The sequence below is a fragment of the Arachis hypogaea genome, chromosome 2 (genome assembly GCF_003086295.3).
Source record: "Arachis hypogaea cultivar Tifrunner chromosome 2, arahy.Tifrunner.gnm2.J5K5, whole genome shotgun sequence".
Taxonomy (NCBI): Eukaryota; Viridiplantae; Streptophyta; class Magnoliopsida; order Fabales; family Fabaceae; genus Arachis; species Arachis hypogaea.
In genome coordinates this window covers 85,836,571-85,908,659 of record NC_092037.1, presented here as the reverse complement: position 1 = coordinate 85,908,659, position 72,089 = coordinate 85,836,571, and the positions used below count along the sequence as shown (strand labels likewise).

The window sequence follows — 72,089 nt, the reverse complement described above, 5'->3', positions numbered from 1 at the left end:
TAAAACCCCACCTACCCCACCATTCAAATTCAAACCACTTCCCCACCCAAACCCACCCTCACTTGGCCGAAAATCACCCTTCCCCTCTCCTATATAAACCCATCTTCACTCCTTCATTTTCACACAACCTAAACCCCACTTCTCCCCCTTTTTGGCCGAACACAAAGCCATTCCCTTCTTCCTCATTTCTTCTTCTTCTACTCTCTTCTTTGCTCTTTTGCTCGAGGACGAGCAAACCTTTTAAGTTTGGTGTGGTAAAAGCATTGCTTTTTGTTTTTCCATAACCATTTATGGCATCCAAGGCCGGAGAAACCTCTAGAAAGAGGAAAGGGAAGGCAAAAGCTTCCACCTCCAAGTCATGGGAGATGGAGAGATTCATCTCAAGGGTGCATCAAGACCACTTCTATGAAGTTGTGGCCTTGAAGAAGGTGATCCCCGAGGTCCCTTTTTCACTCAAAAAGAGTGAATATCCGGAGATCCGACATGAGATCCGAAGAAGAGGTTGGGAAGTTCTTACCAACCCCATTCAACAAGTCGGAATCTTAATGGTTCAAGAGTTCTATGCCAATGCATGGATCACCAAGAACCATGATCAAAGTGTGAACCCGGATCCAAAGAATTATCTTACTATGGTTCGGGGGAAATACTTGGATTTTAGTCCAGAAAGTGTAAGGTTGGCATTCAATTTGCCCATGATGCAAGGAGATGAACATCCTTACACTAGAAGGGTCAACTTTGATCAAAGGTTGGACCAAGTCCTCACAGTCATATGTGAAGAGGGCGCCCAATGGAAGAGAGATTCAAGAGGGAAGCCGGTTCAATTGAGAAGGCATGACCTCAAGCCCGTGGCTAAAGGATGGTTGGAGTTTATTCAACGCTCAATCATTCCCACTAGCAACCGGTCCGAAGTTACTATAGACCGGGCTATCATGATTCATAGCATCATGATTGGAGAAGAAATAGAAGTTCATGAGGTTATAGCTCAAGAACTCTATATAAGGTGGCGGACAAGTCCTCTACCTTGGCAAGGTTAGCCTTCCCTCATCTCATTTGTCACCTCTGTTATTCAGTTGGAGTTGACATAGAGGGAGACATCCCCATTGATGAGGACAAGCCCATCACTAAGAAGAGGATGGAGCACACAAGAGACTCCACTCATCATGAGATCCCTGAGATTCCTCAAGGGATGCACTTTCCTCCACAAAACTATTGGGAGCAACTAAACACCTCCCTAGGAGAATTGAGTTCCAACATGGGACAACTAAGGGTGGAGCATCAAGAACACTCCATCATCCTCCATGAAATTAGAGAAGATCAAAGAATCATGAGAGAGGAGCAACAAAGACAAGGAAGAGACATTGAGGAGCTCAAGCACTCCATAGGACCTTCAAGAGGAAGAAAGAGTCGCCATCACTAAGGTGGACCCGTTCTTTAATCTCCTTGTTCTTTATTTTCTGTTTTTCGAATTTTAGTGCTTATGTTTGTCTATGTTTGTTTCTTGTGATCATTAGTGTCTTAGTGTCTATGCCTTAAAGTTATGAATGTCCTATGAATCCATCACCTTTCTTAAATAAAAATAAAAAATTGTTCTTAATTGAAAAAAGAGAAGAATTGCATGAATTTTAAATTTTATAACAGTTTAATTATTTTGATGTGGTGGCAATACTTTTGTTTTCTGAATGTATGCTTAAACAGTGCATATGTCTTTTGAATTTGTGGTTCATGAATGTTGGCTCTTGAAAGAATGATGAAAAAGGAGACATGTTACTGAGGATCTGAAAAATCATAAAAATGATTCTTGAAGCAAGAAAAAGCAATGAAAAAAAAAAGAGAAGAAGAAAATTTCGAAAAAAAAGGGGAGAAAAGAAAACGAAAAAAGAAAAGAGAAAAAGGAAAATAAAGTTGTGATCCAAGGCAAAAAGAGTGTGCTTAAGAACCCTGGATACCTCTAATTAGGGACTCTAGCAAAGCTGAGTCACAATCTGAAAAGGTTCACCCAATTATGTGTCTGTGGCATGTATGTATCCGGTGGTAATACTGGAAAACAGAGTGCTTTGGGCCACGGCCAAGACTCAATAAATAGCTATGTTCAAGAATCATCATACTTAACTAGGAGAATCAATAACACTATCTGGATTCTGAGTTCCTAGAGAAGCCAATTATTCTGAATTTCAAAGGATAGAGTGAGATGCCAAAACTGTTCAGAGGCAAAAAGCTAAAAGCCCCGCTCATCTAATTAATACTGATCTTCATAGATGTTTTTGGAATTCATTGCATATTCTATTCTTTTTATCTTATTTGATTTTCAGTTGCTTGAGGACAAGCAACAATTTAAGTTTGGTGTTGTGATGAGCGGATAATTTATACGCTTTTTGGCATTGTTTTTAGTATGTTTTTAGTATGATCTAGTTAGTTTTTAGTATATTTTTATTAGTTTTTAGTTAAAATTCACTTTTTTGGACTTTACTATGAGTTTGTGTGTTTTTCTGTGATTTCAGGTATTTTCTGGCTGAAATTGAGGGACCTGAGCAAAAATCTGATTCAGAGACCAAAAAAGGACTGCAGATGCTGTTGGATTCTGACCTCCCTGCACTCGAAGTGGATTTTCTGGAGCTAAAGAAGCCCAATTGGCGCGCTCTCAACGGCGTTGGAAAGTAGACATCCTGGGCTTTCCAGCAATATATGATAGTCCATACTTTGCCCAAGATTTGATGGCCCAAACCGGCGTTCAAAGTCACCCTCAGGAATTCCAGCGTTAAACGCCGGAACTGGCACCAAAATGGGAGTTAAACGCCCAAACTGGCATAAAAGCTGGCGTTTAACTCCAAGAAGAGTCTCTACACGAAAATGCTTCATTGCTCAGCCCAAGCACACACCAAGTGGGTCCGGAAGTGGATTTTTATGTCTTTTACTCATCTCTGTACACCCTAGGCTACTAGTTTTCTATAAGTAGGACCTTTTACTATTGTATTATAATCTTTTGATCACTTTAGATCTCTAGATCATCTTTGGACATCTAGTTCTTAGATCATTGGGAGGCTGGCCATTCGGCCATGCCTAGACCTTGTTCTTATGTATTTTCAACGGTGGAGTTTCTACACACCATAGATTAAGGTGTGGAGCTCTGCTGTACCTCGAGTATTAATGCAATTACTATTGTTCTTCTATTCAATTCCGCTTGTTCTTGTTCTAAGATATCACTTGTTCTTCAACTTGATGAATGTGATGATCCGTGACACTCATCATCATTCTCACCTATGAACGTGTGACTGACAACCACCTCCGTTCTACCTTCGATTGGGTGAATATCTCTTGGATTCCTGATACACGATGCATGGTTGATCGCCTGACAACCGAGTGCTCGCCTGACAAACGAGCCAGCCATTCCGTGAGATCAGAGTCTTCGTGGTATAGGCTAGAACTTATGGCGGCATTCAAGAGAATCCGGAAGGTCTAACCTTGTCTGTGGTATTCTGAGTAGGATTCAATGACTGAATGACTGTGACGTGCTTCAAACTCCTGAGGGCGGGGCGTTAGTGACAGACGCAAAAGAATCACTGGATTCTATTCCGGCCTGATTGAGAACCGACAGATGGATAGCCGTGCCGTGACAGGGTGCGTTGAACATTTCCACTGAGAGGATGGGAGGTAGCCACTGACAACGGTGAAACCCTTGCTTAAGCTTGCCATGGAAAGGAGTAAGAAGGATTGGATGAAGACAGTGGGAAAGCAGAGAGACGGAAGGGAAGGCATCTTCATACGCTTATCTGAAGTTCCTACCAATGAATTACATAAGTATCTCTATCTTTATCTTTATGTTTTATGCGTTTATCACCATACCCATTTGAGTTTGCCTGACTGAGATTTACAAGGTGACCATAGCTTGCTTCATACCAACAATCTTTGTGGGATCGACCCTTACTCGCGTAAGGTTTATTACTTGGACGACCCAGTACACTTGCTGGTTAGTTGTGCGAAGTTGTGTTTATGCCATGGTATTGAACACCAAGTTTTTGGATTCATTACCGGGGATTATTTGAGTTGTGAAAAGTATTGATCACAATTTCGCGCTACCAGTGACCGGGCACGTATAAATTCCCGGGTATGGATAACCCCCATTGAGTGATTTATATGATGATTGAATGTGAACTCTATGCATAGACTTTTGGGGATGCGCAACGGGGGACAGTCTAAGGTTTTCAGACTTGTCGGGTTGGCTGGATAACCAACAGATGGCCCCATCAGCCATAGGATAGGCATGCATCATATGCATTTGTTTGTTTTGATTGCTATGCATTTCCTGGGTTTGCCTAATTGATATATATCACCTGTTATCTGTTATACTTGCTATTTGTACTATCTGCTCATTACTTGTGCGTGACCTTGTTTGGTCGCTTGTTTCTGTTGCATTGTGGATGATGGAGGGATGGAAGAAATGGAGAAATGGGTTGGTGTTAGATTAGGATTGAAATTGAGTAAGTTAGGTAGATTTAGAATACCTACCCCTGTTTATAGCTTCTAACTAGTAATTAAGTTGGATAATTGTATAACGGAGTTCTAGGATTACTTATGGCATTCTCAGGACCTTATTTATTATACGTGTGGCACTTTTACCATGCTGAGAACCTCCGGTTCTCATTCTATATTATATTGTTGTTTTTCAAATGTAGGTCGAGAGGCTCCTCGCTAGGCGTCTGGATCCTGGAAAGCGAAGTAGTCCTTGGGTGTATTTTGACTTTTGGCTGTATATATGTATATATACGTTTAGCTTACTCTTCAAGTAACTTATGTATGCTGCTCCTCTTAGAGGTTGAGGAAGAGATATGAGTTATTTTGATAATATAGTGTATTTTGGGATATTTTGAGAACACTTATGTATGTTTAGATGTATATATATATATATATATATATATATATATATATATATATATATCTCCGGCCAGCCTTAGCTTCGCAGGCTGAGTCAGGGGCTAGTTATGCTGCTTCCTTGGTTGTCCTTTATTCTTTTGCTTATCTTTGTCATGTTCCTATTAGGTTTTTTAGCACGCAAGTAATCCTTTCCTGAGCGTTACGCCTTTTTATTTTGCGATTTTGTTTTACCCGTTTTTCAAGACTCCTAATTAAATATCTTTTTCTTTATTATTATTATTATTATTATTATTATTATTATTATTATTATTATTATTATTATTATTATTATTATTATTATTATTATTATTCTTAGAGGCCGTAATACCTTACTATTTCAATCTTATGACTTAAGCATAATACTAAGGGTCCGATTGGGAAACACCAAAAAGCTATTTTTTTTTTCAACTTTTAACTTATAAAAAGTTACAATAATAGTGTTTGGTACAATTTTTTAGATAAACTTTTAACTTTTCAAAAAGTTATTTAAGAGCTTTTGAAGAAGTTAAAAAATGTGACTTCTCCTATTTTCAAAAGCTATTTTAAAACAAGGACTTCTATAATAACTTTCCATACACAAAATAACTTATTTAAAAATTATTATTAATAAAAGTCCTTATATTTTAAACTCCTTTTTTAAAAGAACTTATTTAAGAAGTTTAGCCAAACTGGCCCTAAGTATGGTAAGGTGTTACATACAACACACACATTTTATCACCTTAATTTATGATACATCTCTTTAAGAGGACATTTTTTTATTTTTGTATCTAAGACTCCTAAGATCATAAATCATGTGAATATTACTACTCTTGGTGGCACTACTCCTTGTCAAATATTGTCAAACACATGTTTCATTGTAGATTCACCATATGTTTTTTTCCACTGCAACGTCAGTAAATAATTTTGTAGTGTACTTTCCATCTGATCCAAATGTCCATGCCAAGCTGTCCTTGTAACCTACACAAAGAAATACACTATCTAAGATACTTTGTAATTCTATAATGTGTGTTTTTTCTCTCAATTTTTTTTCTACAATTAGAGGTTCCACACCTAGGTTGACCCTATCACACACCACCGTCATAGATCTTGCTCCCCTTCATGTTTGCTCCCCTTCTTCTTTAGAGTTTTGTCCCTAATTCACAAATCCTCCCAAAATCTTATCGTTCAACCATTTTCAACACACATTTCCTATTCAATCTTGCTTATTTCTCTCCGTATATCACTTTTATTTGCAATATTCACTATATTCTTCCAAATTTCATTCAAGCATTTGTCATCATAAGAAGTTCTTGTTCAAAATATTATTATTTTTTATTGTTTAGTATTTGATTTTTTTGTGCAATTAGATATAAAAGATAAAAGTATAATTGCACGATTAAAACAAACAAATGCTATATGAATAATTAATAAAAAATACTAGATGGCTAATAAAATTTATTGTTTAAGCTAGTAGTTAGTTATTAATATTTAAAAATGTATACTAAAGTATGTTGTTGAATTACTAAATTAAAAAAATTAAATTGATTACTAAAAATAATAAATTCTGATAATTCTTAAATATTTTTCGAAATTTATTTATGTGTAAGTACTTATTTGACGATTACAAATAGGTATTATTTAGGATGAGAATAATTTTAAAAATATACTGAAATATAACAATGCCAAAATTTATCTATTTCTGATAGTTATACAAATAATTTTATGATTGCTCGTATATAATATCATGTATTAAAGAATTGGTAAAAACGCTTAATAATTATATATGATAATGATGGCTACCAGTTGTGGTTCAATTTCATTTCATGCATAGATTTTTAACCCTAAGATATTTCATATACAATAATGCTAGGAAATCAACTCTCTATAAGCCAAGAATCAGCCAAATATTTTTAGATAAATCTAAAACTTCTACGTAGATGGTACTTATGCTAGGCATTAGGATATTTTTTCTACTAAGTATTAGAATGTTTCTTTTTCATATTAAATAGATGTTCTTTTATATATTTTTTAAATGATTTACAGCAGCTGTGGAGAAGAAGTGGGTTCCGTAGAGATTTTACCGTGATTCTAGCCAAGAATACCTCAACGTATCTCTTCACACTTGAATTTGGCATTAAAACTAATTAATAACAAATATTTTAATATATAAATAAATAAAATTAATTAAAATAATTATAAATAATTAAGTTATTTAATTTTTGGCTGATCACCTCTTAGTTCCATATACTTTTCCTATCATATAATATTATTTGAATCAAATCACAACATTTATTTATAGAGTAATGTCCAATTTAGTCTTCGAAACGTGAATTCACGTTCATCACTCAGGAAATTGTCATTTTAATGGTGATGATGTATATTATTAAATGTCAACTTGGCATTCCAGCTATATACAAATATAGACAAAGGTTAAATCTGGCTCAAATTAATCTCTTAATTTGTTTTATAATACCCAAATTAATCCATCTTAAATTATAAAACCAAAACCCTCATTCATCCTAGTTTTCATCATCTCTTTTCTTTTGTTCTCCGTATTCTCTTTCCTAATTCATCTTCTCTTTCCCAATTCATCTTTTGAATATCCATCACCATTAATAATGGTTCCCACAAAAAAAACTCAAAGAAATCTTCTCCTTATGAATTATCTATTTTTTTGTGCATGTAGATCTGGTGAATAATTTGGGATCATTTGCGAGGTTTGAGACGAAGGGATTTATGGAGATGCTACAAGCCGGTGGTGACGTCGGTATGATTGAGTAGTTCGGTGTTGGGTTTTATTCTGTGCACTTAGTTACTGAGAAGGTGATTGTGACAACCAAGCATAATGATGATGAGCAGTATATTTGGTAATCGTAAGCTGGTGGATCATTCACTGTGACTAGTGATACCAGTGGGAAGCAACTCAAAAGAGGAACCAAATACCTTTTTCCGTATGGAGGATCAGGTAAAGAACAACATATTTATTTGTGTACGAATTTATTTAGAAGCACAGTGAGGTATGTACATCAATTTGAATAACTGTTAATGCTTAGTTTTTAGAGTTTAGAGAAAACTTTTATAATGTTTCAGGAATTTTTTTAATTGAAAGTTGATTTAATTTGAGCTTACAACATGAGATAATAGCTGAGTGATTGATATTATTTTTATTTTTAACAACTGGAGTACTTGATAAAGAGGAGGATTAAGGATCTTGTAAAGAAGCACTCAAAATTCATTTGGTATTTTAATTATCTGAAAAGATTATTGAAAAAGAAATCAGTGATGATGAAAACGATGAATCAAAGAAGAAGAAGGTGATGCCAAAGAAGTTGCTGAAGAGAAGAAAAAGGACTCCTAGAAGATAAAGAAGATTAAGGAGGTTTCTCATGCAATTGGTAAACAAAAGATAAATGGGAGAGGAAAAGACAAATAACATAACAGAAGAGATGATGAAAATTAGGGACAAAAGAGAGTTAAGGTGTTATAGTTCAAAATGGACTAATATGGGTATTAGAAAATAAATTTGGGGACCAATTTGACAACATTATAGCGTACAGCTGGAATGCCAAGCTGACACTTAAAATATACATGAGCCTGTTAAGACGACAGTTCACTTCACTTAGGGATGAACGTGGATTCACGTTTCTCAAATTAAAATATGTAGTTGGTCATTTATAAAATTCGAAAATTTAATTGATATGCGATTTAAATTTTAAAGATCAAATTGGACATTTAGTCTTTATTTATGTCTGTATAAAGCTAATATTAATATTGTCATATAATGAGAAGTTGACAACTTGACATAATTTTACCACATAAGCATTATTATATAGGTATCAATCCTTGCCTTACATTACTATCCAAGTTTGTTTTCTATCTATAATGTCTATATAAATCATTACAATTGTATTCATTTTTTTCACTAATTATAATGAGTGATACTACGTGTATAAGTCTTTATGTAACTGATTCGTCTGAACACAGGGTAGGCCGAGTTTAAGCGCTTCCGAGTAAGTCGTCGACTGAGAGGAATAGCTTTACGTCGGCCAAGATCAAACATCGCGGTGGGAATACCTGCAAAAGATACTCCGACGCTCAAGTTAGTGATAATCTCGAGAGAGAAAGAATAATTAAGTGAGAGTGAATAAGTGAATATGAAAACTGGTAGTGGAACCTGGTTTTAGCCGAGAGTATTAGTTCGGCTTTATAGGGATTGTTTTACTGTTTTCATGTGGATAAGTCCTAGTTTGTAGGTTGGTTGGGATATTCTGTTTTCATGTGATTAGGTTGAGCACGTTTCCTATTTTCAAATGAGTGAGACCGTTATTGTCTGCTATCGTGCCGAGTATATCGGTCTGACGACATCATCGGCTCATGTGCCGAGCTTTTTGCGTGACCGAGGATAAGGGTGACGTATCAGTAACCAAGTTCAACTAAATTGGTTCAAAGTCCAGCGAAAAAAATGCATGCATATGTTACTATTCTTTTTTTTGTACTTTTTGTAGCACACAAATTTTCAAAGCATAACACACAAAATTTTGTACATAACACAAACTTATCGATATAGAATACAAATTTTTACGCATAGCACACATATTTTTGCACATAGCACAAATTTTTTTTGCTAATATATTTTATTAGTTGGGTGAGTCACTGTTTTGGGTATGTAGTCCTACAAAAAATTTTATGCTGCACATAAAAAATTTATGCTATGCAACAAGATTTTTGTGTTGTTTATAAAAATTTATGTGTTGTGCATATTTCATTGGTTGAGTGTCAATGTTAAAAAATTTTGTGTTGTATAGTAAAATTTGTGTGCTGTGCACCAAAATTTATATGTTGTGCATCAAAATTTCTGTGCTCTAATTTTCTAAATATTTATAAGAGAAGAAGATGAACACGATGAGAATGATGATAATGATAATAAAAGAGGATGAGGAGGAAAAAAGAGAAAAAAAATTAAACAACAACATCAAGAAGAAGAAGAGCAGTGGTGATAGTGACAATGACGACGGTGGTAACAGTAGCGATGATCGTTAAAGGAAAGAGAAGCGGTGCGCAAATAAATTTTTATTTTAAATAACATGGTTAAACTTGGTTACTCAAAAAATTTGGATACCTAGAATTTTTGAATTATAATTACTAATTCCCACTAATTACCATCATTAACTACACATAATATATTCTTTCTCTTTCACTCATTTTCAAATCATTTTCATTAAATTCATTCTCTTATTCTTTTTTTAATAGTTGTTACAGTAAGATCTCGACCCTAATAAAAGGAGAAGGAGTTTCAGTACGAATAGCAGAAATAAAAATAACAACAAAATATACATAACACACATTTGCTATTAGATTTTTATTTTTACCTACCTTATCATACAAACTAAAATACCAAACACTAACTATATAATAATTCCTTTAGCATTACCATCAAAATTATTCTGAATTAAAATTTTATTACTATTTACCACATATAAAAAATGCTGTTATTCACTTCTAACACATTTAGAATATTTTTTGATTTTGTAATATCTCTCCACCTTTAAATGAAAATCGAAGTAGTCTAATTTATAGAATAAAATGGTTGAATTTATTTCTCTTAAAGTTAAGCTTCCATTGAGCTTTGGATGATCCTGATTGCCAATCTAGGAAGTATTATTCTATTGTTTTAAAAATCAAGGGCACCACCTGCTAGTACTTCTTCTAACACGCACTCTGAACTATAATTTTCAACCTATCCACCATTATCATTAACATCGATCCTATACATATAAACTCACATAATAAAATCACCATTTTACAATTATCATCAATTAGATATCTTCTAATAGAAAACTTTTGTTTCTTCTAGATAAATTCAGAATATATCCACCATGATCTAGTATAGTAAGTCAAGTCTATTATTTATCTCCACAATGCTTGTGTTTGTCAATTCTAAGGATCTTCAATTATTTTGCCTTTTTGAATCTTTATTCTATTTTCTCGAATGATTCAAAGTCTCTTCCCATGTTTCACTTCACTGAACCACTATTTTTTCAAAAATTCTTATATTCCTATTTTTCATGTAACTCGGCATCGAATTTGATGGTCCCAAAACGTTTAAATCCTTAAATGGTCTTATAACAAAACATATTTTTAAAATTTTTTAATAACTACTAAATTGTCCTTATTTAATTTTAATTATAAATTAATACTCTATATTATTTAATTATAAAATTTATTTTTATTTTATAAATTATTATTTTATCATTCATCTATCATGTTTATTAATAATCAAGAACAAAAACAATCACAAATTAAATTTTTCATTAACCGTAATAAATATTTTGGCAATCCTAATTAATTAGAATTTTATCCTTGATCCGTTACATCCATGAACGCCAGTGAAAATGTGTTCTTGAAAATTCAATCGATTGGACATATAACACAATCTATTGAATGTCTGGGTTTTTCAAAATTCAATCAATTGAAATTGCTACACAATCGATTGAATTTTGCAAGGCATGTGGGTTTTTTCTAATTCAATCGATTGTTCGTGTTCGATTGAAGTCATCAAAGCAATATGGATTTTCATAATTCAATCAATTGTTCGTGTTATCCAATCGATTTAAGTTTTCAAAGCTATATAAATTTTCACAATTCAATTGATTAGTTCTGTTACCCAATCGATTTACCTGTGCACTGCGTTATACGCCATTCATCTATCTTATCTTTAAAATTCTATCTTCAATTTTTAAGTTTTTATTTTAATTTAAATATTCTAATCTTATTTTTTCTTTAATATTAAGATTATAAATTAGTGAATAATCTATCATTAATTATTCAATCCTACCATTAAAATAGTTTATCTTGATTATCAATTGTTTGTTTCATGATGACCCTCACCACCATCTTCAGTCAAACTCGACTCTTCATCATCGCTTAATGAGTTTTTGTTTCTATTTCCCTTACCAAACTCAGCCATTGACATAGTCTAACCACACATGGTTTCCATTGTGAGTGAAAAATTCGAGGACTTCCCCGAAGACCCATGGCAAGGAAGATTTTGATTCTGGGTCATGGTATATGGCACATGCTGTGATTGGTGATGAAGCCGCATTGAAAAAGGAAAATCAAAACCACCAAAAGAAAATCCACCTTAAACCGTACCACCTTGTGGCAAATTCCCGTCCATTGCTTCACAAAAAAACCAGCCACCAGAATCAAACCAATGAACTCATTCCACCTTAAATCCTATAAATGTTGTTCATCAAACCTACAGATTAAAATCAACAATCCAATTTCAATGAAATCCACCAAGGTCCAAGCAAACCCTTTTCAATCCCACCTACAATCTTCTAGAATTTCAGCTAAAAACACACCACCTAAAATCCACCCCCATAAAAAAAAGGAGCCCTTTTCCAAAACACCATTTCATATACCAATATTTGCATCCAACAATAACTTAAATTTCATAAGCCAACACCAGTTCCACAAACACCTAGAAACAAAAATCAGAAGAAAATTGAATTAAAAAAAATTTACATGCCTTGTAAAATTCAATTGATTGTGTAACAATTTTAATCGATTGAATTTTGAAAAACTCAGACATTCAATCAATTGTGTTGTATGTTAATCGATTAAATTTAAGAAACACAATTTCACCGACGTTCACGGACATAACATATCAAGGATAAAATTCTAATTGATTAATGATTAGGATTGTCAAAATATTTATTACGATTAAGAGAAGATCTCATTCGTTATTATTTTTGTTCTTGATTATTAATAAAGTTGATAGATGAATGAGAAAATAATAATTTATAAAATAAAAATTATATTTTATAATTAAATAATATATGAAGAATTAATTTGTAATTAAAATGAAATGAGGACTATTTAGCCGTTATTAAAAAAAACTTAAAAAACATGTTTTGTTAGAAGATCATTTAGGGTGTGTTTGGCAAACGTGTTGGTGAAGAAAAAAGTGTGAAAGTTTCACTTTTACGTTTGAGAAAAAGCTAAAATTTGTAACTTCTGTGTTTCACGTTTATGGTTGCTGATTATTTTTAGAAAATTAAGTGGAAAATTTATTTCTTTTTTACTAATTTTACCCTTCATTTTTTTTTCTATAAAAAGGATACCAATAACTATAAGCTTCACAGTAGTTCTTTCTATTTTTTCATGGTTCTTCCTTCCAATTTTTTTTCATCAAAATCCTTCATATTTGTTTCAATCACTAGTAAATTGAATATTTTAATTTATTTTATTATTTTTAGTACTCATTTTTATATTTTAATTTTTAGTGTTACGATTTCCAGTGTTATATTTTTATATGAATTTTTTTATCATTTTCTATACTATTTTTTATATGTATATTTTTTATGAATTTTTTTTAATTTTTGTTTGACTTTGTTTATATAATTTTTTATTTAGTTTTTATTGTATTTTTTTCATATGATATATGTTGTTTATTTTATGAAATTTTTATTATTTTTTTTCTATTTTTTATATACTCTATCTTTATTTTATATTAATTTTTTTATTTTGACTTTGTAAAATTTGTCATTGTAATTATTATATACTACATTTTTTATCAAAATTTTGTATAATATAAACTATGATCCTATAAAAAAGGACAAAATAAATAAATAATTAATTATAAGTAACAATAGAACCATAAATAATAAAAATTTATAATTCAAAATAGTACTAAATTAAAGAGTACGGATAATACTAGAAAAATTATAGAATATTTTTTTGTTTAACATTATAAAATTTATAGTACTCTCTTTTATATTTTTTTATTGTATTTATTTATTTATATTATTTTTGTTAGGTTCTGTTATTGCATGTATATATAAAAAATAATTTAAATTAATGTCTTTTTTAATAATTTTTTATCTAAAAATAATTTTAAGTAGTATAATCCAAACAATATTTATTTTACTATAATCAATTTTAATATAAATATTGTTAAATATAAATCACATTAACTCAAACTTATTTTTTATCAAAATCAATTTTATAAAATCAATTTTATACGAACTCAAGGTTAATATCAGTCCCCTACCACACATCTTTTTAGAATCTTGTTTAAATACAGTCACTGACACATCTTCACATTCTTTATGACCATATCCTTTCTGATGAGATATCTAAATGTTACTTTTGCAATATCACTCTATGGTCCATTTGATTTTGGCATGTCCAGTTATTGGCTTATTTAACTAGTCCATTACATGACGTATTTTTCATGGCGATTTATCTTCACTTGAAAACTTCCACCGTATCATTATTTGAATAATCATACTGTTCATACCCTGGCCCAATAATAAAGGTTCAGGTCCAAAAGAAAGGCTTAGTCCAGAGGATTGAGCCTTACTACGCACCGACCTAGTATCAAGAAGTCGGTGCTGATCACGATTTGTCTTAAAGAAGTCGGGCACGAGATTAGCTGGCAGATAAACACTCATTCAAATGAGTAACTGCCCCTAAAATCTCTCTAACCGCTTCATCAAACCATATCTTAACCTCCCTAAGATAATGGGACGGTTAACACCCAAAAGATACGGCACTACTCTAACGGTGGTTATTGGCTCACCACTATAAATACGCTGACACCCCTCAGGTATCTCTAAGCCCAATACTCTCTAGACCTGCTCACACCATTGCTAACTTAGGCATCGGAGTGTCTTTGCAGGTACCAGCCCCATCTCCTCGTACAAACAAGTCGGACGGAGCCTCCCGAGTTGCAGATCCGTTCGGAGCCCTCCTCCTTCACACGTTTGGGCCAACCAATTTCATCCAGCCCATCAATCTCCGGTTACCCACCGTAACATTGGCGCCGTTGCCGGGGACCCGAGAGATCATCCATAGATGGCGGACAGATCCCACGAAGAAGGCCATGTGGAGACAGATTCTGAACAAGAGAATCTGAATATAGGCAATAACGATGTGGATTTCACCCTCCACCAGGAAATCGATAATCAACACAGGGAAGGCACCTCCGGAGTAAAAAACCCAAAGGTAAACTCCTCAGAAGAGCGCGAGTCAGAAAAAGAAGGACCACCCCATGTAACTGAGTTCATGGGATTAGTCCACAGCCGCCTGGAGCAGTTAGAGCAGGAGCGAGAGCGGCAAAAGGAAACTGAAAAGCGCCTAAAAGAGGAGATGGAACGACGAAAAGAGTTAGAAAGAAAACTCTTAAAGTTGGAATCCTCCCTCAAAAGTCGCAACTCCCGTGACGAACAAGAAGAGCCACCCTTAGGAGGGGAGGATCCCTTTAGTGAGGACATAATGAGGGCTAAAGTTCCGAGGAACTTCAAAAGCCCTAATATGGACCTCTACGACGGAACCACGGATCCAAAGCATCACCTGAGCAACTTCAAAAGTCAAATGTACCTAGCTGATGCCTCCGACGCTACGCGATGCAAAGCCTTCCCGACCACTCTATCGAAAGCAGCGATGAAGTGGTTCGATAGCCTCCCCCCAAGGTCGGTTACCAGTTTTGAAGACTTCTCAAGGAAGTTTTTGATGAGGTTCTCAATCCAGAAAGACAAGGTGAAACATGCACCGAGCCTCCTGGGAATAAAACAGGAGGTCGGAGAATCTTTACGAACCTATATGGAAAGGTTCAACAAAGCATGTTTGGAGATCCAAGACCTGCCCACAGAGGCAGTCATAATGGGATTAGTCAATAGACTTAGAGAAGGTCCCTTCTCGCAGTCCATATCTAAAAGACATCCCGTTTCTCTAAGTGATGTACAGGAAAGAGCCGAAAAGTACATCAACATGGAAGAAAACGCCAAATTAAGAGACCCGAGTTGGAGACCTGGGCCCCCTCCCTCAACAAAAGAGAGGGAAAGGGAAACCAAGAAAAAGGAAGAATTCGGTCTCGAAAGGCCAAGAAAATATCACTCTTATACTCCTCTGAAAGTTTCTATAGTGGATGTATACAGAGAGATTTGCAATACTGAGAGACTGCCACCCCCTAGACCCATTAAAAATAAAAAGGGGGGAGCCGCAGCGATTACTGCGAGTACCATAAAATATATGGTCACTCCACAGACGACTGCTACGACCTTAAAAATGTGATAGAAAAGCTGGCTAGAGAAGGTCGGCTTGATAGATATCTCATAGAAAGGTCGGACAGTCATGGAAAGAGAAAGCGAGATGATATGGATAGAAGAGACCCACCACCACAGACTCCAGAGAGACATATCCATATGATCTCAGGAGGGTTTGCGGGAAGGGGACTTACCAAATCCTCTCGCAAAAGACATCTCAAAAGAGTCTACCAGGTCGGAGAGGAGTCACCCGACCTTCCTACCATTTCATTTACAAAAGAAGATGGGCAAGGAATAATCCCTGGACACGATGATCCAGTAGTAATAACTATGATCCTGGCAAATGCCCATCTCCACAGAACCCTAGTAGACCAAGGAAGCTCGGCAGACATTCTCTTCAAGCCTGCTTTCGACAAGCTAGGGTTAGATGAGAAAGAGTTAAGGGCCTATCCCGACACCCTATACGGATTAGGGGACACGCCAATAAAACCACTAGGATTTTTGCCCCATCACACCACTTTTGGAAAAGGGGAAAATCAAAGACTCTGAGTATAGACTTCATAGTCGTTGACGTGGGGTCAGCATATAATGCTTTAATCGGCAGAGCTACCCTTAATCAGCTCGGAGCTGTGGTATCCACTCCCCACCTCTGCATGAAATTCCCGACCTCAGCGGGGATAGCAACGGTACGGGGAGACCAAAAATTGGCAAGGAAATGCTACAATGAAAGCCTAAATCTGAGAGGAAAGAACAGAGAAGTTCACACAATAGAGCTCGGCGGTACAAGAGCCAAAAAAGAGCTGCGACCACAACCGGGAGGAAAAACCGAGGAGATACAGGTCGGTAAAGAGGAAGGGAAAAACACTTATATAGGAGCCAACCTAGGGGAAACTCTAAAACAAGAGTTGGCTAAACTCCTAAGAGATAATTCCGACCTCTTCGCCTGGAAGGCCTCTGACATGCCTGGGATTGACTCCGAGCTCATGTCCCATAAGCTCTCGGTTTATCTAGGGTCCCGACCCGTACAACAAAGAAGACGCAAGCTCGACCCAGAACGAGCCCTAATAGTAGAAGAGCAAGTACATGCGCTCCTGGAAGCCGGCTTTATTAGAGAGGTCAAGTACCCAACATGGCTAGCCAATGTAGTGCTAGTCAAAAAACAGAATGGCAAATGGAGAATGTGTGTCGACTATACCGACCTAAATAAGGCATGTCCCAAGGACCCTTATCCCCTACCAAGTATTGATACCCTAGTGGATTCCAGCTCGGGGTACCAATACTTATCATTCATGGACGCCTACTCGGGATATAATCAAATCCCGATGTATGAGCCAGACCAGGAGAAAACATCATTCATCACACCCAGAGCTAACTTTTGCTACGTGGTCATGCCATTCGGATTGAAGAATGCAGGAGCCACATATCAAAGGCTGATGAATAAAGTGTTTTCCCCTCACCTGGGGAGCCTAATGGAAGTATACGTCGACAACATGCTAGTAAAAACCAAGAAGGAAGTCGACCTCTTGTCCGACCTCTCACAAGTCTTTGACACCATAAGGCTGCATGGGATGAGACTAAATCCCGCAAAGTGCGCCTTCGCGGTGGAGGCAGGAAAGTTTCTAAGGTTTATGCTAACACAAAGAGGGATTGAAGCCAATCCCGATAAGTGTAGAGCCATCCTAGAAATGAAAAGTCCGACTTGTTTGAGAGAAGTCCAGCAGCTCAATGGCCGACTTGCAGCCCTCTTTAGATTTCTGGCGGGATCGGCGCTAAAATCCCTTCCACTATTTTCCTTATTAAGAAAGGGATGCCAGTTCAAATGGACTCCTGAATGTGAGGAGGCGTTCCAGGAGTTCAAAAAGTTTTTAAGCCAACCTCCTATCCTAACCCGACCAGTACCAGGGAAAGACCTCGTTCTGTACTTATCCGTAGCAAACAGGGCTGTCTCGTTAGCCCTGATAAAAGAAGACGAGGTCGGACAACATCTAGTCTACTTTATCAGTAAAGTTCTACAAGGCCCTGAACTAAGGTACCACAAACTAGAAAAGTTTGCCTACTCCTTAGTAATAGCCTCACGAAGGCTACGACCTTACTTTCAAGCTCACACAATAAGAGTCCGTACGAACCAACCCATGAAGCAAATCCTCCAAAAGACGGATGTTGCAGGGAGAATGGTTCAATGGGCAATAGAGCTCTCCGAGTTCGATTTGAGATATGAAACTCGGACAGCAATTAAAGCCCAGTGCCTCGCCGACTTCGTGGCAGAATACGCAGGGGATCAAGAGGAAAAACCGACTACATGGGAACTCTATGTAGACGGATCCTCCAATAAAACGGGAAGCGGCGCAGGCATAATATTGGCAGATGAAAGAGGAACCCAGATAGAGGTTTCCTTAAAATTTGGATTTCCGGCTTCAAATAATCAGGCAGAATATGAAGCCTTGATCGCCGGACTAAAGTTGGCAGAAGAAGTCGGTGCTACAAAGGTGATGATATACAGCGACTCACAGGTGGTGACCTCCCAGATAAGTGGAGAATATCAGGCAAAGGACCCAAACATGAAGAGGTACTTGGACAAAACTCTGGAACACCTCGGGCATTTTGCAGAAACCGAGGTTAAACACATAACTCGGGACTTAAACAGCAGAGCAGATGCCCTATCCAAGTTAGCAAGTACCAAACCAGGAGGGAACAACAGAAGCCTGATTCAAGAAACCCTCCAGGAACCCTCAGTAGCAAAAATAGAAGACAAACAAGAGGTACTTGAGGTAGTTGGTCTAGACCTCGGATGGATGAACCCCCTAGTCGAATACATGAAATTCGACGTCCTCCCTAAAGAGGAAAAGGAAGCTAAAAAGATCCGAAGGGAAGCACAACACTACACATTGGTGAGAAATATCCTCTACAGAAGGGGGATATCAACACCGTTGTTAAAATGCGTACCGACCTCAAGAACCGCCGAGGTATTGGAGGAAGTACATAGTGGGATCTGCGGAAACCATCTCGGAGCAAGGTCACTAGCCAGGAAAGTAATCCGAGTTGGATTCTACTGGCCGACCTTGCAGAAAGATGCCACAGAATTTGTGAAAAAGTGTCAACCATGTCAGATGCATGCGAATTTTCACGTAGCTCCACCAGAAGAGCTCATCAGTATCACTTCTCCATGGCCTTTTGCAAAATGGGGAATGGATTTGTTAGGTCCTTTTCCCCAAGCGCTAGGACAAGTCAAATACCTGATCGTGGGGATAGATTACTTCACAAAGTGGATAGAAGCAGAACCATTGGCCACCATCACTGCTCAAAGAAGTCGCAGGTTCCTCTACAAAAATATCATCACAAGATATGGGATACCTTATTCTATTACTACAGATAATGGAACCCAATTCACCGACGCTACCTTCAGAAGCTTAGTAGCCAGTATGAAAATCAATCATCAGTTCACCTCGATGGAGCACCCACAAACCAATGGGCAAGCCGAGGCAGCCAACAAAGTCATACTGGCAGGGCTAAAAAAGAGATTGTAGAAAGCAAAAGGAGCTTGGGCTGAAGAGCTCCCTCAGGTGCTATGGGCTTATAGGACAACCCCCCAGTCCGCCACAGGAGAAACACCTTTTCGACTAGTTTATGGCGTAGAAGCCATGATACCAATAGAAATCAATGAGCAAAGCCCAAGGGTAATTCTCCATGATGAGGTCGGAAACATACGGGGACACAAAGAGGAGCTCGACTTGCTCCCCGAAGTCTGAGAAGATGCCCAGATAAGAGAAGCAGCATTGAAACAAAGGATGGCTACAAGGTACAACAAAAAAGTCATTCGAAGAACATTTGCCCCGGATGACTTGGTCTTAATCAGAAACGACATTGGAGTCAACAAATCAGGAGAAGGAAAGCTCGCCGCAAAATGGAAGGGACCATACAAAGCCAATGAAGTTTTAGGAAAAGGTTATTATAAAGTAACCGACCTGAACGGCACTGAATTACCGAGGTCGTGGCATGCTTGTAATATGAAAAGGTACTACAGTTAAAAGCGAACTCTACTCCCTGATGTACTCTTTTCCCAACTTCATGATTTTTTCCCAAAATTAAAGGGTTTTTTCTGGAGAAGGGTTTTTAACGAGGCATCATAGTAGAGGCTAAGGGAAAATAGGCTATTAAAACCCTTAGTAGCAAGAAGGTACCTCCCCAATAAATAAAGATCTTTTTCATCTACAATATCTCTTATAAAATCCTTTTTATTTTTTCTAAGTCTTTCTATGAAACGCGCCGACTTAAGCTCGACAAAACGTGAAAATCCCATGAACTGACCTAGATGGTCGTCAGGATAAAACGATGAGGTACAAGTCGGTGTAAAGAGGTTATATGAGTTGATCGTAAAAACTCGGGAACAATCCGACTCATAAGTCGAAATGAGAACCCGAGTAGAAAAAGCTCGGAAATACTCCGACCCGTAGAACGGAGCCAAGAACCAAGTAGAAGAAAAACGCATCGCAAAAATAACCTAAGTCATAAGAATTCGCTAAAACAAAGTCGAGTATAGGAGATAACAAAAAGAGATTGGAAAACCTAGGAAAAAGTTTAAAGGCTGTCCCAAAAGTCCTTAAACAAAAAGCTCAGAAAAACAAACAAGCCGAAAGGAAAGGTTTTCAAGAAAAGATCAAGGAGACATCAAAAAACCAAAAAGCATACACGCATAAGGTAATCTAAACCCTTATCCAAAAAGGGTATCCATTTTGTTAACTTAAAAACCCTTATCAAAAAGGGTATTTTTTAAATATTTTGTTTACGGCCTGGGAAGGCCAGAAGAAATTGTTCAACCAACACCACCAAAAATAAATAAATAAATAAAGAGTTTAAAAACGGGGGACCCACAGGCCGGACCCCCAAATAGCCACAGATCATTTTTTAGGAAGAAGAGTAGACGGATCACCACCACCGGAGTCAGGAGGAGCGCCATCAGAAGCATCCATGGGAGATGAAGAGATCGGAGGAACTACTGAAGAACTCGGAGCGTCTTTAGAACGAGAAGGAGAATCAATAATCCTCTGCCCCCGAGTCTTCAACTCTGACTCAGAAACGATTACGGGGGCAGGAGGATCTAAAATGGCACCATCAATAACAACTTTGTCAGGATGTAAAGGAGAAAGATCCAAGTCGGGAGCAATAACTCTGACCTGCTCCAGAAAGATCCTCCAAGACTCCTCGGCGCCATCAGCAATAGAGTCCTCCAACTCATCATATGCTTTCCGAGAATTCAAAAGCTCAGTCTTCACAGACACAAGATCTTTGAATAAGCTTTGATAGCTGGCCTGTGCTGTTTTCCTCAGATCCATCTCCATGTTGCATTGGGCCTGCAAAACCTTCCCTTTCTCCCGGAGGGTATCTCTTTCCTCCCTCAGCTTGGCAATTTCCTTCCTCAACTCTCCCTCATGCTCTTGATATGCACGAAGCCTTCCTTCCAGCTCCTCGACCCTCGAAGTCATCCCTAAAGAACTGAGAGGAGCCTTCTCAAAAATATCCAAGAGCTTGTCGCAGACCCCCGCCGCTTTGAGACTCTCCTCGATCATAGTGGTAAGGTGGCTCCGAACAGACATATCATCCATGCCTATACGAGCATGAGGATAGATATTCTTTCGGACGAACGCAAGAGCATCCGCCTTAACCTCACCAAAAGAACCAGACTCTAAGGTCTTGCGCTTCTTGGGATCAGGGGAAGGTCAGACGACGGGGGGCGGCTGAGAGGGAGCTGAAGAAGAAATCACCATGGGATTGGAAAGAGTCCCAACGTTCCGAGGAGGAGGAGGAGGAGAGATAACCCTGGCACCACCAGCCCAAGCGCGAGACTTAGCTTTAGCCTCCTGGACCCTCTGGAAAGATTCTTGAGCATTTGTCTTTGCCATTTCTGAAAAAGAAAACAACAGCTAAAGAATCAAACAAGTCGGAATGATCAGTTAACAAGTCGGGAATCTAACAGACAAGAGAAAACTACCTAGCTGTGATTGGATAAAGGCCGGAGACCCTTGGAGAAACTTTTTAGTATCCAAATATGGGGCCCTCCCCCACACTTCTCGGAGGAACCCTACAACGGCAGCCTCTACTTCATCCAGGTCATCCAGACCATATTTCTCACAAGGGAAGGCCTACAGCCAGTATAAAGGAAAGCGAGGAGAAGAATTATCATCCAGAAAAAAGGGGTGATGACCCTCTACAGCTTGCACTTTGAAAAAAAAAAATTTTAAAGTCATGAAAAGATTCATCAAAAAGGGTAAAAATCCTCCGACCTTGTATGGCTCGGAAGGAAACCCATTGCTGTTTATTGTTCAGCCCACTAAAAGGCTTGGTCATATGAAAAAGATGGAAAAAGATTTTCAGAGAGGTCGGGAAATCCAGAGCACGGCTAATAAATTGATAAATTTTCAAGAAACCCCAGGAGTTGGGGTGAAGTTGGGTAGGGGCAACCCGACAATGCTGCAAAACAGACACCTCAAAATCTGAAAAGGGTAGAAAGACGCCCAGACGGGTGATCATGCACTCATACATAAAGAAGAAATGGGGAGCCGTTCCGTTGGCTCTCCCATGACAAACTCGGTCCTCTGAACCAGGGACAAGCAATTCATACTTAGGCTCATCCTCATCCGAAGTACAGAGCCGGTGGTGGGTGCGAAGATGAGTAATAAACTCCGCATCAACCAACGGTTCCTCCCCTAGAACAGTAACATCAACCCAAGCTACGGAGGCCATTTTCTTTCTCTAAGGAAAAATGAGAAAACCTACAAAGGCAAAAAGAAAAGAAAAAATCAAAAACAAAGGTCTCTAGAGAGGAGAAAAGGAACCAAGCAAAAGTCCACAAACCTATTTTTCTACAAAGTAAAGTCATACGAAAAGTGCGAAAATGAAAAAAGAAACTAACCTCTTTCCGAAAATGAAGGTTGGAAGAAGCAGAAGTCTCCGGAGCACGAGAACACAGTACGAATGAATGAAGAACAAAGAAAGAAGAAATTTGAAAGATTGCAGAAACGGAAAAATGAAAGAGAGGAAAAGTATTTATAAACATGCTAAGGGGCATAATGGTAAAAACGGAGCAGTCATTAATGAGAGTGCACCGTTATCAAAGCCATCAATCCCTAAATGCACCCCTAACGGACACGACGCTTGAATAGACGTAACTGTCAGAAACAAAAGGTCGCGAAAATCACGTCGGTTTAAAAACCCGTGTTTCCTCCAAGAAAGTCGGCTACGAACCCGAGTTAAATACTTGAACCCAAGCCCTATAGAGATCTTGGGCTCAAGTAGGGGCACTGTTCATACCCTGGCCCAATAATAAAAGCCCAGGTCCAAAAGAAAGGCTTAGTCCAGAGGATTGAGCCTTACTACGCACCGACCTAGTATCAAGAAGTCGGTGCTGATCACGATTTGTCTTAAAGAAGTCGGGCACGAGATTAGCTGGCAGATAAACACTCATTCAAATGAGTAACCGCCCCTAAAATCTCTCTAACCGCTTCATCAAACCATATCTTAACCTCCCTAAGATAATGGGACGGTTAACACCCAAAAGATACGGCACTACTCCAACGGTGGTTATTGGCTCACCACTATAAATACGCTGACACCCCTCAGGTATCTCTAAACCCAATACTCTCTAGACCTGCTCACACCCTTGCTAACTTAGGCATCGGAGTGTCTTTGCAGGTACCACCCCCATCTCCTCGCACAAACAAGTCGGACGGAGCCTCCCGAGTTGCAGATCCGTTCGGAGCCCTCCTCCTTCACACGTTTGGGCCAACCAATTTCATCCAGCCCATCAATCTCCGGTTACCCATCGTAACACATACCATATTTTTTTATTGTGATACCTCTAACTCCTAATCCTCTGTATTTTTTTGGCTTTTGAATTGTACTCCAACTAATAGTAGAAATATTTTTTTATCATTTTTAGCTCCAAAAAAATTCTATTATAAAAAACTATCTTTTTTTAGTTTGAACAAACTAAGATAATAAATAAGAAGGTTATTGATAAGTTATTTTCAGAGTGAATCTGCCAGTTCTAAATAACAAACTTGTCTTTTATTTGTTTAATCTCTTTTCAATTTTTTTTATAATCAGTTTATACTCATATTTACTATATAAATTAACATTTACTTTACATATTTTTTTTGTAATCTTTTTTTCACGTAATTATTTGTCTCTTACTCTTTCTTCTATCAATTCTTGCTAATATTTTACATATTTATTTTTATAAGCAAAACTTTTTTTATTTTGCAAAATAATTGACTCTTCGTATGTTAGAAGATGCATTTACTAAAATGTATGTTTTTTTATTTATTTTTCTTTCCTCTAGTTATATTTATTAGTTATATATTATCTTTATCATCTGTATCTCGCTTTTTGACCATTTCAATATTTTATATTTTTTAATATTATTTAGTTATAATAATAATGTTAAAAATACATAATGTCGTGATTCATGAAAAATATAATTAAAAAATTGAATGTTATTTTTAGTTATTGAAAATTACATATGCATTTGTATTGTATCTAATATTATTATTATTCTTGCTTTTTAGTATTTAAATATAATCTAAAAAGACAAAAATACTAAATAAAAGTGACTACTTAAAAATAATAAAGCTTTGATAAAAGACAAAAAATAATAAATAATAAAGGTGATTGCTAAAATTATTTAGTTTTTTATTTTCTATGGTATTATTAAATTGAGTAATTACCTAAATTTGTCCTTGAGATTTTAGAATCGGACATTTTAGTTTTCAAGAAAAATTAATACATAAATTAATCTCCAAGGTTTTACTCTAGTAGACAAATCAGTCCACAGCTCATTTTTCGGCAGTGTAATTATCCAGATCAGTCCCAAAGATTTTAAAAATGGACATTTTAGTCTCCAAGAAAAACTAATGTACAAATCAATCCTCAACGTTTCTCTTTGTTAGCCATAATAGTCCTCCATCCAAAAATAAAATAAAATAAAATTATTATTATTAATTGCTAAATAATATTATACTATATTTTTTGGAGAAAAATAATTATAAATTTATTCATTAAATTTATATATATATATATATAGTCACTCAATAATAATAATAATAATAATAATAATAATAATAATAATAATAATAATAATAATAATAATAATAATAAAATTATTAGAGATTATTTTATAAGAAATTTAAGATTAAAATCATTTAATATTTTTGTATTTAATATAATTAAAAGATGTCCTATGTAAAAAAAAATATATGTTTGTATTAAAAAATATCTACTAAAAGAAAATATTTTAATTTAGATTTATATTAAATATATATTTTTGTAATACAAACATTTTTTAAAATAATACATATTTTAATTATATTAAATACAAAAATATCAAATAATTTTAATCTTGAATTTCTTGTAAAATAATTTCTAATAATTTTATTATTATTATTATTATTATTATTATTATTATTATTATTATTATTATTATTATTATTATTATTATTGAGTGACTATATATATATATAATGAATAAATTTATCATTATTTTTATTTAGAAAATAAAAAAAAATCATGGGATAATATTATTATGTAATTAATAATAATAATAATAATAATAATAATAATAATAATAATAATAATAATAATAATCAATAAAATTATTAGAGATTATTTTACAAGAAATTCAAGGTTAAAATCATTTGATATTTTTGTATTTAATATAATCAAAAGATGTACTATTTTAAAAAAATGTTTGCATTAAAAAAATATGTATTTATTATAAATCCAAATTAAAATATTTTCTTTTAATACATATTTTTTAATACAAACATATATATTTTTTTTACATAGGACATCTTTTGATTATATTAAATACAAAAATATCAAATAATTTTAACTTTAAATTTTTTGTAAAATAATCTCTAATAAATTTATTATTATAATTATTATTATTATTATTATTATTATTATTATTATTGAGTGACTATATATATAAAAGAATTCAATGAATAAATTTATTATCATTTTTTCCAAAAAATACAAAAAATATAGTACAATATTATTGTGCAATTAATAATAATTATTATTTTATTTTTGAACGGGGGACTATTATGTTTACCAGAGAGAAATATTGGGATTGATTTGTACATTAGTTTTTCTTGGGAACTAAAATATCTGTTTTTAAAATCTTTGGGGACTGATTTGGGTAATTATACTGTCGGAAAATAAACCGGGGACTGATTTGTCTGTCGGAGTAAAACTTTAGAGATTAATCTGTATATTAATTTTTCTTGGAGACTAAAATGTCTAATTCTAAAATATTCGAGGACTGATTTGGGTAATTACTCTATTAAATTTTATATTAATTTACGGGGAGATGATATTGTCGCTTCTTTATTTTTTACAAATATATATAAAATACAATATAAAAAAATGATAAAAAATACTGTTATTAAAAATAGAACTGATATTATTATTTCTTTATTATATATTCATCTAAATTTTGCATAACACGTGAGTTTAAATTTACTATTATATAATGAGAAAGTAGAGAGAGATAATGATATTAGTATATAATGTGTACAATAAATTAAAAAAATTAAAAATTAAATATCAGATTTCTAATTAATTATTTAATTTTAAAATTTAAAATTTAAAAATTTATGATTAACATTTAAATACATGATTATTTTCAATTTCATTATAATCTCTCGACTTCCGTTCTACCCTCAAAACTCGTCGTTGTCCCCAGGTCAGAGACCATGTCGACACACTCATGACCATCAATAATAATGATGATCTCACAAAAGGTTTTGAGATGTTCTTGTGGGAAAAGGAGGACACGGAGACTTCCTCGTCATTGTCAGGTATCACCTCGAAGGGTTTGCAATGGATGCTATAGCGGGTTGGTCTTGAAAGCTCATATGATGACTGCATCGCCATGATTGCTGTCTTTGACATTGATTCTAATTAATTATTTTTTTTGTCTTACATCATCATTGAATGTTCAATTTATTAGGTATATAGATGGTTATTTTAATTTTTAATTGAATGGTTATGTTATTCGATTTAATTTAAATATATACGATTAACAATGTTAGATGGTCATTTCACTAAGTAGTGGGATGATTAATGACGATAGAATAGCAGACAGTTGGAGGAGGAAGGAGGGTGTTTAGGTAAATTTCATTGACAAATTAGAGTTGAGATGATTAATTTTTTAAAATAACTATTTAAATTTTTTTTTTATGTATTAGACCAAATTTAAAATCCTTTGTAAGCACTGTCAAGATTTCACATTGTTTTTCTAACAAAATTCATATAGAAAAGAAAGCATACTTGTTTGTGGCATGATAATCGGTAGTAATTTCTAATTTGTGCATGGTCTGCTGCCTAAATTTTTTTATGAGTATCAAGTTAATTTGTATCTCAAAATTTTTGTACTGGGAATACTATAATTATTTGAACTTGTAGAACTTCAATTCTATTCTGCTTAAAAATCATTTTAGTTACATTTAAAATGCTTTAGTAATCTATATTGTAATTTATTATAATATAGATGTTGGTTTAACTTATATAGGAAATTAATTAATAATAAAATATTTTTTTACAAATTATACATATGTGTTTTGTCTCTAAAAATAATGTTGCAAAAAATTAATACTATGTATTTGTAATTAAAAGAAAAAAATATTGCCAAAAATTCGATAGTGTTACAAAAAATTTTAAAAATGAAAAATTGTCAACAATTATGTTAAAAATATCTGTCTCACAATATTATATTTTTTTTTGTAATAAATCTTTTTTTTGTTACAAAACCATTTTGTAACTCTAATTACAATGAAAGTTTGGGTTAATAGTCAAATTAGTTTCTAAAAAATAACTCATTCTTTAAATTCGTCTTTAAAAAATTTTATCAATCAAATTAGTCATTCAAATATTATAAATTTATCATTTTTGCCTTTAGTCATTCAATTAGCAGTTTTTGCCAATAATTGATGACACGAAACATTAACTCATACCATACATAACACCTAGCATATCTAATTAAAGGCTAAACAAATATATATTTATAAAAATTTATCAATTTAGTGTCGTTTGATTATATTAGGATTAGTATTTATATAATTAAAAATATTGACTAAATTAATAGATTTTTATGAATATATTTATTCAGTATCCAATTGAATATGCTAGGTATTATGTATGCTGCAGTTAATATTTTATATAATCAATTATTAACAGAAACTATTAATTGAGTGATGAAAAAACAAAAATAATTAATTTACTTGTAATCTTTAAATGACTAATTTGATTGAATAATTTTTTTAAGAATAAATTTAAAAAATAATTCATTTTTTAGGAACTTGTAAAAATTTTGTAACAATTTAGTTTTGTTATAAAAGCATTTAGTAACAAAACTAATATATTTTTTAATAATTATTTTTATACAATTACTATTTTTTTTGTAATGCCCAAGAGTGTGTTAAAAAAAAAAACCTATGGTGGTTGATTATTCATATTATCATATAGACTATCCAATCAATCCTTTTCTAAAAGTATAGTAAAACTACTCATGAAAGTCCAGGTAAATATTCTCTATATTACATTCCCTCACTTGAGCAATATTAATAATTTTTTCTCATATATAACAATAAAATAAAAGTAGTCTTCAGTTGAGCTCACAGTGCGGCTAATTTCGCAACCTAATAACCTATAATAACGAAATAACATTTTAGCTTATACTCTTATTATATTTTTTATTATGAGTATAATTCACGTCACGACATTACTCTACTTCAACGCAGCATACCGGGCTTTGTAAAAGCCCAAAAGCCCATTTCTTGGAGGTAAGTTGTCCTTCACAACAGGGTGGTTAGTGAATTCTTGACTCCACTTATGTAGATTAGGGAATTTGTCAACGGTCAACAAAGTCAAGTCCGCAGCTTCTTCAAGAAGAGGGAGCCAATAAGCTATGAAGCTAGCAGCAATGTCCACAAGACCAATTGTGTCTCCACCAAAGAACTTGTGATTATAACGCTTCAGCTCATTCTCAATAAATTGAAGGGCTTCAGTTGCTTCTTGAATGGCCTTCTCACGTTCTTCATTTTGAATAGTCCATGCAGCCTTCACTACTGTAGGAATGCACTAGCCACAAGAAAAACAAAAATGAATGGGGCTTTATATTTTACCCTATTTTTAAACATTTCATAAATAATATTTGTAAGAGTTAGTGTTTAAAATATTATCTAAAATTAGGTGGAAGAGATGAATAATTCAGACGGATAATGAGTAAGTTAGGATAGAATTTAGATTTTATTTTAATTTTATTTATAGGTTTAAAATTTGTTTAAAACTTAATCGTATTCTATATGTAATTTGAAAATATTACTTCTACTCGCATCCTAAAATTTCACACCCAATTTTATTCTATCCAATTCACAACAAATTAATTTTTTTAAGTTAAACACAATATATATTTCATTATTTTATAATTCATAATCATATTAATAAAACAGAAAATATAAAACTAAATTTATATTAAAATTAAAAACAACAAATCATAATATATAAAATCTATGTTAAAATTATAGAAGAAAAAATGTGAGTTCAATCTCTATCTATTTCATCATATATATATATATATAATCTCTATCTATTTCATCATATATATATATATATATATATATATATATATATATATATATATATATATATATATATATATATATATATATATATATATATATATATATATATATATAAGTTTTAACTGGAGATCGGATAAATTAGACCTAATTAAACTTATATCCAACTTTACTCGTAATTCAACCCGTTTCACTTTTAAACCTATCCAAATGCCCCGGTTCGGTTGAATTTAGATACCTGTGGATAAAGTTAGTATTATCAATCCTAAATGAATTAAGCCAAGTCAAATTTAAGCTTAGCTTACGATATTCATCATTAATAGACCGAGTTTAATTATAGAATTAAAATTCGGTTACCAAAAACTCACGAATTAAATCAAATTTATTAGTAACTCAAAGAGCATGAATATACTTATTACAATTATAATTATAATTTACATACATTATAATTTACATACGATTTTCTTACTCTGTTGATCCTATAATTTTAATAAATTTTTAATTAAATTTCTATATTTTTATTATTTTTAATTAGGTCTCTATATCATATCAGATTTTGTAACTAATTCCCTATCGTGACAAAAATGTTAGAATTAACAGAATATTCTGTTAAACTATATAGAATATTCAGTTAAGTATTAGACATATTCATTTTGTTTAACAAAATATTCTGTTAATTTCAACGTTTTTATTACGACAGGACTTAATTACAAAATATGATATGATTATGTTCAATAATTTTTAAAACAGAATTTTGCAAAAAATTATCTAACTTCCAAACTACGTAACTTCTTCATTAAAAATGGTATTGACTTGGAACTAATTGAAAAAGAAATTTGAATAGATTAAGTTTAACTATATTAATTTTTGAAGGTGGTTGGATTTAATTTGGATTTTATATGAAATTTTGAATGTTGTACGCTATTGCTATTTTTTTGTTTTTAAGACACTGCAGAGTAATCACAATTTTGCTTTTATTCCCGAAGTTAGAGTAAGTAAAAAATTATGATTTTTGGTTTAATAAAAATCTTAGTCCAAGACGGTTGTTTGGATATAAAGTTAGTGCAATTTCAAATTTATTTAATATTTTAAAAACAAAATTAAAATTTGATTGCCAATGTTGTTTTAATAACTATTTTGAGTATGATATTTAAGAATTAATTTTTATACTATTATCAGGTATTTTAAGAATATATTATTGTGAATTAAATCAAAAAGAAAAACACCACACACATTTTAAAGATCACACATAAATCAATTTGATCTCTTATATTATTTATGGTACTTATTTTAAAATAACACTTACTAGGGATAACTCAATTAAAATGTTATCTTAAGAACTAATTTCATTGGTGTTAACATTTTAGTGGTCCAATTGAAGCGATAAATCTTTTATAGACCAAATTAAACTCATATGGTTTTTCATGCACCAATTTGGACATTAACTAATCCATATTTTTAAATTTAGACATTATTCTATAATCTCCAAATATTAGGTAATATAAAATTAAAACAAAAAAATTAAAGGCTAATTACAAAATTAAATCAAAATGAAAATAAAACAAAAAAATCTTACTTATACAATCAAATTATAAAATATCTTTTCGATACATATAGATAATTATAAGAATTTAATCTTCATAGTTAATAGAAATAAAAATTAATTTCTGTAATTATCAAATTTTCATCACTAAAAGTAATTTCGCAATTAAAAAATATAAGCAAATGAAATAACTATGTCCACAAAAGACTTACCTTTTCATCAATGAACTTGGCCCAAAATCGAGCCATGGCTTTGTCATAAGGATCACTATAGGACGCACGGAGATTAGCGGCAGTTTAATTGCCGAATTGCGGCGGTTTGAAACCGCCGCTAAACAGATTGGCAGCGAAACGGGAACCGCAAGGCATAAAGGCGCGGCAATTACACTTTGCGGCGGTTTCCAGCAACCGCTGGCATAACCGCAGCAAATCATGAATTTTGCGGCTAATGGTTTTGCGGCGGTTTATAACCGCCGCTATATCATCCAAAGGTGATTTCTCAAGAATCTTTGCGACAACTACCAACCGCCGCAAATTTAAAACGGTTATTTATTCGCAGCGGTTTAAAACCGCCGCTAGTTGCTATTTTGTTTTTTAGAAACTTTATTCGCGGCACTTTAAAACCGCAGCTAGTCTGATTTATTTTATTTAATAATTTACTTTGCTTGATTTTACAAACCTGGATAATTTTTTTATATATTTGAATTTATCTAAACAATGTTATCGTTATTTAATTTTTTTAAACTTTTTATTTATATTTTATTAATTTTATCTTTCATCCTTTTTATTTAAATATGATTATACCTTTTTTTATATCTAAAATTCTGCACTATGAAAAAATAGCTCATGAATATTTAACTGCGAAGCAAATTAACATATATATTTTAATAATGTCAATAGAGTATTTTAATAGTCACCCAAAAAGGTAAAGTACTTGGCTAATAATTAATGCGGCATACTTAACATAAACTAAACATATACTGAAAGACAGAGTATCACATATAGCCTAATCTCTATTTTCTGCCATGTCCGTCCAAACAATTCATCCGTGCAGCGATGTCCGGAGGCAGCTCCCCACAATGCTGTTGGACCAGATAACTCAGCACACTCTCTATTGCCTGCCTCTTCATTGCTTTTCGCTTCAAGTTTGCGGTTGTCACCTCCGCCTGTAGTTCACACAGCATCCTTTGGGTCTCTTCTTGTTGAGCTCTATCCACCGGCGGCTGCGAACTCGGACGGAAGAGTTGACTTGGTGTTGGCCCGTGTCCCATCCCACGCACTCTACCCGGGTGCTCTTTACCGAGAGCTTGGGCAAGGGAATCATTTTGTGACAATAATCTTGTAGATTCATCCAGCTGCTCAATCTCATGTATTTTTTCCTGCCAGCATAAATAAAATTACACAATCTCACTAGGCTAATAGCATTCTCAAGACATTCTAATAAATAAACCCAACATGATACACCATAAATGATTAACTGTACTTACACCAATCTTCCGAGCTTCTTCATGTATATAACGTCCATCAGATCTTTTGTGCTTTAGGATAAATATTTCTCCTCTACCAACTTTCCTCCCTTGCTTTTCTGACTGTGACAATACAATCTATGCCATGAATCTCACTTCTTTAGAGTTTTCCAATAATTCTATGTTGTTTTACTATATAAATAAATGAACACTAAATGCCAGTTATGTACTTGACTACAAATTTATATTACCTCTTCTTCTCTTGCCCTAGCCAAGCTTTTAGAACCGCCAATGTGCTTGTAAAGTTGCTTCTTTCGATTCAGCCTGTTTTGCTTGCACTTCGCCTATTAAAAATCAACAATAAGCTGCTGTTCACTAAAGTAATAAATATAATTATGTAGCATATATGCATGCGGGCCCTATTTACATATAAGAAGTTAACAATGTTATTATATTTCTAATATGCAAATATAACCTCTATAAAAAAAGCTTTACCAGGCATCTGTGACAGCCCAATAACAATTATAATATTGCATAAATTATAATAATAGGGGTACTCACATTAATACAAAAGTCCTATACGGTAACATACAAACAATAAGGTTGTACTAATGAAATTTGGTGTACATCAATCTCATCATCATGCAAGTGTATATTATGATTTTATCCAAATATTCTTACTGGACCGTGACATGTGCTGAGTATATATGTTTATATTAAATTTAATTAAACATGTATATTAAATAACAGGGTTCAAATTCAAATCAATTGTAATAAAAACTATTTATATATATCAGATCAGATCAAAAAATGATCAAAATTGCATGTTCAGACTTGAAAGAATTTCATCATAATTAAATTAATGGGGTACCTTTGTCGCAGGATCATTACGATAGTCAATGAACCACTTCCAGTGCTCTCTAGGAATTCCCTTCGGGCGCTTCTCAAGATTCTGCTCAAGTGTCCATAATGGGTTGTAATGGGAGTTATATAGCCTCCCCCTTGTGTCCTTCCAGGACTTTCCCATTTGCTGTAAAAGTTTTTTCTTGATTATACCACTGCTATCCTGAAAGTGGAACATCTCCTGCGACGACAAAGCTCAGCTGTAAGTAGTTGCAAGTTCTAAGGTTTGATATGATTAAACAATGTCGAAAGTCATTACCTTTATGCAATCATCATAAACCCTATCTTTGCCCCGGACCTTTGCCCAACTCTTTTCACAGATAGGAAATTTGCTGTAATCAGAACCCAGCGCTCCTAGAATGCCACTCAACAGGCCAGCTCCATCTCCGACTGCTTGCAGTTCTTCATTGAACCTCAGTATGATCTTGCTACCATTAAGAGACCGCTCCATAGCCTCTCTCACACTCATTTTAGCTGGCTTGACAATTCCTTCAGAATCTATAAAAAAATTTTAAAAAATGGTATTTACGTGTTCAACGTGCCCAACATGTAAGCCATACCTAAGTATATCATTAGCTAAGCAATTAAAAAGTTTAATGGTTCAACACCGGTTACCAATGAGATCAACATTCCAAAACTCAGTGGTCTTTCATCCTTTGCGCTTTTCAGCACCAGAATTCTCTAAAATCCTTTCAATGTGTTCCTCAAACGAATCTACCTCTTGCGCCTCCGGGTCAATGTCTTCATTGCACGGTTCCGTCACTTGTGAACCGCTAGCGGCATGTGACATAGGTCTTGGTTCGCTCTTGGGTGGACGAAAGGGTTGCAGAATAGCCCCACTGGAGACACCACCATTATTGGGGGGTGGAGGGATGAGCCAGTCATCGTCATCGGATGGTGAAGACACAGGAGGTGCAGCTATAGGCTGCTGACGCGGTGGCGACACTCTTGCGTTTTTCTTGAAGCAAGCTTTCCTAGGCATCTTAAAATCCTAATGTAAACACATGTAGCATGCCAACATAAATTTTTATCTCATGTTAAAATTATCTACCTCAACAGGCTAGTAAAGAAACCATCGCATCTTAGGCTAATAGCATTACTCCCAATATATATACCAGTATATATACGTACATATATTAATTACATTAATATAATCTCTTTTTCCAAATGATCCAGCCATTGCATAAATAAATTACTAGTTTTCTTAATTCTATTGGGACAATGAAACCCAGTACACATAGCATAAATAAACTACTAGTTTTCTTAATTCTCTAATTGCATAAGCCAGGTCCAGTACATTAGACTATTAATTACAATTATTAATATTCCTATTTATTACAGTTGCAAACATTCCAGATATTTTTTAAATAAGAAACTATACTTAAAATTAACCGCTATCATTAATATTCAGCAAAAGAATTAAATAAGTTAAATTTCCATAAAGTTATTATTCTCTCTTTGCATTAGCACCACTTACTCCATTAGATTCACCACTACCATTACGATTTTTTTATTCATGAAAATAGGCCTAAAATTAATAGCCATCATTATCCCTTGTGAAAAATTAAATCAGAAATTAGATCAAACTAACAAAGGCTAATTATTTAATCCCTTTTTATAGTGACATTTAAGATATGAACATGCAATCCCTCCCTCTCCCCAAAACCAATTATAATTTATCTGTGAATATTTGTACCCACATAGAAGGGGAGTTAGTGGTAGGTTGAAAAAAATTAAATACAATGTATTGATTGCATGCGAATAGAAAGGGTTAGAATCTCAACGAGCATAAGGGCTCATCCAATATTAGGCACATAAGTATTAGCATGATAGAGGTGGAAGTTGTTACCTTAACGAGGACGACAACCGTGTGGAAGAGGAGTTGACTGACGGTACCGCCGTGAGGGAGCTAAGGGCGCAACAATGCCGACTATGCTTCTCTGATCCGACGGCTTGGGGAGTGAAAATAAGGATTCAGTTAGCGTGGGAGTGGGGTTGAGGAGTGGCTAGGTATTTAAATATTTAGAATAAGTGGGGTTGAGGAGTGGCTACGTATTCACTCCAAAGTTTGACTTAAGTGTGGGCCTTGAGATATGGAAAGAATAAGATCCTCTGGATATGGGTCAAAGATAGTATACTACTATACTAGTATATTCAAACCCGTTTGACTATTTATAAAAAAAAAGGAATGAATGAATTCAATTATAATGCTACTCCAATTTCAGTGGTTCCATAATTATAATACATTAATGGTATTCTTTCTTTTGTTATCAAGAAAAAAATATACAAAATAAATAGCTAGAATGATGCTATTGAGAACTCCGAAATAAATGTTTGTAACATTTATCTGTGGATTTATCTATCTATGAAAAAATAGAGCTGTGTTTTGTTTCAAAATGGGCCCAACCAAAAAGAGAAACAGATTAAGCATCAAAAAGCTCTAGAAGAAATTAAATGCAATGTATATTATCAAAAGGGTTAATGAGTGGGAAGTTATCAATGTGCCTAAGTTATAGTGTTGCTATCAATATGATTTATTCACCTTTGATCCAGGAAAGATATAATGATTCATTTTCTATCCTCTTTAAGTGCGTGTGTTGAGGAAGCAGGAGGCACTAACACATACTTGATTCATTTTCCATGGCATATTTCAAAATATTGTGGGATGAGACCCCTTAAGCTGCTTATTTGAATTATGTAATTGAATATTGGAATTCAAATCTAAAAATGAAATTCTACACCTAATATTTTTGCTGTGAAAAAAATTTTCAACATGCAATAAAGAAGTACAAAATAAATTATAACGTTGGTTAAATATCTTTGTATAATAATCTTGAAATAAATATTAAAAACATGGTATCACCAAAATCCGTGTCTTCATCTAAATGACATGTGCACATTCTTGAAAAAAAAAAGAAAGAGGTGGGAATCTTCAAGATAGTGATAGAAATAACATCCAAAACATAAAAGGCCCTTAGGGAAATAGACACTGAGAAACATCATTCGACAAGACACCATCACAAGAATACAAATTAGAGATGAATCAAAGTCTCTCGTTTTCGTCTGGTGTCTTATTGAGGTCATAATCTCTCAAACAAGTCTTTTGACCGGTCGAAGAAACCTCATCAGAACTCTTGCTGGGCAGTAGTTCTTCTTCCAGTGAGTCTTGAACTATCTCCCCTATGTCGTCTGTGTCCTCTTGAAGCTTCTCTTCAGATAGTTCTGAAAGTTAGAAAGTGAGAAACCTCTTGGAATAAGATTACACATTTTATAGATAACAGGGTCAGGTTACTATATTTTGCAAGGCTTGTTTGACTTACGTTCCCAGAGTTTAGTAAGTTTTCTTTCTATGAAAATGAATTCCTGTTTGGACGCAATATCCAGTTCAACCAGGATATTGTTCTCGCATCGGGCCTATATCAGAACAAAGTGAGCATCAAAACAATGGGGCAATCCAAGAGCTAGGGAGACAGTGCCTATGAAATCTGAACTATGGTAACAATTCTCAAAGTTGCTAGAAAGAAGTAGACAAGAAACAAAGATTTTGCTTTAAACAACGAGGCTTTATAAAAGAGTCAATCCATAGCATCACAACACACACACAGCAGCAACTGATCAACCTGATTTGTCACAATTTCTAAATGATTCCCCATTTTCACAACACACTAGCATAAACTCAAACCATTGACATCATCAGTACAATTTGGCAATTCAAGTGATAAGAAGAAAGTACATAGGAAAATCTTACTATGTTCAGGGGCAGGGGAAATTTTTGAATCAATTAAAAATGTGATTCGTGTAATTGAAGGAGCAAGAGAGCCTGATCGATATGCCAGAACTCCAAAAGAATGCAAATCAGCAAGTATGACCAAGAAGGAGACAAGAAAAACAGATTTCTATTTAAATAATTAGTTTGTTGAAAAGAGTCAATTAATAGCATGACAGTACAAAAGAATTGATGTACTTGAGAAAACAGTGGTGAAAGAAAGAATTGATGGCATATATCTAAATATCACATATAAATATAATATAAGTGGTCCCATCTGGGCAAATCATAGATTTAATGTGTAAAAAGACTTTTTACCTTCACCTCCGCCAGTATCCTATGCGAATCTCTCATGTTTGTAGTTGTAAAGAATTCGAAACCAAATTTCTTCCAGTACTTTGCTCCGAGTTGACACAAATCCTACAACATTACGGGTCATACAAATCATCAGATATTTTTGCTTTGTATTATGTTTACAGGATACTAAACCCACTCAATTATAGAAGTGGTGCCGGTAGAAGAAGTAAAAGGACCCCTGAGCGGTGGGCCAGATTGACCACGTACCGATATTAGTTCAGTAGGCGCTCTACCAATAGCAACTCCTATGTGCCTGTGTGCGGAGAATGCATCCAACCATGATCTAATAGGCGAATTGTTGAACCATAACTCCCGAGCGAATGAAGTTGCGTGCTCAAGGGAAGAGAACGGAGATGCCTCTTGCATCGAGTGGATGAAGTGGAAGCTGCTTGCACAGATAAAGAGCTCGTTCTCCTCCAATTTCCTTGTTAGGTCCCAACACATACAAGTCAACGATATCAATTCTCAAGGTACAAACCCATAAAAAAGGCGAAATTAAATAAAAAACAATTAAATAACTCTCTTTATATTGGTGTGCACGTCATATATTGCTAGCCAAATTTATCTATAAATCAGCAGCCTCTTCTCCGGTATCGATGGCATCAGGCGTGGGTTCTTCTAAGTCGCCATCTTTGGTCAACGAAATACCGTCAACATCATGCTTAGACAAATCAGTCAGACTTGGTTGGAGGGAAAGTTCGACCTCACAGTGTTCGTTGTATTCACCCATGTCAAACAAATCTCTCGGCTTCACATGGACTACTACACTCCAGTCCTTATCGACTTCATCATCCACATAGTATACTAGGCGAGCCTCGGATGCGAGAATGTGTGGCTCGTCATCTTCACGATCACCAGTGTGTATCGGATTACTAAAGTTGACACAGGTGTGGCCCAAAATGTCTTGTTTTATGCCTCTACCAGACGTGGTGTCTACCCATATGCATCTAAATAAGGCCACGGAAAACTGACCACTGTAATTCAGCTCAATGATGTCTACCAATCTCCCGTAATACACGACGCCACCAACAGCCATGTTACTGTCACGAGCGCTTGCATAACTTCTAGTGTCAGAAGTGACACAAACCCCGCTATTCTGGGTTCTCATTCCATCCTCTCTTGATAGGGTTCTAAACTTGAATCCATTGACATTGTACGCCGTAAAGCGCCTTGCCTGAATATTGGGGCCACATGCGAGCCACTGCATTTCTCTCGGGTGCATAGTACTTCCCTATGGTATCTACCAATGATAAATACTTTTTATTTCAGTTAGGTAAAAGAAGGCAAGATACCATCGAAACTAAAAATGGAATAGCCATATAGAAGATTTACCTCATGCTTGAACCACTCGGCAAATTCTCTGTGGACAACCTTGTCAATGTAGGCTTCATTTCTTTTTCCAATACTTCGTAACTGTCTTTTTCTGCTAGCCCTAAAATCCCTGGACATACCACATGGATTTATTGTCAAATGGTTTTACAAATATTGCCTTGGGGTACATCATCAGCCGAGCTGAAATAACTACACTTACTCTAAGAAATTCTCCATCGCTGTGCAATTGACTAATACGTGACGATGTGCTTGGAGTCTCTCGGTTGGTGAAAGATTCATACATGCTGAAGCCCCTATCGCTTTGCCAATCGATGGGAACATGCTTGTAACGGTAACAGTCACATCTTCGCTCGGTCGATCATCAACACGTACTGGTCGATTGATCCTGCTCTCAACATTATCCAGGTATCGTGAACAGAAAGTGAGAATCTCATCGGATAAGTAGCCCTCGGCAATCGATCCTTCCGGTGCTGCCCTATTACACGCACGTACTGCTTGAGACGACATAGGTATCTTTATGAGCAAGATATGGGTGTTAGGTTATTCGCTTTCAAAATAATTGAAATGTAAAATTAGTCCTTTAGTTACCTTTCAATTGGATACATCCACCTATAATGCACCGGGCCCCCTAGGCGTACCTCTTCGACCAAATGCACGGTTAGGTGTACCATGACTGTGAAGAAAGATGGTGGAAAAATTATCTCTAGTTGACAAAGAGTGAAGACAACATGTTCCTGTAGGAGAGGAAGTTGTTGAGGGTCTATAGATTTACTGCATAGTCGTCGAATGAAAGTTGAGAAATCAGCCAGGACGACTGCCACTGGGGCTTCCAATACATTCCTTGATGCAATTGGGAGAAGATGTTCCATGAGAGTGTGGTTGTCGTGACTTTTCAAGCCGGATAGTTTTCGCTGCTGTAGGTCAACACAGCGAGATATGTTGCTCGAATGACCATCTGGGAAGACCACGTTCTTTAAATTCCTAAGAAAGATGTCTTTTTGTGAATTCGACATGGAGAATATTGCAGTGGGATACTTTCCATCTTCTCGAGGCCAGAGTTCATGCCTAATTCCCATCAGTTGGAGGTCTTTTCGAGATTTGAGGTTGTCCTTGGATTTACCACTGTCGTTCAGTATCGTGTTCAGTATGTTGTCGCACACATTTTTCTCTATGTGCATCACGTCCATATTGTGACGCAATAAATTATATTCCCAATATGGTAGTTCAAAGAATATACTCCTCTTTTTCCAAGGAGATTCATCTTGTAATGCAACCTGTTGTCCGCGTGCTCTTCTACCGGTAACCGTTTGCCTCTTGCCATGCTTGACATGCACATTATCCAACTGTCTCAAAATATCTCCACCCGAACATGTTACAGGGGGACGTCTGACCTCTACATTGCCATCAAATCTGACCCGGTCCTGCCGAAATCTGTGACCTTGACTCAGAAAGCGCCGATGACCCATGAAACACCATTTCTGACTGAAGGTGAGTCGTTTAGGCTCAGCATCTAAGTTGCACGTAGGACAAGCTCTCCCACCGTACATATTCCACCCAGATAAGTTGCCCAACCCTGGAAAATCACTGATTGTCCACATCAACGCAGCATGCATCTTGAATGTTTTTTTCTCGCTAGCATCGTACGTATCAACACCACCCCACAACTGCTTCAACTCATCTATCAAGGGCTGTAGGTAGACATCTATGTCATTACCAGGCATCTTGGGACCGGGAATAATCATAGACAGCAAGAAAGAGCTGGGTTTCATACAAATCCATGGGGGTAGGTTATAGGGGATGAGGATCACGGGCCAGATCGAGTACCTTGAGCTGAGATTTCCGAAGGGGTTGAAGCCATCGCTAGCCAAGGCTAAGCGAACATTGCGCGGATCGCCACTGAAGTCCGTATATCTTCTATCAAATGCCTTCCATGCCTCTCCGTCCCTTGGATGCCTCAAAAAACCATATGAGTTAGAACCTTTCTTATGCCACAACATGTCAGTCGATGTCTTACTAGACATGAACATCCGCTGCAGTCGTGGAATAAGGGGAAAGTAACGAAGAACCTTCGCCGCCTGCGGCTTCCCATTCTTCTTAACAACTACATTGATCCGGACAATGGAATTCCTCCTAGTCTTTTGCTTCCACCTCGACGTCCCACATTCCTTGCACCTAGATAGTTCTTGGTTGCTGCCTTGATATAGCATGCAGTCATTCGGACATGCATCTATCTTCTTGTACGCAATGCCGAGCTTTCGTATGGTCTTCTTCGCATCGTGGAGTGAGGCCGGAATCTTTGCATGCTCAAAGGCCTCACCTAGTAGCTCTAGTATCATTCCGAAAGCCTTGTCGCTCACTCCGCACAGGCACTTTACATGGTATAGCCTCACCAAGAATGCCAGCTTTGAGAATTTTGCGCATCCCGGATACAATTCCTGCTCTCCATCCTGAAGCAGCTCATCAAAATTACGGGCCGCTTGACTAGGTTCACTGTACAGATACGGCAACTCTTCGGCGTCCCTCCCAGAATCCATGTTGCCTGATTCTTCTTCATTGGGAATGAAACCTGGCAGGTTGAATGCCTCATGAAGCATGTCGCGCATTGGATCTCGGCAGACGCTATCCGGGTCAACTTCTTGTGTCTCAGTAGATCTCTCTCCTACGCGTCTCTCGCCGTGATGTAACCAAAAGGTATACTTAGCAGGAAACGGTCTTAATAGCAGATGATCGTAGGTATCCTCTCTAGATTGGAAAAGCCGAAACCCACACGAAGCACATGGACAATGTATCATCCCATCGGATGATGCATTCGCAAATGCGAAGTCCAAAAATTTGTTCAAGCCGGCCCTATATTCGCTACTACCTCGAGGCTTCGAGATCCAACTCTTATCTATATCTACTTTAACGATATCGAATAAACGAATGATAAGTAATCCGAAGGAATATATTAAATTTATCACAGTTATTTAATGGGAGAGTAATAACATATTTTAATTTAATAAGTAATCCCATAGAGAGAATGGGAGCATAACTTGGGAATGAAACAGAGATAAAGGTACTTGTATCCGGGATAATAGATAGCATATAAATGGTAGAAGGAAAGGTTGCTTACTCATGATCTAATTCTGCACTTGTAAAAAAGTACTGGAAGAAAGAATTTCTGGTTCCAAAGCGAAAAAATGAAATGGAAAAGAAGAGCTTCCTTTGTAAAAAAAAAAAGGAGGGGGAGGAACAGAAGTTAGAGTGTAAAAATACAAAAAACAAAAATATAAATAACAGAAAAAAATTGAACAAAAAAATACTGCGCTATCGTCTTCCTGAAACGTCATTAGCTAGTCTAATGAATTCAAAATAGTTAGTATTAACTTTCAGCCATTGTTTCTCATCTTCCATATTGCCTTTTCATTTTGCGGTATCCTTGTTTATTAGATGTTCAGGAATACACCCTTGCTAATCAAACTTCTCTATTACGAAATATAAGTTAATATATAGTAAATTAACTTCACGGCATAATTGGAAAATCATATATCTATCCTGAACACAGCTCACACTGCTTGATTATAAATAACTAAATCTAAATACTGCTTTACTAAGCTAGCTGAATGTTATAGAGTATAACTTATTAACAGCATAAGAAGTTCCGTTGGATAAGAATAATCACCAGCCAAGATAAACATAAATACATGTACAACCACAGAATATTGCCAAGAATCAGACTTTAGGAGAGTTGCTGATTGACATGACGCAATCACACATTGCTAGGATTTCTATTCATTCCCAATAAGCAAACCAAGCTATAGTACAACATAGAAAGTGGAAATCCTAAAGCTAATTTATTATCAGATGAATCAGGAAATATGAGGCAGGGGAAGAAAATGATGTAATTTTCTAGTAATAATGTACCTGCGTCCTCTTTCGTGCACTCACGCAGGAGGGATTCCAAGTCTTCTCTTCGGTCCTCAACAGAAGCTTTGAATCGTTCTTCAACAGTCTTGACCTTTTTATACCAAATGCGGAATTAGATACCTTGGTAAACATGACAAGTTGGCACAATATATATGTAACATCCACATTGGCACAAGCGTGGCTTTATATATAACTTTCAAACTTATTTCAAACAGAATTATAAGAGGACTATCACGGAAGTTGCATCAATTGAACAGAGCAAGAGGAAAAAAATGTGATTAACAAAACACAAAAGCTAAACTTGATAACTAATGAGAAATAAGTAATTGATAAGTGTGTTGGGATGAGAAATAAGTAATAATGAGAGACCAGGAACTGAGAAACAAGAGTAATAAACTAACAGGTGTACTATGCTATATATAATATAATACTTGAGTTCTTTGCAAAGATAACAGTCCTACACATATCAAACTTTATAACTGAAACTTTATCTTCACTTCATTTGGTGAGCTTCTCCATTTACCAATCTCAGTTTATATTGTGAATAACTTTTGTTATGTTAACACTAAACAGAATTCTTGCTTCTTGAATCTTGATTTGGGATAACTTATTAACCAGCCAGTGTTTCTTATTGGTTTAATCTTTACCATTCCATTAAATATGCAGCTGCTGCTCATTCAGTCATGCCAGTCTTGACGTTCATGCAATCTGACACGGCCAGTGTTAACCACCACCATCATGAGACAAACTCTTACATGACCAAGTCAATCATTAGAATGAATAAAAAATAAATAAACATTAATGGCATTCGACCAACATGTTAATTAAATTGACAGCAACTTAGACATCTGATCTTCATTATCACCCCATGATTTAATTCTCTATTAAATAATTACTCATTCTTTGATCACACCATAATGTTGAAGCTTTAGGTGACACGTATTATAATAAATCATGTGAGGTTTTCTAATTAAAAGAAATAAGGAAGGGAAATTCTATAGAAACAGAACAATATATTGAAATGGCGGAAAGAGAGTAAACTCACCTTAGAAATTATACAAAATCAGAATATTGTTCACTTTTAAATAAATAATAATAATAATAATAACAATAAAGACCAGGTTTTGAACAATGGAACGATCAAAGTAATGTCGAGGATATTCCTTAACGTGGTCCACTACTTAAATAAATAATGTTTATCCAGAATCAATTATGTTAAAGAAGGCTAAGATCATGAATATAAAATAATCATAATGAAGCACTTGGAGCATGCGATTAAAATACTTTACAGTTATAACTAACAAAAGCTTGTCTTAAGTTGACCAATTTTTAGCACTGGTACACTGGCAAGCTATTTGAATAAAATTGAAAAAAAGGGTTATCTGGAGTAGTAGTCTATTAGTAGAGGTACTAACCATGGAGCAATAAGAATCTTTAGGTATTATAATAAATTAACAAAATATCACCTCATCATCAATCTTGGAACTCCTTATTAATTAATAATTACATGTTGCTTAAATAATTCCTACTTTCATTTTCGCATGTTTGTTAATGCACGAGTTTGGAATTGGAAGACATATAAAAATGGTTGGAATAGAAGTTCACTTTCTTGAGTTTGTAGTTTCAAATATGCAAGAGAATAAGACACTGCAGAAGATACTAGACAATGTGATTCTAAGAGTAGTTGCAAACGTGACAATGTGATTAGTGATTCTCTGAATGAACACACAATACATACATCAAGTAGGCTGATTTGATGTCACAACCAATTATAAGAAAGAACCTTCTCAACTTATTAATTACTCTTGCTTTTCTTCACTTAAAATATTCTGTTTCAATACTTGATACTCTATGAAGTTTCGAACTAGATTTATAAATGGCCATTTTGTCAAATTGTTAATTTCAATGGCTAAACACTTTTACTGAGCAAAATACATTATACATTAACCAGGACATAATTATGAATTAACAGGATTATCTATAATTATATGAACTTTACTGCACTTGTACGAAAATAAAAAACAAAAAAGCAATAATAACAAGATTGTGTTATGCTATAACCTCTCATCTACTGCCTCAATTCTGCTGAACCCATTAGTCTTATTAACCTTCTGCAGTTTCATTATTTAAAATTCTATGGCACAAATGAACAGGTTTTTGTTTGAATGCTAATTTGTGTAAAGTTCTTAATTAGTCCCGCTAAATGAGCTTCGGATCGATAGAGTATATACTCAAATTCAAACTAGTCTGTTATTTCATTGATATTTGATAACAGAATTTATTATTTTGGACTATAATTGTAGATATAATTGATAGAAATTATCTGCTTCTAGTTTTAGGGCTCATACAACCTCATTAACATTAACACTTGAAAATTTGGTGGTAGGTTCTGCTACGTGGAAAGGGGTTGTCACTTCCAATTTATTTTTATGGCTTACGGTTTCAGGCAAAATTGGTGAAAAAGTACCCCGCAAACCTTTGATCTACCCTTTCAGATACCAGTTACTTTTAGTGGAATAAAAACAACGGCACAATTCATATGCGAGACAGAGCTAACAAACAAAGAACAAACAAGAACCTTACAAGAAAAGAGGGGTTTTCTACATACCAGAATTGTAAACCACGATGCTGGTCGACGATGGATCCACCGGCAACGAGAAGCAAGATTCAGCCTGTAGTTGTGTTCTTTGTTTGAACGGCAGCAAGGATGGGCGCGGGGAGATGTGTTTCGTGCCTCTGCCCCTTATGTGTTCGCGCGATGAAGAGCTGAGCTGCGAATCTGATTCCGGAAGGGGTCAACGGCAGGAGGGAGAGGGCTGGATGGACATGCACGAGACTCCACGGTCACAGATTGGGCCACGGTAGAGTAGGGAAGACTTTCGCGCGCTCTCCTTTCTCCTTTGGCGGGTTTCTAAGATACTTGATTTTGGGTATTATGAGGCGCGGTACTATTTATAAAATCGGTAGAGGGTTTGGGGTTAGCGGCGGACTTGTGGGTTCGACGCAGAAGTAGAAGGAATTGGCGTCAGAAGGCTAATTTTGGGGATGAATCGCAGCAATTCACCTTTAGTTGCTGCGTCTTGTGAAACCGCAGGAAATTTGGCGCAGGGAACCACCCCGTGTGTTGTAGTGGATGTTGAGGCAAAATGGCATGGTTTTTGTTCCAAGTCTCATCAATGTATTCAAGAATCACAAGGGACTCTGCTAAGGGTTTTCCATTGTGGACAAGCACAGGCACCTTCTTGTAAATAGGGTTGTATTTGAGAAGTAGTTCACTTTTGTTTCTAAGATCTTCTTCAAAGTAAGTGTATTTTACTCCCTTCAGTTTCAATGCTATTTGCACCCTTCTTGCATATGGGCTTCCCCCAACACCAAAGAACTGAACTTCTCCACAGTCTTCAGCCATGTTTGTTAGTTGATTTAATTTCTATAATTGTGAATATTGTTCTTTTAACAAATGCCAATGTTTCTGGCTTCTGCTTTTTTTTTTATACATAATTAGTTTGGTCATCGATTAATTATGAGTTAGGTAAGATAAGAGGTGTAGAAGCTACCACGTCGTATTATATGTATTTGAGAATCATGGCAATTACCATATGTCACATATGTGACTTATGTGTAGAGTAATGTTAGGTTATAAGAATGGTACACTAAATTTTGTTATTAAAATGAGTTATCAGCATAAAATATATATTAAAATATAAAATAATACTTTAATAAATAAAAATTTAAAGTATTTCTTTTTTTTATTAAAAAAAATTAATTTTAGTTCCTGTTATGATTTCACTTAATTAATTAATTAAAATATTTAAAATTAATATAATTATTTTTTTAAATAATATTATTTAAATTTATAAATTTAAAAATAATTTACTATTAAAAGATATTAATATTAAAAAATACATATGTAACAATGATACACTATATAATTTGGGATTACACTAATTTGTAAAATTACTTAATACAAAGAAAAACATAATTAAGCTCTATAGTTGACGACAAGTATTGTGAAATTACTATATGTGTTCAATCAAGTCCTCTTTCAATTGTCTATGCTGCTGCCTATTTCGACGTTGGGCATTTCTTTGAAGAAATTGATGGTATGGTGCAAAATCTTCCTCTCCCAGCTGAGGTTGTGATAAGCCATTTTCGACATTGTCATACTCTAAGTCTTGAGCAAAATTTCCTGCATAAATGTCTCTTTCATCTTCAACAATCATATTATGCAATATAATACAAGCTCTCATTATGTTCGCAAGCTTTTTCTTTTTCCAAAAGCGAGCTGAACCACGTATAATTACAAAGCGTGATTGCAACACTCTGAATACTCGCTCCACATCTTTTCGTTGCCCTTCTTGGTATTGTGCAAATAACTTGCATTTCTCTCCATGTGGCTTTGAGATTGATTTGACAAATGTGGCCCATTCAGGATAAATATCATCTGCTAAATAGTATCTCATAATTATTATCATTAATAGTACAATTTACCTCCGTAGGACGATCACTTAGAATATCATCGAACACCGCAGAACGATCTAACACGTTTATATCGTTATTTGAACCAGAAACTCCAAAGAACGCATGCCATATTCAAAGGTCTAAACATGCTACAACCTCAAGTACTATGGTTGCAACCCCACGATAACCACTCATATACATACTTTTCCACGCCTTTGGACAATTTTTTCATTGCCAATGCATGCAGTCAATGCTACCCAACATGCCAGGAAAGCCACGACCCTCCGCCATTTGTAGCAGGCGTCGTACCTAATTTGGATTTGATTTTCGCAAGTATTCATCTTCGAACACCGAAATGACACCTTCAACAAATTTTTTCAAGCATTCAATTGTAGTGCTCTTGTCTATGCGCACATAATCATCAACAACATTAGCTGCTACGCCATATGCTAACATCTGTATCGCAGCGGTGTATTTTTAGAGTGGTGACAAGCCTCTTCTTCCAGTTGCATCAACCATCTGTTGAAAATACAGATAAACGTTTGAGAGAGCGTCTACTATCCGAAGGAACACATGTCATCTCATTCGAAATCTCCGTCGAAAAATATCAGCATTATACACTGGTTCATCTGCAAAGTAATCTTGAAAAAGGCGATCATGTCCTGCTTCTCGATCTCTGTTGATCCATGTACGAGGAGTTGGGATAGAGCTTCTATCGATGTCTTCTTCTTCTAATTAAATATTCGAATAAATACTCATCGATTCAATGATATATGAGTGTGTTATCTTGCCGTCTTCTTTTGCCATACAAAGCCTCATTAAATATATATATATATATATCATCAAAATTTCTAGCCATACCTTGGAATATAGGAAATTGATTATTATAAGGAGCTTAAAAATTAAAATTAGGAAGATTTTATGAACTTGGATTTTGAAATGTATTTGGTGGCGTGAAATTTTGATTTGGAACTTGAGAGTTTGAGGTTTGAGATTGTTGCGTATTTTGAATTTGAAAAAAGTTTTGTAAATAATTGAAAAAAGAGTTAAGTTGGTTTGGATCCATTTTTTCGAACAAAAAATAATATCAGCAAAACTTTGATAATGTGGTTAGCATTTTAAATTTTAAAAATAAAAATAACTAACCCAACCAAAATTTATTTTGTAAGGTGTAAAAATTAAATTTATTTTTTAATGTAAATAAATTTAATTAATTATAATTTAATATAATAATATAAATAATATTCAATATTAATTATGACATAAATAATTAATATAAATCATTAATTAAATAAAAATTTAATTATTTAATCTAATTAATTATTATAATTATTAATAAATTAATTATAATTTAATTATTTAATATAATTATTTAATTAATTAAGATTTTATATAATTATTTATTCTTATAATAACTTGTCAAGTGGCAAGTTATTATTGGACACTATGAGTGTCTATTCAGAGGGACTCTCTCTTCTCAAAAGCTGTGCAGAAACTCCCTCTATTTTCTTTCTAACGGTAACACTTTGTTTGGATGGAAGATGAAAAATGGGAGGAAAGAAAATAAAAGAAAAAGTTGATTTTTTTATGTTGTTTGGATAAAGAGAAAATAGATGGAAAAAAAATAAGGAAAAAAATCATAACCAAGTAAAATTACAGTAATACCCTTCATTTTTCTTTTATTTTTAATGTTAACACCATAGATAAATTAGTAATTTGACTTTCATTTTAGAATTGTCATCCGTTTTCATCGCAAGTTTAGAAAGAAAACTTGGGAGTGGGTCCCACGCCACTGTTTTCTTTTTCTTTCCAATTTTCATTCTCATCCAATCAATGGAAAATGAAGTTTTCTATCTATTTTTCTTTCTTATATTTTTTTCCTTTTGATTTCCATTGATCCAAAATGTTAAGTCTAAGTTGATTTTGAATTTTATAAATGATGACAAACATTCCTTGGGTTGAAAGTCCAATATTGTTTAATGTGGATTTTATTGTTACAGGCCTATTATTCAGTTTCACAATTCAGCTATGTAAAGAGCTATTGATCCTCATAGCACCGTTCAACAATTAAATGGCTATATGTTTGCAAAAGAAAAAATGAGGACAGCTGGAAGAATAAGGGAACAATAACCATGCAAAGACATGTGTGGCTCTGTGAAAGCAAGAAAGACACAAGGACATCTCCACTATCCCAAGGACATTAGCAGAGCAACATTCAGCTAGTGGGTGAACAAAACACAAAATTGATAATAGCAGTAGCAGCAGGGGTTATGGAGAAGAATGAAAAATGGAGTGCATGCCAAGGAAGAAAGCAAAGAAAAGGACCACAGAGGTGGTGGACGCGCTCCTCATCCAGTAGAAGAAGTGGAGCATGAGAAAGAAGGACGACATGCTAGCTGTGACAGCTCCAATGGGCAGCAAGGACAAGCAAAAGGAAGAAGCAAAAATGAAGGCAAGCTGAAGACATATAAGCAGCTTCATTCCATCATTTCAAAGCAAGAAAAAGAGAGCACACATACAGAGCATCATCTCAAACATTGAGCTGGAATCTTTTTCTTCTACTCAAGCTTAATTTCTGACCTTATTGTTATGGTTGTCTTGTGTCATTTTCTATTTTAAAAAGGCTAATATTGTGAGGTTGAAAATCTAAGAGAGAAAAGGCAAGAGTGATGCAAAAGAACCATTGATTTCTGATGTAATTTGAGTTGTTGAACTAGGATTAGTTCCCCTTGTTAAGTTGGGTTAGCACTTGGTGAGTTTAAATATGTTTAGATTCCCCTTCCTAGTTGGGACAGGACTATGGGAAGCTAAGCTTTGGTGAAGAACGTTTAGGGAAAGATACTAGTTGAATTAGGGAGTAATTCAATAGTATTGGTGAATGTAATCAGTGATTTTTAGTGAAAATTCCACCATGGTTTGTGATGGAGACTGGACGTAAGGATTCATTGCACAAAGAATCTGAACCAGGATACATGCTGGCCTTTATCTCCTCTTCCCTACTCTTTACTTTTTCTGCGCATGAGACAAAATGAAATAATCTCCTACAATTTATGCTTCTGCTGAAACAGAGCTTTGAAACTCTAACTTTTAAGCCAACTTGATTCAACCCCCTTCTCAAGTTCAAGTTGAACCATCAATTGGTATCAAGAGCAAGGTCTCAAGGAGTCAAGCTTCACAGCTTGGAGTAAAGATCCTTGGCCAACAATATGAGTCCCAACATCGTGGCTTTCACTATCACTGAAGGGCAGTCTAATAATAGACCTCCCTACTTCAATGGCAGCAACTATTCTTACTGAAAAGAAAGAATGAGAATCTTCGTACAGTCAATCAACTACAATATCTGGAAGATCATTCTCAACAGACCAGACGTCCCTACTAAACAAAATACTGATGGAGAAGTTGTGGCAAAAGAAGACAGTGAATAGACAGATGAAGAAAAGAAGAAGGTTGAATTCAATGCCAAGGCAATCAATCTGATGCATTGTGCAATAAGTTTTGAAGAATTCAGAAAAGTGTCAAGGTGAAAAACGGTTAAAGAAATATGGGATAGGGTCAGACTCACTCATGAAGGCATTAAGCAAGTGAGGGAGACTAGAATTGACATGCTGCTGAAGGAGTATGAAATGTTCAGTATGAAGGAGAATGAGAGCATTGATCAAATGTTCGAAAGGTTCTCAATAATAATCAACAATCTGGATGCCATGGGAAGGAACTAATCTGAAGAAACATTAGTGAGGAAGATCCTGAGAAGTCTTACTAAGAAATGGAAAGTAAAAAGTACAACCATCTCTGAAAGGAATGATTTGATCAAAATCACCTATGATAAGCTAATAGGCAAGCTGCTGGCCTATGAAACCACTCACATGTCTTAAGACAAAGATGACAAAAAGAAAAGTATAGCACTAAAATCAAGAATGATAGCCAAAGAAGAAGAATCTGATGATAGTTTCTCAGGTGAAGAAATAGTGCTCTTTGCAAGAAAAATGAGAAGATTACTGAGATTCAAAAGCAAAGGCAAAGGAAGTTCTTCATCCAAAGATTTCAAGAAAGATCAAGTCAAGTTCACATGCCACCACTGCAAGGAACCAGGTTACTTCAAGTCAGATTGTCCTCAACTAAAGAAAGGCGAAAAATACAAGAAAGACAAAAAGAAGGTGATAATGGCAACATGGGAAGACTTGGAGAACGACACCAGCTCTGAGAACTCAGATCAAGAAGCTCAATTGTGTCTGATGACTGATCATGATGATGAAGATGAGGTAGATCTCTCTGACTTATCTATTGATGAACTTCACTACATTATCAAAGACATTACTGTGAACTCTAAGGAAACTCTTGGATAAGTATGCTAAATGTAAGAAATAAAATGAGGCATTGAAGACAAAAAATGATTTTCTCTTGAAAAAGTTTAAGGAAACCAAATCTTGTAATGAAAATTTTTTAAAAGAACAAAACAGTGCCTTACGAGCTGAATTAGAGAAATTCAAACTCAAGCATAAGGTTACTGCTTCCACTGATTTGATTTCTAAAAACAAAAAGGTGAATGAACAAATTAAAAATCTGAATGAAGACTTAGCAAAGTTTGTTCAAAGTTCTCAAAATCTAAACAAACTGCTTGCTTTTCAAAGGTTTGGGTCTGAAAAATCTGGACTTAGATTCAAAGAGAAAAATAAGGTTGTTTTCAAACAAAATGTTCAAAAATCTGAAGTCTCCTCTTCCAAGTTTTTCAAACCAAAAGGATTCAGCAAACCTCAGAAATTAGTGGACAAGAACCATTGCTACAAGTGCAATAGAAAATGTCATGATCCCCCTCAATGCTTCATCTTTCTAAGATCTTTTGGTAATGATAGTAAATTATATAAAGTTATTCATAATTTTAATGCTCTTGGGTAACCAAGAAGATTTCACATCAAAGGATTCAAATGGATTTGGATACCTAAGGTTAGTTGAAGAATATGCAGGTGTGCCTTACATTCAAGAAGAAATTGGACATGTGGTATCTTAATAGTGGATGTTCAAGGCATATGACCGGAAAGGATACTTTCTTCATTAAACTCAACAAGTATGATGGAGGATTTGTCACTTTCGGAGATAATAGTAAAAGTAAAATAATTGCCATTGGTAAGGTTGGCAAAGATTTTTCTACTTGCATTGATAGTGTCCTTTTAGTTGATGGGTTAAAGCATAATCTATTGAGCATAAGTCAATTGTGTAACCTTGGATATGTTGTAACCTTTAGGAAATCTAATTGTAGAGTCATTAATGAGAAAACATGGGCTGTTTTATTTGTTGCCAAAAGAAGTGACAATGTTTATGGTCTTACACTAGATGATCTTAAAGTTCAAAATGTAACTTGTTTCTCTTCAATAGAATCTGAAAAATAGATGTGGTATAAGAGATTAGGACATGCTAACATATTCTAAATCTCTAAGCTTGTAAAGAGAAGCTTAGTAAGAGGTCTTCCTAATATAAAATTTGATAAAGACATCATTTGTGATGTTTGTCAAATGGGTAAACAAGTAAAAACCTCTTTCAAACCCAAGGAAGACGTCTCAACTAAAAAACCATTGGAGTTGTTGCATCTTGATATGTTTGGACCAACTAGGACTCAAAGTCTTGGAGGAAAAAGCTATGGCATGGTAATTGTGGATGACTATACTAGGTTTGGTTGGGTGTTCTTTCTTGCTCATAAACATGAGGCTTTTTCTGTTTTTGAAAAATTTAGCAAAAAGATTCAAAATGAAAAAGGTTTAAAATTTGTTTCAATTAGAAGTGACCATGGTAAATAATTTGAAAATCAATACTTTGAATCTTTTTATGATGAACTTGGCATATCACATAACTTCTCTTATCCTAGAACACCTCAACAAAATGGTATTGTAGAAAGAAGAAATAGAAGTTTATAAGAAATGGTTAGAGCTATGTTATGTGAATATGATATTCCCAAGTTCTTATGGGCTGAAGCTGTGAATACAGCTTGCTATGTTTTAAATAGAACCATCATTAGGAAGTTTTTAAAGAAAATTTCATATGAACTTTGGAAAGGACATCCTCCCAATCTTAGTTACTTTCATGTATTTTGTTACAAGTGTTTCATACTAAATATCAAGAAAAATTTAGGAAAATTTGATCCTAAAACATATGAAGGAACTTTTCTGGGTTATTCCACTCATAGCAAGGCTTATAGAGTATATAACAAGAACTCCAAAACTGTTGAGGAAACCATGCATGTCACATTCTGTGAATCTAACACTGTTCCTAGTGTTTGTATTGATGATAGTCTGGGTTTTGAAGATGAATTGTCCAAGAATGCTGAGTCAATTTCTCAAAATTCAAGTTCTCATGAATCTGCACCCATTAGCAGCGAAAATCCCAATTCTGCTGGAGACAATTTTAAATTATCTCCTGTTGCAGTAGAAAATACTGATGCAAAGTTCATTGTTGATAAAAAAGAACCTGAATCCTCAACTCAAACCAAAAGCCCCAGAGAATGGAAGTTTCTGAAAAACTATCCTGAGAAATTCATAATAGGTGATCTCTCTAAAGGAATATCAACTAGATCATCTTTGAAAAGAGCTTAAACCAACAACTTAGCTCTTATTCAAAGATTGGACCTCAAACCATCCAAGAAGCTCTTGCTGACCCATCTTGGGTATTAGCTATGGAGGAAAAATTGCAACAGTTTGAGAAAAATCATATCTGAACCTTAGTGCCTCACTCAAATGGAAAGAAAGTCACTGGCACTAAATGAATTTTCATAAACAAATTGGGTGAAGATGGAACCATTGTCCGTAATAAAGCTAGATTGGTTGCTCAAGGCTATGATCAAGAGGAAGGGATTGATTTCGATGAATCCTTTGCACCTGTAGCTCGAACGGAAGTCATCAGATTGCTCCTTGCTTATGCAGCTCATTGTGGTTTCAAGCTATTCCAAATGGACGTAAAGTGTGCTTTTCTCAATGGCAAAATAGATAGAGAGGTTTATGTGGCTCAACCACCTGGATTTGCAAACAAAACTTTTCCTAATCATGTTTTCAAGTTAGCTAAAGCCTTATATGGTTTGAGACAAGCTCCTAGAGTTTGGTATGAGAGTCTTAACTTATTTTAATTGAAAAACAACTTTCAAAGAGGAGTCACTGACACCACTTTATTTATTAAGAATTATAATGATTATTTTATTCGTATGCAAGTTTATGTTGATGATATTATCTTTGGTTCAACTAATGAGGATTTGTTTGCAGATTTTGCTAAGCTTATGACCAATAAATTTGATATGAGCATGATGGAAAAGCTCAACTTCTTTCTAGGCTTGCAAATAAAGCAAACTGCTGAAGGCATATTTATTCATCAAGAAAAATATGCAAAGAAACTTGTTAAGAAATTTGGGCTGGACTGTGCAAAGCCAATGGGAACCCCCATGCATCCAAATATCAAGCTTGATAAAGATGAACATGCTAGAGATGTTGATGAGACATGCTATAGAGGGATGATTGGATCTCTAATGTATCTAACCTCCTCAAGACCTGATATCATCCAAAGTGTTGGACACTCAAGGTTTCAATCAAAGCCTAAGGAATTACATCTCTCAGCTGTCAAGTGGATCATCCGATACATACTTGGGACCACTGATTATGGTTTATGATTTCCAAAGACTGATTCCTTTCAATCAGTGGGTTTTTGTGATGCAGATTTTGTTGGGGACAGAATTGATAGAAGAAGCACAAGTGGCATGTGTTGCTTTCTTCGAAAATCACTCATTGTTTGGTCAAGCAAGAAGCAAGCTATAGTGGCACTTTCCACAGCCGAAGCTGGGTATATTGGAGCCTCCTATTGTTGTTCTCAATTATTATGGCTGAAAACTCAATTAGCTGACTATAAGCTGAATGTTTCTAATATTCCATTATTTTGTGACAACATGAGTGCTATAAATATTTTCAAAAACCCTGTTTTGCACTCAAGAACAAAGCACATTGAAGTTCGATTTCATTCTATAAGAGAACATGTGCAAAATAAAAATTTAGATATTCAATTTGTTAATTCTGAAAGTCAGTTGGCTGATATTTTCACCAAACCATGATAGAAGAGAGGTTCTGCAAACTACGGACTGAACTGGGCATTCTTGCTTCATCTATGTTTTATTAATAATTCAGATGATGAGATTTTTTGTGTTTTGTCTCATAAATCGATATGAGATTTTTCTGGGCAGATGATGATGCTCTATAAATATGGCACGCAAGAAAAGAGCTGTCCGCAGAGGCTCTCACTGTGGCACCCACACCAACCGTTCTGATCATACACACTCTTCTCCATCACAATCTTCCACTAATTCTTCCCCTTCGTCCCCTACCAACCCTGATCCAAACATGGCTCGCACTAAAATCACTGCTCGCCACCCTAGTGTGGCTCCTCACCGCCCTGGTATAGCTCCTCGCCCTACTCTTACTCTACCAAATACCTCTCAGCCAAGCTCATCCAAACCCAGCTCTTTCAGAGGTAAGAGACCTCTTCATGAAGACGACAAAGAGATTCCCTCCTCTCAGACTCGCCATACCCGCGGTACTGTCATTGACTTTCCTCTTCGTTCCATTTCTGAACCTAAATTATCCAATCTCATTACTTACAAGTCCTTCTATGCTGAGTTTTTCCACGAGTCCTTTGATCGTCGTCGCTTTCAATCTCTTATGAACTACATATTTTTCTACAAAAACATCTATAAGCGCACTCTCTGTCCCTCTAAGCTTGTCAATCTAGATAAACTCCATAGAAAAGGTCTGAACTTTACACCTCTGTTTGCATGTCAAAGATGGATTCCCATTCTGTACATTAAGAAAAAAATTTATCCTGATCCGGTGAAGCAGTTTTATAGCAACTTGTCCTACAAAGAAGGGAGAATCGCTTCATTTGTCAAAGTAAAGAAAACAGTACCCAAACGTCGCCAGACTGATGACAGCACTGATGTTTCCTCTGTTGATGAGTATCCTCTGATTCCTCCTTCAACCTCCACCACGATCAAGGTCATGACACGCATTCTGAAGAATGTGCTTGAGGAGTTCATCAATCTGACAAACCTTCTTCTCACTCATGGTGCTGAGCGCAAAAAGAAACAAGTTATGGAGGAAAATGCTCTCAAGAAGACCAAAGGGAGAATTCGGATTCTGAGGGACTTTGTGGAGGATGTAGAAGTTAGACTCACAACTACGGACAATGAGGGGGATGACGATGGAACCTCTGATGAATCCAAATCTGATGCCTAGGCCTTTTTATCTCATCTGTGATTATGACTCAGTTTCTTTTTTGAACTTGTTTATTTTTTTTGGATGACTGTAAAGAATTTAACTACTCTGCTACTTATACTTTATATACTAGCCACTAACAAAATTTTGTGCAGGATTTTCCTTTCCCTCCTTGATGACAAAAGGGGGAGAAAAAAAAAGGATTGTTAGCATTGGCTTAGGGGTTAAGGACAATGATACATGATTATGCTCATTACTATGTTAAACTTACTTTAATCTGTCCTGTGCTGTGTATCTTGGTTTATGTTAATTATTTTGTGAGTCAATATCACTGTGATATACTGCTATGAAAATTGCTCTTGGCTATTTTACACTTTGTCAAGTTGAAGATGTAAGCCAGGATTAAGGGGGAGTAGTACACACTTCGAACGGTCATCAAAAGGAAGTACTCTCAACCCATTTCAATTAATTTTAAATTCTACTATCCTCTTTTATCATATTTGTCATCAAGGGGGTGATTGTTAAGTCTAAGTTGATTTTGAATTTTATAAATGATGACAAACATTCCTTGGGTTGAAAGTCCAATAATGTTTAATGTGAGTTTTTTTGTTATAGGCCCATTATTCAGTTTCAAAGTTCAGCCATGTAAAGAGCTATTGCTCTTCATAGCACCGTTCAGCAATTAAATGGCTATGTGTTTGTTAAAGAAAAAATGAGGACAACTGGAATAATAAGGGAACAATAACCATGCAAGGATAGGTGTGACTCTGTGAAAGCAAGAAGGACACAAGGACATCTCCACTATCCCAAGGACATTAGCATAGCAACATTCGGCTAGTGGGTGAGCAAAACACAAAAGTGATAATAGCAGTAGCAGCAGGGGTTATGGAGAAGAATGAAAAAGGGAGTGCATGCCAAGGAAGAAAGCAAAGAAAAGGACCACAGAGGTGGTGGACGCGCTCCTCATCCAGTAGAAGTAGTGGATCATGAGGAAGAAGGACGACATGCTAGCTGTGATAGCTCCAACGGGCAGCAAGGACAAGCAAAAGGAAGAAGCAAAAATGAAGGCAAGCTAAAGACATATAAGCAGCTTCATTCCATCATTTCACAGCAAGAAAAAGAGAGCACACATACAGAGCATCATCTCAAACATTGAGCTGGAATCTTTTTCTTCTACTCAAGCTTAATTTCTGATCTTATTGTTATGGTTGTCTTGTGTCATTTTCTGTTTTGAAAAGGCTAATATTGTGAAGTTGAAAAGCTAAGAGAGAAAAGGCAAGAGTGATGCAAAAGAGGCACTGATTTCTGATGTAATTTGAGTTATTGAACTAGGATTAGTTCCCCTTGCCAAGTTGGGTTAGCACTTGGTGAGTTTGAATCTGTTTAGATTTCCCTTCCTAGTTGGGACAACACTATGAGAAGCTAAGATTTGGTGAAGAAAGTTTAGGGAAAGATACCAGTTGAATTAGGGAGTAATTCAATAGTATTGGTGAATGTAATCAGTGATTTTTAGTGAAAATTCCACCATAGTTTGTGGTGGAGACTGGACATAGGATTCATTGCACAAAGAATCCGAATCAGGATACATGTTGGCCTTTATCTCCTCTTCCCTACTCTTTACTTGTTCTGCGCACGAGACAAAATGAAATATTTTCCTGTAATTTATGCTTCTGCTGAAACAGAATTTTGAAACTCTAACTTTTAAGCCAACTTGATTCAACCCCTCTTCTCAAGTTCAAATAGAACCATCACAAATAATGCGTAAGTTCCTACTTCTATCAAAATAGGGTTTCAACTTCTTGTTCGTCAGAATTGCTCTAAAAATTATAATCATATAAGTTGAAAATACAAAGGTATTCTGACTTTTCAAGTACATAATTCATAATTATATTTATTAAAATTTTATTTTATATAAATTCATTAGTGTCTCCAATTAAAAGGTTATTATAGTACTATATATATATATATAATTATAGGATTCCCCATAAAGTGGGTTTTTTTAAATAAATATTAAATTTGTTATTTACTGATATATTTTCTTAAAAATATTTTTTTTTTATTATTTATCAAAATATACATATTTCGTTATTATTGTCAACTAAATACGTAATAAAAATATTACACTAAATAGGTAATAAAAGAAGATATAACATTTTTTATTGCTTCTACAAATAAAATATGTACAAAAGCTATTTTAAATATATTTTGTAATGACAATAAATAGAATATATGAATTTTTATTTCGTTGTCATTATAAACGAAATATGTAATAAGATAAAAAAAATATAAATAATTAAAAAAATTAATTATTGTAGGTCGGGTCTTTCCAACCCATACCAAGACAAAAAAAAAATCCTAAATTAATTATCATATTAGTATTCTTATACGTAAAAACATACTGTAACAAATTTCTAGAATTAAAGACTAATACATCTACCATTTTAATTCATCTTATGTTGGCAAAATCGTAATGTTTTATACCTATTATTGTATATATAAAGGAAATTAATTAAAAGCATTTGGTATATAATTTTCGTTCTAAGTACTATACTAATGTTTAAATAAAAAACTGCTATTTTTAAAATTTGAACCAAACGTTTTTTATTATAAAAAATATTTATATCTTAATTAATAATATATTTGTTAATATTTATGTTGTTTTGAGAAAACACAAATCACAATAATAGTGAACCTGTTTGCTTAAGATTCTAGAAGAATAATTAACCCTAATCCTAAAAGAATAAATATGCATTTTTTTGTAAATATTAAAAATTAATTTTTACAAATTATAATTTATAATTTTTATAAATTCTTATTTTAAGTGAAGAGGTTAGTAATATTCCTTAATTCATGAACGAAAATATTGAGTAAAAAGCGTATGGAGAAAGCTTCAAGAGTAGGTGGGTATATAGCGTTCTCAGCAAGATTCCAAACCAAACTCCATTATTGACTACAATTTTCCTGAGAGAAAGAACGGGTCATTTCGTCAAATATATTCTACAAGCACGGGACACTTGAATTATTGTATTCGTGTCTTACATTTTAGATATGATAGTTCGATATGTATGTTTGTTGTATCTAATCGTATTTTAATAAAAAATAAAAAAGATTTGGATATATTTAGGTTTATTTAAATACTATTATGTGTCAGCGTATACAGTCTTATTCTTAACATATATTCTTGAAATAAATTTAGATATAATACATATTATTATTTATTAAAATAAAAAATATTTTAAATACTTGATATAACTAAAATAAAATATTAAAAATAATTAAAAAATTAATTTATATTTTAATATTAATAAAATATCAAAAATATTATTACGATTTAACTAAAAAAAATTTATATTTTATATATATGTATGTCCTGTTGTCTTATAAAATTTCAGCATGTTCCATCTCATGTCCGTGCATCATAGAATATATTATATATTCTCACCCTTTATAAAATACTTGAAAGAACCATCAAATTAAAATCACAAGACCCATAGAAGTAGAACGTAATGAAACCTGTAAAAGCAGTGAAAACTGAAATGAAGGAGCTTCCACAAGAAGTGATGGTGGAAATCTTCCTACGTTTGCCAGTAAAGTCCCTCTTGCGTTTCAAGTGTGTTTGCAAACATTGGTTGTCTCTTATCTCGGACCCCAATTTCGCCAAACACCACTTCCAACGATCTTCTTTGAATCTCACCCATAAGATCCTCTACACTCTGCATTTCGTTGCATGGTCTTGGGATTTCAATGCACCCTTTGTTGATCACTCTGCTCTGTCAAGGATTCAGTTACCTCTTGCCTTCGTACCTGCTAATGTGAGTTCTATGATACAAAAATTCGTTATTATACTAACATATACATATCCCCTGTAAGGCTGTAACCCTGTCATAGTCCATTAGTCCTACACGATGAAAACTTAACGGCTAAGGCATCAACGTGAAATTGATAATTAAGAGTTGTCAAATAATTTGACTAATTTTATTAAATTTTTATCTAACAATTCTTAATTATCAACTTCACGTTAAGTTCACCTAAGTTTTTACCAGTCCTACATACGTACATACATTTGCAGAGCTTGAAAAAAATTATCCCAATATAAATAATAAAAATATTTTAAAAATAAAATTATACACTAATCTTTTTATATTTTCATTATGTATATATTATATGCATTACGATAATATTAAATTTTAAATTGTACGCTGATTTTTTATATTTTCATTAATCATATAAAATTTTAAATTGGATATTTTGTGTCAAGTTAAAATATTTTATATTATTATAATAATATTATTATTTTTTGAATTGGCCAAATAATTATTGAATTAAATGGACCAAAGGGTAGGTTATTTTAATTTTGTAAGAAGAGAATGTATATTTTGTAAATAAAAAAAAATAAATGCCATCCTCTCTAAAATTATTGCATTTTTCTTTAGATACCTAATATTAGTATTCGTGTTGATTAATTACAGATCAATTGGATGAGGATGGTGGGTTCATGTAGAGGCTTTCTACTTGTAGCTCTCAATGACAATATTCTTTTGAATGATCTCATCATTTGGAACCCATCAACAGGTTCATGCAAAAGAGTACCACAACCTCCCACATGGGACAACAAGTTTGCATTCCTTTGTGGTTTTGGCTATGATGTTTCAACAGACGATTATATTATTGTTCAGGTATCATACAAGAATTGGGAAGCTTATCTTGATGACGAGGTCATCATCTTTGAAACCTTTTCAGTCAAATCCAATTCATGGAAAATAGTTGATGTCCATGGCCTCAATTGCACATATACAAATCTAAGGAACGATGATGTCGATACTCCAAGAGTAGGATCGTTCTTGAATGGTTATATTCATTGGTTGGCTTGGTGCAAGGACGGTGAAAGAGCAAATCATGGAGCAATAATCGCTTTTGATTTGAATGAAAACAAGAACGGTTTGCGTTTGCATGAAGTACCTTTGCCGGATGATTTCATCCATGAATATTCTGACTTGGGGGTGTTTGGAGGATGGCTTGGCCTAATTGAGATGAACGCACCGGATCAATTAAATATTCGTGTGATGAAAGAATATGGAGTAAAATCGTCTTGGGTTAATTTGATTACTGTGTCACTTCTCAATATCCCTTCTGACTTCATTTCACCCATGTTTATGTTCCTATGCAGATATGGTGAAGTTGTTGGAATTTATGATGGTGTAGGATTTGTAAAATATAGTGACAGAGGAGGGGAGTTACTAGAACCTCCTAATAATCCTCATGGAAGATCCAGGTTTTATTCAACTGCTAGTGTGTACACCGAAACACTTCTTTCTCTCCCAAGCAATCATGGTGATCAGGGTTAAAGTGGGTAACTAACCTCTTCCTCCAATTGTTTTTGCTTATATAGCTTTGTACATCCGAGAGCTTGAAAATTATGTTTTATATATATATAGTTCAGAGAATTGAATCCTGTTAAATTTCTAAGACAGAGATCACTTCAATGAACATGTTTAAATCCTATGTTTTATATACACGAACACGTGTTGATTTAATGATTTCTCTAGAAAAGAATAAAATATAATAAAAAATTTAACACTATTAATACATCAAAAATTACACTCTATAACAAATTGTGGGTCATTTTTTTCGATATGCCCCGGTGTGTGAGTTATGCTTGGTTATGGAGAACACAGGTGTTAGACACCAGTGTGAAATAGGCTTTTCTGAACAATGACAGGAAAAAATTGGACCATCCAATTTCTTTGTTCTGAGAATAATTGACCACCAATCGAACTGTCCGGGTTGGTTAGAGGAAAAATTTGAATTTGGCCGAAGCTAATCGGACCGTTTGAGCTGTATAATTTTTTTTTTGTGAAATTGAACTCAAATGGTCCGAATTGTTTGCTAAATATTTTATTTAATTCAGACAATACTAATCGGTGGGTCCGATTTAAACATGTGTGTGTGTTCTTCTTCTTCTCACAATTCCTGTACCTCTCTTAATTTATATGAACTTAAAAAATCTGATAGTGAGGTTCATATGTATGAAAGTGTGAGAAATGGATGATAGAATTTCGTTAAAACTATATTATTTTGGTCAGATTTTATTACAAACATCTAAAGGAGTAAAATTTAGTTGCGAGAATCCGTTAGATATTGTTATTCCATTCACAATCTCATTTGAAGAGCTAAAAGGTGTGATTTATGAGAAGATAGACTCTGAGATGTCAAAGAAAATATCATGTATTTTATACAAATATCCCATACCAATATTTGGTGGATTTGTTCAATTTCAAACCAAATATGTAACTGACGAAGCGAGTATGCAAGAGATGTTTTCAATGTATATTGAAACTCACGCTCATATATCAGTCATCGAGTTGTACATTGAATTTGAACAATCTGAAGCCAACCGAAATATTGAACAGGAAGATTACAATAGTGACAGTGATGAAGAGTTTGAAAGCAATTACGAAGTTGTTGCTCCAGACGGAGACGAAGATCAAGGTGACGGGGCGATGGCTCCGAATGTGGCAGACGTCGCAAATGCACTTGCAAACGAACATCCGTTTGAGGAGCCATCTTTCATGCGGATTCTGGACTTGGAAGCCATGCATGCGCCGGAGTTTTCGAAATATATGAGTGCTGGTACGTAAATGCATATATTTATACGAAGGATTAGAATTTTGGTAATAATATATATTGATCGATGTACCAAATAGCTAAGTGACATGTGAAACTATGCTCAATTAGCAATTGTTTATGTCTTTATGTAGTTAAAATTAAGATAATATTTTGAGTAAGTTATTGAGTTAGTTAAATGTTAATTAGTATGCATTAGTCCATATTTATTTTTGTGTTTATGTTTTTATTATGTTAAAAGTGAGATAATAACCTGATGGAAAGTTTATTTATATTAATATGGATGTAGTGAGTATTGATTTACTTTTAATTTCAGTTATTAAATATTTTTCATATGGCTGTTGTCATGGTAGAAATTTCTATGGTCGCAGATGGTGAATTTGCAGTCGGAATGAAATTCAGTTTCAGGGAAGCTGTTATTATCGGGATGAAAGTTTATAGCATCCGAAGAGACGTAGACTACAGGGTGTATGAGTCGGAGCCTTTGAAATTTTATGCTAAGTGTGCATAGTATGGATCAGGGTGTTATTGGCTTATTAGGGTTAGCATGATCAGCAGAAAGTACTGTTGGGTTATAATGAGGTACAACGGTAGTCACACTTGTACTAGAGTCATCATTTCTCAGGATCATTCGAAGTTGGATTCGAACACAATTGCAGTGCAAAGCTTACACTAACTGGTTAAACTGAATCCTCCGCGAACAGTTTGCGTTGGTGTTCGATGGTGGCTACCAATGGGGTGTCACATGACCACAAACTTAGTGGAATGCATCAACTCAGTCTTGAAGGGTGCATGCAATCTCCCTATCCGTGCACTTGTCAAAGCAACATTCTACAGGCTTAATGAGTTGTTCACCAGAAAAAGAGTCGAGGCGGAGTCGCAGATAACAGCTAGACATGTTTTTTTTTGAGGTTGTGACCTCAAAATTGCATGCAAATCAACTTGCATCAGGAAACATCCAGGTTAATTGCTTTGACAAGTAGAACGAGGTCTTTGAAGTGCGTGAGATGCCAAGTGGAACAGAGTATGCCGTCGACCTCCGTCGACAACGGTGTGACTATGGTGAGTTCTAGGTGGACAGAATTCCTTGTCGACATGTGTTTGCATGTTGTGCAAATCAGCGACTTGATTGGCGAGTGTATGTTCACGATATTTACAAGATGGACCAACTTCGAAGAGTTTACCGAGTTAGGTTTAGGCCACTGGGGAATCTTACTACATGGCCTGCGTACTACGGGCCTCGATTTGTACCGAATATGTACCTGAGACGAGTGAATTTCTTGAATGAGATGGACACACGAATGTTACGTGGTCCAAGGCGATGTAGGCAATGTGGAGTCGAAGGACACAGCTGTAGTAGATGCCGTCGGTCAGCTGGTGCAGGTCCCGGCAACCCAGCACAGTAGATTTATATATTTTACGTTTTATCCAAGTACTTTATGGCATTTGCGACTTTATGTTTTATCCTAGTTATACAAGTATGATAATTGGAGCATTGTAATTTTATGAAATTACTTTATGACATTTGCGACTTTAGAATTTATCTAAACAGTCGATGATATTTGAGACTTTAGAACTTAACCAGGAATACATAGAAAATGTTAAGAACACAACAATAATACATAGTAATAAAACATAGAGCAGTTATCGTACTACAAGTACAGTACTGAAACATAGAGCAGTTAAATGATACATAAAAAGGTTTCAAGATACATAGAAAATATTTAGTACACAACAACTACTTTCTCAATGTCTACTTTACATCTTTCACAAATTTCTTGCATTTCTTGGTGGCCCTTTTGAACATGGACGAGGTGTATCGATTAGCGCTACGATGTGAAGGATCAACCCTGAGATTATATCCTTTATCTGTCTCGTCTGGAGTACGTGCCTCACATGTACATAATTTAATTAAACAGACCGCCCAACCAGGTATATAGTATGAACAAACAGAAGAAACAACACCAAGTTTATAACATGATCAAACAACACAAGCCCTAAAATGAATATAAAATAATCAATTGACAACAAAGTAAACCTAAAATTAGACCTGCATGATCACCATCATCAGAAGCATCATTGTGGGATTCTTCATCCTCATCCATATCCTCATCTTCACCCTCCTCGTCATCTGGTTCATCTACTAGATACTCATCAGTCTCATGCTCAGCTATCTTAGCATTTTCTTCAATTAGACACATTGAGACACGCCATGGGTTTTGACTATTAAGTATCCCTCGACCACCGTCACTTCTACTGGAGTCTCTAGATACCAACCTTCCAGAAGTACCTGAGGAAGTACGGCGTGGATGCCATACGTCCAAAGAATACCTACCCAGCATGAAATCAGGCTGATGGATAGATTGTGATTGGCCTGCATCTACATCCATGAACCCAAGTATCTGGCTAAAAGAAGCTCTCTCAACTGAGTCAAAATGTGGAGTACTCCAATACTGTTGATGTATTGGGTATGAGGGGTAAACTGTGTTTGAACTACATATGGGACCGAGGACTGTGGCTGTTCTTGTGGAGGTGGAGGTGGAGGTGGACGTGGCGGTGACTGTGACTCCTGCTCTTGATTGTCATCATCCATAACTGGGTTACCCTCATCATTCTCTTGAACCACAAGATTCAACAAGTTTAAGTGGTTGACATATTTGGTACGGTACCAGTGCATGTAAATATCTAAGGGATGCTGTGGAGGCACCAGAAGCTCAGTAAGAATGTGATTATACCTGTTTGTCCACTGCATCACCCAAAATGAATGGGACGTGGCTGTGGCCAAGTCAAGATTCTTAGGACCAGTCAGTGTTTCTCCGTGTGCCTTGTCTAGATTCTGTTCCTGATGAGGAACTCCCTGAACAAAACCAAACTGTCGCCTAAACCTATCGGTTGCATGCCACTCAATGCATTCAAATGATATCAATGGTACCGTAGCGCTCCACACAACTGAGTGCATGTTGATGTCTTCTAGGATTATGTCTGGATTAATGAGGTCAACACCATAAGCAACCCACACAAACTGCACACAATAAAAGAGTCAGATAATTTTATGCCAAATAACAGTAACACTAAATTGGAAAAAATACTTTTCTAATGAAAACACACCTGGCCTTCCTGAAGCTCATCTAATGACTTCCTAAAGCAAACGAGACTAAGATATCTATAGCGTCGGTCACCACACTCCCAGCTACGCCACCTAAAATGATTTATTTCATTAGCACAATTGAAATATGAATATGAACATACTCAGTAAGTTGATGATGTTACCTGTTTACAAGCAGAAAATTGCGGGGTTCCCTAGGAACCGGCGCAAGATATGGTAGGCGTATTCAAGCCCAAGCTAGCAGAAGTGTTAGTGGACCATCGATTTTCTTATATTTAAAACGAGATTCCCTGCATAACGACCTGTGCAGGTGCACTAGGCATGCCGATCCCAACTATATTGTCCGATACTACCAAAATCACGGAGCAAAGGCAGAAACTTCCAGTGTACAGATGCCCCATACTTTTCTCCAAGCAAGATCGTACCCAATAACAACATAATGTGGCATTTCACATGCCTCTAAACACTGTTTTCGTCAATCAACTGTAAACTCTCTTTTAAATCTCGAAGCCATGTCAATTTTATGCAGCTTCTTCTACAGTCAGACTTTGTCGGTGCAACCCCAAACTGGTGAAAACACTCACCCTCTAAGACTTCGAAACTGCTCAACGTGATTCTTGTCACTGGAAGACCATTCGTCGGGAGACCAAGAATAACGACTACATCCTCCACTGTCACTGCACACTCTTCCTCTTCCCCTTCCTCCTCCTCATCTTCGACTGCTTTTTTTTATCATCATCATCATCTTCTTCTTTTTATCTTATTCATCTTTTTCTTTTTGTTTTACCTTCTCGAGTTTCTTCTTGTTTTACTCTCTTAACAAGAATAAAAAGAAAAAAATCAAACAAAGAAGAAGAAGAAGAAACACATAATACTGCAAAATTACTTTGAAGAGGATGAACTTACATTCATTTAACTAAAAGAAAGAAAGAAATAAGGAAAAAAAAAGAAAAAAATGCAGCATTAGAGGAAACATTTTTCTATGTTTGCAGCAAATTTGGGTGTAACACGAAAAAATTTGGGTGTATTTTTATTCTGATAAGTTTTGCATAATTCAAAACTCTTCATCTTCCTCCTCCTTATCTTCTACGGCTTCTTTTTTTTATCATCATCATCGCCATCTTCTTTTTCTTTTTTCTTATTCATCTTTTTCTTTTTGTTTTACATTCTCAAGTTTCTTCTTGTTTTACTCTTTTAACAAGAATAAAAACAAAAAATCAAACAAAGAAGAAGAAGAAACACATAATACTGCAAAATTACTTGAAAGAGGATGAACTTACATTCATTTAACTAAAAGAAAGAAAGAAAGAAATAAGGAAAAGAAAAAGAAAAAAAATGCAGCATTAAAGGAAATATTTTTCTGTATTTGCAGCAAATTTGGGTGTAACACGAATATATTTGGGTGCAACACGAATTATGATAAGTTCTACATAATTCAAAACATTTCCTCTTCCTCCTTCTCATCTTCTAGTGCTTCTTCTTCTTCAACTTTTTATTTCGTTTTCTTATAATTTTTCTTGGGAGAAAAAATCAAACAAAGAAGAAAAAAATATATAATGTCGCAAAATCAAAAGAAAGAGAAGGAGAAAAAAATGCAGCAACAATAACAACAATAAAAAAACCACAATGAGGATGAAAACGCGAAGAAGAAAAAGAAGGAATGCGAAGAAAAATGAGGAGGAATGCGAAGAAGAAGGAGAAGAAGAAAAAGAAGAAGGAGGAGAAAGAGTAGGAGAAAGAACGTGGCATACAAACGTTGAAGAAGAACCCTTTTTCATTTCACGTTATTCAAAGTTGAGAAAACGCGTGTTTACAGCTCTTTAAATTGAGAGTTATTTTTGTTAGACTTAGGCTGACTTGTATAGATTTATATGACAAAAAACTTGTATCGGTAGCAAATCTCTAAATTATATACCAAGAAACTTATCCATTATTTGTACATCATTCTTTTTGGTCAAATGGTAATACATTCCAAAGAAAGGAAGGAGTGCAACCCTGCTCAAGACACTGTTATCAAAGAGGATAGAATCAAGGAAATGGGAAGTAATGTGAAAACAGTGCAGTCCCACCGAGATGGAGTGTGCTTGCTTTGCCAAGGCATATGCACAAAAGTAAGGCAAAATCACTACATGGGTACCAACAAGGGAATAAACACTCCATTATGCTCTTGTGCTAAGTAAGGCACTACTTTTCCGAGTGTCTTATTTTTTTTCATTAGTAGTTGTAGCTCTCGACTATTAGACAGCGGGAGAAAGACCCAGTTTTAACAAAATGTATAATATTAAGATCAAAATATAAAATGGAACTTTTGAATCTGAAACCCTAAAACCAAATCAGTTATCCCTTTGAGATTATTATCAAGGAGCACCTAATTTGGATCTAAACAAAAGAAAACTCTACTAACAAAATTATATCATAAAGCAATTTATATTTTTACTTACATCTCTATCAAACAATAAGAAAAGCCAAGAAATGAAAATAATTATTCATTTAAGAGAAGACGTCTATGTAATTTTTATTTGAAAGAATAACACAACCACTCTAATTAGAACACACTAATACAAATAGTATTAGTATGTACATTTAGTAATTTTCCCAATTTTTATTTTGTTATTAAAACGAAAGCCCACACAAGAAAAACAAAACTACAAAGCTACTAATCAGGGTAAAGAAGCTTTTCTACCCTCATCAAACATGATTTGTCTCATGACCCAAAAAAAAAAAACATAATTTGTCTTATAGCAATTTAAGTTGGTCTAGTAGTTAAGTCATTAGTCCGCCTAAATAAATGTTAAGGAGTTTGAATCTTGTTTTGTGGATACAACAATTTATTAACTAGCGGCAAACCTTTAAATGAAACTCAAATTCATAACGGACTAATCCTTATCCTGCCAGATTGAAGAATATCATAAGAAACCAAACATCATAATTTGCTTAATTCTCTTGGAGGGTGATCAACAAAGAAATATCCCTAGTCTTGAGACTTTCTTTTGACAACCAATTAGCTTCTTTGTTCCCCCTTTTGATATGTGTGCGCGAAACTGTGAATCTAATTTGCTAACTTCTGTCTTATAGCTTCAATACTTCTCACCAAAGAGTAGTTGGGGTGATTCTAATTTGATTTTTTTAGTTAAATAAATGAAACAAAAATCAAATTTAATAGATTTTTTTGAAACAAATTTCGAAACATGTTTACCATATTCTTAATATTATATAAATCGTCCTAGGGTGATAAAGGTTATATAATACAGTAAACATGGCATCCTAGGACGATTTATGCATGCATGGCTGAGGGGATTCACGAGTAAATCGTCACAGGACTGACAGGGTTACATATTACGCATAAATCGTCCCACTCTGCCCGGAGTCACCTGATTTTGGACTGAAGCAGAGGCCTGCCACGATTCACATGCAATACCGAAACCTGGGTAGCTTGGCGCGATTTATGGTCTTTTTGGAGACCCTCAAAGTCCAGAGACGATTTATGCTTTAATACTTACCCTAAGAAGGTTCCAACGAATTATTGCTTGAGTGGAATCTCAACACACTACGGCGACTAACTTTCGGGAAGCTTTGGGAGAGAAGGTTTGGGAGGAAGACAGCCCACACCGGAGGAGGTGGCAGTGAGCGACGGCATGGGGCGTTCACTGGCGACGGTGCTGCGGCAGCTAGGCCAGAGGAACCATTGTCCGGCGTAGTGAGGCACAAAGCGGTGGGTTGTGTGGCGAAGTGGGTGGAATCTGCGGGAAGGATGGCCGCCAACCAGGGAGATATGTACCGCCTTAACGGTATTGCGCATGTTGCTGAAGCGGATCCACCAGAGCTACCCTCTACATCAACCATTCTAGCAAACAACTCCATAGCGCCCAAGTCGAAAAATCTTACTTGACTGTGGAATAAAACTCGCATGCCATCATCGCCAAGCATCTCGTATTTTCCAAACTTAACATAACCTTACCTCAGTGATATAAGAATATGAAAAAATAATTGTTTCATACGTTTTGTGCCACACTTTCCTGCCTTCTGTAATATACTACTATGTAATTCTATCAAAGTCGTTGACAGATTTACAAACACCTATCTACTTTTTACTAGAGAACATAACACTTTCACTTGTGTTTTCATCAATCTTTCCTCGGTGATGAACTAACAAAAATATATTCTCATCCATCTCTCCCTAAACTCACTAAACTTCAAGTGTGATTTGTTGATGCCACACTCATTTATTTATATTTTTATCATCATAAATCGTTCTAGCCTCCTTAGAGTTACTATGTTGAAAGTAAATCGTGGCAGGCCTATTTGATTTAGTAAAGATAAAGTAAATCGCACCAGTGTTGTTAGGGTTCGAAAAGCACATTAATCGTGGCAGGCCTGTGTTTCAACCTAAAATCACGTGAATCCTAACAGGGTGGGACAATTTATACTCAACTAGTAACCAAAGGTACCCTCGCACAATTTATGACTATTTCAAACTAGGCCATGCATGCATAAATCGTCCTAAGGTGCCATATTTAACGTATTATATAACCCTTATCACTCTAGAACAATTTATATAATATTAGAAACAGGATAAACATGTTTCAAAATTTGTTTCAGAAGAATCTAGTAAATTTGATTTGTTTCATTTATTTAAGTAAAAAACCCTTTTGGTTTCTTTTTCCTCTGTTTAGTAACTCCAAAGCCGAAACAGAGATTGTCTCAACTCTCAAGTATGACTCTCCTAATGACCAGATCCCAAGCTGTTCTTAGCCCCTGTAAAATGCCCCACGTCTCTGCTTGAAAGGCTGTACAGATTACCAATATTCATGGTAAATCCTGCTACTCATCTTCCTTGTTCATCTCGGATTAGCCCGCACATCCAGCTTCTCCAGGGTTTCCAATTGAAGCTCCGTGTTAATCTTGACCCTCCTCGTCGGAGGGGGTGTCCAGGCTATGTGGATTTCAGTTCTCACTTTCCTAGTGTGCAGTAATTTACCTTTCTGAAATGCTTCCCTGATTGAATTCACATAATTCATGATGAAACTTTACCGCTTTCCACAAAGAAAAAGTGGCTTCCAGCCTCAATTAGATACTGGAAGCATGTAGATAAATACATATATAATAGTAGGAAAAGATTCTGGGGAAAAGCCAAATTGGTAGATAAAAGTTTCAATACCATAACCATGAAACTTTAGTGTAGTGCAAGTATAAAGGTTATTTAATTATACAGTGCTCTCACCAAGATTACAAATTGCCTATATATATCCGAAAACAAATTTCTAACTAATGATACATAGGAAATAGGAATGAAACAAACAGAACCGAGCAGTATAAGGGTCATGATTAGTCATTTAATCCTCACTTATTTGTCCACATCCCTTTCAAGAGTATAACAAGTCTATTTTGACCACAAGAGGGAGAGTGGCTTCTTCCCCTTCTGACACTCTGTCACACAATCAATCACTATCTCTTGCAACTGTTTCTCCACATCTTCAATGGGTTGGAAAGCATCTACAAACTGCACCAAGCCAGTGGAAAGAGAAGAAGGAGGAACAAAGGAAAAAACAAGAACAAAAGACATAATAGAAGGATATAAAAAGGCATCAACGTGTTCAAAGAAAGAAACATTATCTTTCATTGCCTAATGTCTATATAAAACTGGGGAGAGTTCGGATAGACATTATCTTTCATTGCCTAATGTCTATATTTTCTATGTCAAGACTTAAGACATTTCGGCAAATATAGCCTTAATGTCAAACTGTTAATTTCAGGAGGAAAGGTCATACAAGCAGCCAATTACCTTCCAGGAGACATCATGAATAGCTTTGTAGCTTTCAGCAAC

General features: G+C 35.0%; 6 protein-coding genes and 1 long non-coding RNA gene across 13 annotated transcripts in view; 2 read left to right on the top strand and 5 right to left on the bottom strand.

The window, feature by feature from the left end:
* Window positions 1-7,317: 7,317 nt before the first annotated feature.
* LOC140179667 (uncharacterized) lies at window positions 7,318-9,151 on the top strand. Its single transcript, XR_011873424.1, has 2 exons — window positions 7,318-7,852; window positions 8,872-9,151. It is a non-coding gene; the product is annotated as an uncharacterized lncRNA (long non-coding RNA).
* Window positions 9,152-28,711: 19,560 nt separating this feature from the next.
* Window positions 28,712-31,374, bottom strand: LOC112748861 (probable glutathione S-transferase). Its single transcript, XM_025797109.2, has 2 exons — window positions 31,328-31,374; window positions 28,712-29,072 (listed from the first exon to the last, which is right to left on the bottom strand). The coding sequence occupies exons 1-2, from the start codon at window positions 31,361-31,363 to the stop codon at window positions 28,719-28,721; spliced, it is 390 nt and encodes a 129-aa protein (XP_025652894.1). The 5' UTR covers window positions 31,364-31,374; the 3' UTR covers window positions 28,712-28,718.
* A 593-nt stretch (window positions 31,375-31,967) lies between these two features.
* On the bottom strand, window positions 31,968-35,519 carry LOC112727316 (uncharacterized). Of its 2 annotated transcripts, XM_029292568.2 has the most exons (7): window positions 35,333-35,499; window positions 34,099-34,474; window positions 33,743-33,981; window positions 33,452-33,664; window positions 32,832-32,924; window positions 32,602-32,703; window positions 31,968-32,493 (listed from the first exon to the last, which is right to left on the bottom strand). In XM_029292568.2, exons 3-7 carry the CDS (start codon window positions 33,950-33,952, stop codon window positions 32,128-32,130), a joined length of 984 nt encoding a protein of 327 aa, XP_029148401.1. In that variant the 5' UTR covers window positions 33,953-33,981; window positions 34,099-34,474; window positions 35,333-35,499; the 3' UTR covers window positions 31,968-32,127. The 2 variants fall into 2 exon arrangements, with proteins under 2 accessions (XP_029148401.1, XP_029148403.1); XM_029292570.2 differs by having other exon boundaries at window positions 33,743-34,474; window positions 35,333-35,519.
* A 770-nt stretch (window positions 35,520-36,289) lies between these two features.
* On the bottom strand, window positions 36,290-41,880 carry LOC112748879 (uncharacterized). The gene is made up of 7 exons (XM_072219165.1): window positions 39,527-41,880; window positions 39,138-39,429; window positions 38,939-39,047; window positions 37,814-38,846; window positions 37,568-37,669; window positions 36,804-36,897; window positions 36,290-36,705 (listed from the first exon to the last, which is right to left on the bottom strand). Exons 1-2 carry the CDS (start codon window positions 41,728-41,730, stop codon window positions 39,417-39,419), a joined length of 2,217 nt encoding a protein of 738 aa, XP_072075266.1. The 5' UTR covers window positions 41,731-41,880; the 3' UTR covers window positions 36,290-36,705; window positions 36,804-36,897; window positions 37,568-37,669; window positions 37,814-38,846; window positions 38,939-39,047; window positions 39,138-39,416.
* Window positions 41,881-45,869: 3,989 nt separating this feature from the next.
* LOC112748871 (probable glutathione S-transferase) lies at window positions 45,870-46,250 on the bottom strand. The gene has a single exon (XM_025797117.3). The coding sequence runs from the start codon at window positions 46,248-46,250 to the stop codon at window positions 45,870-45,872; it is 381 nt and encodes a 126-aa protein (XP_025652902.1).
* Window positions 46,251-59,886: 13,636 nt separating this feature from the next.
* LOC112748834 (F-box/kelch-repeat protein At3g06240) lies at window positions 59,887-64,683 on the top strand. 2 transcript variants are annotated; one of them, XM_025797079.3, is made up of 4 exons: window positions 59,887-60,347; window positions 61,005-61,881; window positions 62,946-63,165; window positions 63,531-64,683. In XM_025797079.3, exons 1-2 carry the CDS (start codon window positions 60,042-60,044, stop codon window positions 61,878-61,880), a joined length of 1,182 nt encoding a protein of 393 aa, XP_025652864.1. In that variant the 5' UTR covers window positions 59,887-60,041; the 3' UTR covers window position 61,881; window positions 62,946-63,165; window positions 63,531-64,683. The 2 variants fall into 2 exon arrangements, with proteins under 2 accessions (XP_025652864.1, XP_072075265.1); XM_072219164.1 differs by having other exon boundaries at window positions 61,005-63,165.
* Window positions 64,684-71,400: 6,717 nt separating this feature from the next.
* Window positions 71,401-72,089, bottom strand: part of LOC112748796 (thymidylate kinase) — a 5,486-nt gene continuing 4,797 nt past the window's right edge. For all 5 annotated transcript variants that reach the window (XM_025797053.3, XM_025797059.3, XM_025797064.3 and 2 more), the window contains 2 exons: window positions 72,048-72,089; window positions 71,401-71,765 (listed from right to left, as the gene is read on the bottom strand). The exon at window positions 72,048-72,089 is cut by the window's right edge and continues 63 nt beyond it. In XM_025797053.3, the coding sequence (XP_025652838.1) occupies window positions 71,646-71,765; window positions 72,048-72,089 (162 nt within the window). In that variant the 3' untranslated portion in view covers window positions 71,401-71,645. The remainder of the gene's footprint in view (window positions 71,766-72,047) is intronic.

What these genes read in the sequence shown, in the direction of transcription:
- LOC112748861 (XM_025797109.2), bottom strand. Translation starts at nt 31,363, where the DNA reads ATGGCTCGATTTTGGGCCAAGTTCATTGATGAAAAG. An exon ending in CCAAGTTCATTGATGAAAAG is followed by an intron (nt 29,073 to 31,327) that starts GTAAGTCTTTTG and finishes TCTTGTGGCTAG; the next exon opens with TGCATTCCTACAGTAGTGAA.
- LOC112727316 (XM_029292570.2), bottom strand. Translation starts at nt 33,952, where the DNA reads ATGAGTGTGAGAGAGGCTATGGAGCGGTCTCTTAATGGTAGCAAGATC. An exon ending in TTTATGATGATTGCATAAAG is followed by an intron (nt 33,665 to 33,742) that starts GTAATGACTTTC and finishes TTGTCGTCGCAG; the next exon opens with GAGATGTTCCACTTTCAGGA. An exon ending in AAGAAGCTCGGAAGATTGGT is followed by an intron (nt 32,494 to 32,601) that starts GTAAGTACAGTT and finishes TTATGCTGGCAG; the next exon opens with GAAAAAATACATGAGATTGA.
- LOC112748871 (XM_025797117.3), bottom strand. Translation starts at nt 46,250, where the DNA reads ATGGCTGAAGACTGTGGAGAAGTTCAGTTCTTTGGTGTTGGGGGAAGC.
- LOC112748834 (XM_025797079.3), top strand. Translation starts at nt 60,042, where the DNA reads ATGAAACCTGTAAAAGCAGTGAAAACTGAAATGAAGGAGCTTCCACAA. An exon ending in TTGCCTTCGTACCTGCTAAT is followed by an intron (nt 60,348 to 61,004) that starts GTGAGTTCTATG and finishes GATTAATTACAG; the next exon opens with ATCAATTGGATGAGGATGGT.
- LOC112748879 (XM_072219165.1), bottom strand. Translation starts at nt 41,730, where the DNA reads ATGATACATTGTCCATGTGCTTCGTGTGGGTTTCGGCTTTTCCAATCT.